We start from the raw sequence: 72,089 nt of genomic DNA on the forward strand, positions 1-72,089 counted from the left end.
TTCCTTATTAATGGGACTATTTTCATTTTTTTTTAAATTCCATTCCACACAAGCTGGAATTTTATGGTTTCCCCTGCGTGTCATATGATTTTTCAATGACAGTTAAATTTTATCCTTGCCTTTCATTTTACATTTTAAGAAAAAGATTGATTGTCAATTTTTTTAGTTTTAAGATAATTTAAAAGATCATTTTAAATTTAAATATTTTATAAATGAGAATAATAAATATTAATTAATGTGTGCAAAATTTTTAATGAATAACTTAAAATTAGTAATTAGTAATATATACAAAAATCTCAAATAAAAGAAGAAATTTATAAATTAGTAATATAAAAATAAGTTTTAAAAATTTATTATATTCTTATTTCAACAAAGATTCTGAAATTAATATAAATATACAATCACCAAAATAGAAACATATCTAAATATAAACAAACAACAACAGAAACATATATAAAATAAAAACATACATATTTATCATGCATATATATTATACATATTATAAAATCAAATTTTTGTATATTATTAAATAAAATACTAAGTTTCCTATAACAAGTATTGATAGTTTACTAATAAATTCATTTGTCCTATTGACTGTTGTCTAAAATTTTAGCCTATCAATTCATATGGTCATACAATTATTCAACCTATCATATACGGTTAAAAAGTGCAAAAATGACCAATACGATCATCAAATTTGAGGTCTAATTCCATATATCCAAAATGAGAAATGTGCTTTCATTCCTTCTTTTTAAAAAAATACTCCAATGGTAAACTAATAATAATTTGGTATTTTCCAATGCTATTCGATGCACTATACCACATAATGAATGCATGTTTATCCTTTTTCAAGATTAATTTTTTGAGATATTTTTCCCTATCTTGTAACTTCAGCCCAACCCACTTAAATAGGGTGGACTTTCCATGTTAGAAGGTTGCATCTAGTTGCCACTCCTTTAATTATTTATTTTCACTAAGGGTGTTGATAATCAATAACATTATTATATTTGTATATTTTGATTATATATATCAACTCTTTTATTTACATTTATTATGCTAGTTATTTTGAAGACTATATATTTATTTAGTCTACCCTCATGAGATTGATTTTAATATTTAACAATTTGTAATGGTCATAGTATTTATGCTTAGTAGTATTAATTGTGTTTTCCATTTATACAAGAAACAATATCATTTGTTAGGTATATTAACTTCTTAGTATAACTTATCATTCCATTACCTTGATATGTTTAATATTTATTCATCTAGTAATCAATATACATCTTCTTTTAGTTAATTATGAATATCAATATCACTATTAGATTATATATTTAGAGGGATATTATAGTCCTACCCTCTTGAAATTGTTGTCCTCAAGTAATTCTAATTTTAATTTGATTTTCAAGATCACAATAAATTCACTACTCTTGTTCAAAATTGAAGTTTGAATTAATGATATAATTGAGGGTTTGAAGGATGAAATTAAGTGCACTCCTATTGGATGATTTCAAATTTAATTTGATTGGTGAATGTATGATTGTTTTTTAAAGATTCCAATATCATTTTGTTGCAATTGATTTATTTAGTGATCTCTTTTGAGTACAATTTTTATTATTATCACATGGTGTTAGATACATATCTATGAGTAGGCTCCTACAACGTATTTGGATTGCATGTTCATACCTTTCTTGGACTTTTTTTCCTTAAGGATTTTTCCATTATGTTCTTACCCATCTTGGACTCTTTCCTCAAGGCATTCGAAACCATGTCCTCACCTATCTTGGAATCTTTCCTCAAGGCATTGGAACCCATGTCTTTACCTATCTTGGAATCTACCTAACTCATGTGGATTTACTCTACCTCTCCCTTCTTGACAATAAAACAATTTAATGATGAATTCATATTCCCTATGCTAAATTATCACCTATATTCAATGCTTATGATCATGTTTACCCAACAAGATGGCAAGATCATGCTCTGATACCACTATAATGTTCCCACTTGGGATATGTTTTTATTAAATTCTTATTTTTATATTAGTATAGATAATTCAAGTAAATATTCTGATATTTCCTTTAGTGGAAATATAATAAAACTATTTCTCAAATACATCAATTCTTTCCTTCTATTCTTTCACTTCATCTTGTCTTATATTTAAACTTCTCTTGCCCAATATGTCTAAAATCACTTTATTTCGTACACTTCTCACTATTATTTTCTTTATTGAAATTAGATTAATTATTAATTCAAAATCTCATCAAAATCTCTTTATATAGTAATAATAATCTCACCCAAATCACCTTATATAATAATTTTGTGTCTTTAGTCCCTCTATTTGGTTCCCCCTTTATTCTCCTAAAATCTAGACATATCCCTATTAATTAGGCTACTTTTTAGTTGTCCTCTTCTTACTTTATTATTCAAATATAAAAATGACTTTTTGTATAGTTCAAAATTAAATTTTTTTGTTGCTTTTTAATCCTCCACTCCTATATCCTTCCTTATTAATAGGACTATTTTCCTTAGTTTTTTATTCCATTCCATGTATCCAAAAAAAGAAATGTGCTTTTGTTCCTTCTTTAAAAAAAAATACTCCAGTGGTAAACTAATAATAATTTGGTATTTTCCAATGCTATTCGATGCACTATACCACATAATGAATGCATGTTTATCCTTTTCAAGATTGATTTTTTGAGATATTTTTCCTTGTCCCAGTAACTCTGTCCAATCCACTTAAATAGGGCGGGCTTTCCATGTTAGAAGGTTGCATCTAGTTGCGACTCCTTTAATTATTTATTTTCACTAAGGATGTTGATAATCAATAACATTATTATATTTATATGTTTTGATTATATATATTAACTCTTTTATTAACATTTATTATGCTAGTTATTTAATAGATTATATATTTATTTAGTCTACCCTCATGAGATTAATTTTTAATATTTAACAATTTGTAATGGTAATATTATTTATGCTTAGTAGCACTAATTGTGTTTTCCATTTATACAAGAAATGATATCATTTGTTAGGTATATTAACTTCTTATTATAACTCATCATTCTATTACCCTGATATCTTTAATGTTTGTTTATCTAGTTATCAATATACATCTTCTTTTAGTTAATTATGAATATCAATATCAATATTAGATTATATATTTAGAGGAGATATTACACTCTACTAAAGATATTTCTTATGAATGTTTTGAACATCAATATTTGACATCAAACTTTCAACATTGAAACTATTTGAGCTATGATGAGCTTTTTTTATGTGTTTTTCTTTTGCTTTTTTATTCCCCTTTGAGAAACTCAAGGATGTCTAATTTGACTAGAGATGCAAAGACTAGGGGCATGGTATTTTTTTTTATTTTTTTATTGATGGTTTGGTTCCAATGATTTGAAGAATCTATATAAAAGGGGTGTCCATTATAAGAGCCTCTATCTTGTGTTGGATGACCATGTGTACCTTGACTCAATTTATATGGGTACTTCAGTGAGGTTGATTCTTTTCCTTGTCCATTTGAGTGAATTCTCTATGTTATAGTAAAATACTTATACTGATCCTATGAAGTGAACATATGGTTCACTGCAAGTATGCTTAGTAAACTTTTCTCTTAGGTTTTGAACACAAGGGTTAGTATAGGCATTATACTTACTGATTACTTAGCATAAGTAGAATCTCTCACATGTCTAGTGTGATTGTATGAAAGAAACATTCTAGTCATCCTAGTATTTATGCTTTGATGCTTAGGTTTACTTTCTAAATTAATAAGAAAAGATGTTTTGGTCATTCTGATTTCTTGTGCCTTAATGCTTACATCTAATTCTAACAAAACTATGACTCATTTTATATTCATATTCTCATGATTGCAATGTTGTTGATGATTGTATGACATATGGTGGCCTTAATACAATGCTCTATGGTGGAAGCTATATCTTATAGATTCAATAACCAGTCCTAGGGATTGCATTTCATACTAAAATTGCATTAGGACATGATCTTGGTTACTTATTTGATTGCATTCCTCGACTTGAGAGGTCAACAATTTCTTACATGTATCACATTTAATCTTGACAACACAAGTGTTTGATATCTTGGTCAATCTTTACAAATTTTTGGACCATTTTTCATGAGAAAAATAATTAAAATTACATGGGATGTTAATACATATTCATATTGCACTATCATACCATTTATTTACATTTCCATATAATCACATCATGTCATACATATACATTACATATCTATCTCTCATTCATCACATTTACATTGTAAATCACATATCATCTGTGTTGTGGATTCATAAATCATCACCACCTGCAAGAATCAAAATCATCTAGGAAAACATCTCATGTATAAACATCTTAAGAGAAACAAAATGTGTCACATGTAACGATATCAAAAGAACACTCGTGTGTGTGTGTGTGTGTGTGTGTGTGTGTGTGTGTGTGTGTGTGTGTGTGTGTGTGTGTGTGTGTGTGTGTGTGTGTGTGTGTGTGTGTGTGTGTCTTGAATGAGTCCAAATGTACATTGATACAAAAAAGTGTGCTACTCAAGAACTATCAATCTCAAAATGATAAAAAATGGTATTGATACATCTCATATACATGATCTAAAATAAAAAATAGATAGAAGAGAGTAAGCTAAAAAAAATGTTTCCCTCATCCTCTAGTGGAGGAGGAGGAGGAGGAGCATCTGCTCTACCATGGGGATGAGCACTCTCTAAAAAATTGGGGCACCTACTCCACCACCTTTGGTACCACTCCAATATATGTCACATAATAGTAAGTTGCTCACATTGTCTATGTCTTGGCTTCATCACATTATCTCTTCAACTAATATTGGAGCTCCCAAATCTCTTGATCACGCTTTTCAAATTGTAAATCTTACATTGTGACCTAAATTTGCAACTCCCCAAGCTACCACTATGATGTCTTGACTCTATCTTCTGACCATTATAGAGCATCTTGAGTTTTTGCTAGTAGGTCTCTACCCTATGGCCTAGGAATAGGTTGATCCTACATCTCCTCATTACCTCCTCTCTTCTTGCCCTACTCTTCCTACTAAGGAGATTTGTCCTCCATCCTCTGTCTATGTACATCATGTTTGATGGAACCCAAGGTTCCCATCTCTCCCTGTAGTCTTCTTTGACCAGATCCACTCCCATGAGCACCCAAATCTACCCTCACATGGTGAGGTAGAACCAAAATATGTGTAGTAATCTATTAGGGTCCCTACTACTGTGGTGCCTATTGTGGAGCTTGCACTAGCTACATCGGTATCTCCATACCCACTAGGTTTGTAAACCAAGGAAAAGGATGACGCACAAAATGCTCCCTAAGCTCAAGAGTTATCCCTACATTGACTACTATCAGTATGTAATCTGAGTGGGTAAGAATGATTTCGTACACATATATCATCGATCGACCAGGATCTAATCTTAGTGACCACTCCTTCTTCACCTCCTCAATAAAGTGGGTGTATGCACGGTACTCTTGTGAAATATCCTATGAACGACCATACTAGCTCCATACTCATGTTAATGGGAATCACTCAATAACTTGAATATATTGGCCAATCAGTGGTTGTGAGTTGAACATGTAACCCAACTATACTTAGGCATCATCCCAAGCATCTATCTCTCTCCAAGGATGCCACACAACTAATACTAGGTCATCAAGTTGAGCCCTCCACAACTCATTCTTCCTAGTATGGGTTGGGTCATCTGTTCCCTCTATTTGCATATGTATGGCTCATGAGGTTGTCTCATGTCCTAAAAAATTGGCCTCATCATGAGCAAGTGCTCCCATGCCCACAACTATCAAACATATACTCCAGTTGCCATGCTCTTTGCCTCTCTTTAGGTGATCTCATGCATCTCATGGAATATATGAGCTAGCATGCATCATCCCTAACTAAAATATGCAAGCTTCTCTAACATCTACTATAACACATGGCCCCATCCACACCCTAACTCTTGTCAACCTTTTTCGAGCATCTAGATAACAACCAAGGAATGCATCTAGTACTACTGCCAATCTATGTATCAACTTATACTACTAAACTAGTTTCTCCCATGAGATGGCCTTATCCATGATGATATCATCCTAAAATATGGCCCTCTATATCAACATAATAGCCCTCGAATGTGTACATACTCAATCTGTGCACCATGAAATGGCATCTACAAAATCCTATAAATATCCTTTAGAAACACTTTACAAATGCAGTTAATAAACTATGATTCACCTAAATGTCAGAGATATCACATAAATGTGTAAGACCCAAAGAATCAATATGCATCAAATTGGATGCATCTAACAATCTTACCAAAGCCCTAATGGATGGAAAATGGATTAGAAACCAACATCTAAAAATTAAACCTACAACCACACAAACCACATGACCATATCAGTACTCCATACTATCCAAATCTATGCCAAATAACATAGAACTTCCTATAAACATGATAGATTAACTCATAATAGCAATCAAATAGCAAAAACATGCAACTGTAGTTACAAATTGACTCAAAACTACCCAAAATATCATGTGATATTTCATAATCTCACACCAAGTAGGCATTTTATCATGTAAGGAAACATTTGGGGTCGTGTGAGAAACTTTCATCGCGTGATTTTTCCCCAATTATATGCAAATTTAGACCCTTTTAGGGGGTTTCCAATGTAAGACATGGGTATGTCTCATGTGCAAGTTCTCCAATGATGGCACTAGTTTGTGCTACTAGAGCAATTCTTCATGCAAGTACTTTGGTAGGCTTGCATGAGGAAACAAGTCCTTACATGAGGACCTAACAAAGTTCTATCTAAAATGACCTAAAATAAAGAAAAAATCAACCAAAATGCATCAAATTTGAAATCATAACAAGGTTTTTCAATCACTTATAGGTGGTCTATAGTCTGTCAATCAACTGTGATGCCTCGATTGCTCAAATTTGTGAGTATACATGGGGACCACTATTTTTTCCTTAGAGCTCCTTCTCTAATAAAGAAAAATGTTCAAATAATTTGAAAATGACCATGTGGGCCCTTATATAGGTTTTGACCTAATTTTTTGAAGTGATTCAATGGATGTGAAAATCACCCCTTGGCTAAATGGACCACTTTGAGCTCATTTTCATAATTGAAATCAAAATATGGCACACTTGAATAGTTCAAAATTATATTTGAAAATTTTAGGACTGACGTGATCAAATGCTTATGTTGTTTGTCTTTATGATACAATACGAATCTTAGAGCAACATTAACTCAACATATTCTCAAAAGTTTCCAAATTTTCATAAGAAGTCAACTCTAGTCAACTATGGTCAAACATGGACAACTGGATCTCTGAATTATCTCAAAATTTCCAACCTCTTCTACTACATTCTACATTCTTTTGAATATCTTATCAACCTACTATGTTTAGATATATTAATTTACATCAGTATTCTCACATGTCAACTTTCATTTCTCTCCTAAGGGGGCAAGATGATTACATCATTGAATCAATCAACTATGACTTCAACCTAATCTAAATATAATGTCCTCTTTGTTAGGGGCATCTCATCACTAAGATCTTCATTCCCTCTATCTAGCATCATATACTATCTAGCTTATTTTTTGATTGGCTAATCAAACTCATAAAATTCCTTGTTGTATCTTGATGGATAGGTATCTAGGCATTCTGTCTAGACTCCTGAGGGTTAATATCATTCTGGGGATAATCCTATTGCTCATGATAGGTCTTATTATCTCTTTTATGGACTATTATTTTGGTTTTCTATCTAGACTCTAAAGGATTAAACTTCATTCTTGAGATAATCCTAAGCTTTCTTTTAGTCACTATTTAATGGACATGTATCAAGACATTCTAACCTTGACTACTAAGGATTAAGCCTTGTTATAGCAATAATCCTATGAATTATGATTAATATTGTCATCTTTTAATGAAGAGGTATCAGGGAATTTTAACCCTGACTCCTAAGGATTAAGTCTCATTCTAGGAATTATCCTATGAATCATAACAAAAATTATTCTCTTGGACCAATATCTAGGTTTTTTGTCTACACTCCTAAGGGTTAAGCTTTGTTTTGGAGATAACCCTAAAAATACCTTCAATTCATTTTTGTATCACCAATCTCAGTTCTTGTTCTATGCTTCAGACTTTCAATTTCTTTGAATCAATGTGATGCTCATACATTTTTTAAAGATGGACAAATGCAATACCCCTAAATTGGCACATTGGCATTTTGAACCAATTTCAGTGCATCAATCTTACAACATCAATTTCTTGATCAATTAAGTCCTATTATATTATGCATTTCTAATATTGATTGTCTTACTTGAGCTAAGTACCAAATACAAAAAATCCCTAATCTGTATTAATCACATACTTTATTTCATTCTTAAATATCAATCTAAATTGGCTAAATTAATCTTCTAATCGAATTAAATTTAATTACAAGTCCTAATATTTTAATTTAATTAAAATCAACCCCTTTTAGCTAATACACATGAAAATGGAGTTAAATATATTGATTTAATCAAATATCCTAATCATAATTGTTGAATATAATTATTTAATTGATTAGAATATTAGACTATGAGGTCATATTTGAATGGATCAATATTCCTCCCTAATTCATCTCATTCAACCCCATAAAAAATGGAAGACTCAATCTCTCCTCCAATCTAAATCATAAATCTAGTTTAATCTTAACTATTGATTGGGTCCAAGACTATAAAATAGATTTTTGACCTCTCATTTGAAGAGGATGCAAATGAATAGTATCAAATCACTATTGGATTGAGCACTAAAGCATTTTGTATTCACAACTTCATTGCTTTCACATGCTTTATCATATAGATTACAATGCATTCATTTAGAATAATTTTATTATCTCGTTCTTAGATTAATTTAAATATCATCTAGATTAATTCATATCTTTTCATACAAAATCTCAAAAACATAGATTAATCTTGCATTTTTATTCATTTAAATCCTTCATACTAGTTTGATCTAGTTATTGAACTCTCAATTCTGAGAGCACATAGTAAAACCTTGTCTAGTTAGAAGGAAACAAATCACCTTGCATAGATATACTAGATGAATAATCAAATGTTCATTCCAGGGTGTACTTAACAAACAATGATTATGTTGAAGTGTGGTTGAGCTAGAGGCTCATATTTAACACACTGGCTCATCTTGCATACATTCTCTAATTGTAATAAAAAATCCTAATTGAGTTGAGGCTTCTAACAAGGCCTAGTCCTTCAACAAGGACCAAGACATTATAAGGATGTAATAGACTCCTAACAAGGTCAATATCTTTTACAAGATACTTTTGAATAGTGGATATTTTGTGGGTACCATCCCCACCAAGGTTTTCCCTTGGCCATGTTTTGCTTAGTTAATAAAATATGGTGTGATGTGTTACATTTCTTTATGGTTGTGTTTACTATTCAAATTAATTATTTTATTTGTTTATGCAAGTTATAAGATTGTGAATGATATCCATAGTTGGGAAAACATTTTTGGAATACTAATTCACCCCCTACCCCCCCACCTACCCCATTCAGTATTTCTTATTTCTAGCAAATTGATCACAAGTTATCTAACCAAGATGAGACACCTATTGTTTAAAAGAAGAAGTAAAGATCTATGATTGGTGGTTTGCATTATTGAATATACACAAGACCTAATATAGATAATGCAGTTTGTATTGTGGAAAGATTTCAAACTGATCCTAAAGAAACTCATTATGTGGAAGTGATAATAATTTTTAGATATTTGAAGGGTACATCTAATTTTGGTTAATGGTATAATGAATTGAATCACTTTACCTTATGTACATACATTGATGTAGATTGGGCAGGAAGTGTGGATGACAGAAGAGTACAAATCATGGAGCATTCTTCTTAGGAGGAAGATTAGTTTCTTGGCTAAGAAAGAAAGAGGATTGTATTTCACAGAGCACAACAAAAGTAGAGTGTATAGCAAGAAAAAAAATAGTTGCAATCAGATCAAATGGATGAAGAAAATGTTGAAGGACATTGGAATAGAGTTTATTGGAGCTTGGTATAATATATTGCGATAACATAAGTACAATTATCATGTCAAATAATCTAGTTAAACATTCAGAGACAAAGCATATATCTATTAAGTATGACTTTATGAGAGAGAGAGTTATAGAAAAGGAAATTAGACTGGAATGTGTGAGTAAAAAAAAGAAGACAAAAGACATATTTACAAATCCTTTACCAAAGGATACATTTGTGTACTTTAAAGGCATGTTAAGGGTTATACCCCAACCTACTTCTAAGTAGATGACATCTGTCTAGTAGTAATAGAGCACTATTTTATTAGCTAAACTAGATGCTTAATGCTTCCTCTATGCAGGAGTATCTATGTATTTGAAATGAGTCACAAAGGACTCTTGAAATTTGGTATTTAATAGTATCTATGAACACTTGAGATTATTGTATATCTTATGTAGAGTACTGGCATAATGATACATTTGTCAATTATGTCAATGGGGGAGAGTAGAACATGAAAAACATCTTATGGCACATTAAGGAAGAGATTGGTAAATTAAAAAAAATGAAAGAAAATTAATGTCAATGGGGGAGTAGCACATTGATTAATATCAATGGGGGATAAGTCTTATGAGATTCAAATTTAAAAAGAATATGATTATAGTGTAGTTGCAACAATTGCAGCAGAGATGTATTTGGTATTCATGGAACTTAGATTTTTTCATCTATGTTGTCATCAATGCCAAAAAGGAAGATCTTTAACATGAATGTTGATGGTATTCCTATGGGAAATTATCCTAATATTTATGGAGAGATGATACAATGATCATATATAGCATTCATGGAAGTTTTTGTCATTAATGTCAACATACATATTATTCTATAAACATTGATAGAGAAACATATAGAGATTGAGGTTGTGTGGTTGAAGAATCGAAGATGAGCCTATGTGCAATTGAGGACATTTTTGACAGAGTGTTCTAATCATGTGGATAAGTATGCATGCAAAAATATGAGGACATTTGATATTTATTGAAGATAATGTTCAGATATAGTTCCTAAGAAGCAGTTGATGATATTTTGATTATATCTCCTAACAGAGATAGAAACCAATTAAGTGTGGTTCTATAGAGGTAGAAGACATGATATAGATAAAGTGGTCAAACACGCACATCTCGATGAGAATCAATTAAAGAGTTATGTAGTCTGAGAGCCAATAATTTGGTTATAATTATGAAAAGTTGCAACAATGTAATGTATTCTCTTAATGTGGTCCTATATTATTATTGTAAATTATGAAAGCTCCAAGGTCAACTTAATAATATGTTCTAGAACTTGGTATAAAGGAAAGATAATTTAATTGGTTGTAATCAACTAGTGTGGATATTTTCCTAATGTGAGTACAAAAACTTATATGTGAGATTCAGTAAACTTAATATTGAATATCTTTTGATCCTAGAAGTGTTTGGTGTGGTTGAGTTGTGGTGATTTGATAGAGGTTGGAAAATAAGTTGTTGTGCATAGTTGTTTATTAGTATTATTTAGAGAAGGATTGTACTAAGGCTATTTGGGCAATGATTTTAGTGGTCTTTCTCCTAAAGTTGTTTAGATAGTGGGTCCTTATGCCTTCCACAACACCTAACAAGGTTGACACAACTTTAAATAGGGTTGGAATATCCTAATAGGGATTCAAAGTCTCCTAACATGGATTGATATGTATTGAGTGTAATTCATTGACTCCTAACAGGGGCCATCCTCTTACAAGGAACTTATATATGAGTACATTATTTTGTGGATACCATCCCCACTTTAGTTTTCTCTCTGATCAAGGGTTTCACTTATGGTTGTTTTTAATGTCCCCACTAATAGTGTTAGTTAGGGACAAGTAATACCTGCAAAATAAATGTTAGAAATACAATAATAATAAAACTAACTATATTATTCTAACCTCTAAGTTAACCCCAATCTTAAGGATATCTCTTGATTGGGCTTCTTAGCTCATAGCTTCTTCGTCGTCATCTCAGGAGTACACCCCTTAATATTCTTCTTGGATGGGCATCCTCTATCCAAGGCCAATGACTTATGCATATGTTTAACAACATGAGAATATTCTGGCACATTGATTATTAGCCATGGTGGGCAATGGAGATCTTAATATCTCCATGCTCCATGCTTTGATATTGATTCTCAGCCATGTCAGACAATGTCAATATTAATATCTCACATGCTTCATGCTTCAAGTCTCATTAATATCCATGGTATTAACCTCATGAGCTAACACAATATTATCCAAAAGTATGATTCATTAATATAAATAAAATCGTAAACATAATTAAACAAATATAATTCACAAACATGCCTTTCTTACCTTCTTTTCGAAGAGTCACACCCTTTCATAATACAAATCTTTTGAAAAGTCACAACACTTCATAGTTATAATACTTTCAAAAAGTCACAACACTTCATAACTAGAATTCTTTAGAAAAGTCTCACTACTTTATAATCACAATATTTTTGAAGAGTCACAACTATTCATAATTATGACACTTTTTGAAGGTTCACATCCTTTCAATATCATTGACACCTTTTCAAAAATCCACTTCCTTTTTTTCTTCATATTACTTTCCTCTTACATTTTTCTTTTTTGAACTCCTCTCTTCTCCTCCTTTTCTGTCCTTTCAAAAATAAACTCTCCTCCCTTTAATATCTTAATTTTAAGGATTCATGTCTATTTGTTAAACATCTCTTGACTTTTCATTAGATTTAGTTAATTTATATTATTCTATGTTATATTATTTATTTACTTACTCAATTGTGTTTATTATTATTTATTATTTAATTCTATTTAGAAAATTAACATACTTTCTATAATATTGTCTCTTGTATCTAGTTTTATTTCTTTATTTACTTGTTGAAATTTTACTATTTTTAATTATTTAAAATATCATACTAAATATTATTTCATTAATAATATACATTAAATAATAATTATTTCCTTGTTTTATATTTTAATATTAGCTTTAATATAACTTTATTATCATTATTTATTTAATAGTACTTTATTATCTAATTATTATTAAAATTCTATGTTAAAATGGGGATATGACATTGTTGCACTTATTGATTACACATTTTTAGATTTAATAAGGTTGATTTTTTATTAAAAAAATCTGATAACTAATTCAACCCCCTCCTCACGCACCCCCCCCCCCCCCCCCCCCAGTTATCTTGGTGGACTTGACTTTCTAACAATGTCTATCAATGCTCGATTCAACCAATTAACTAATAGTACACAAGAGGTGGTTAAGCCTTTCTCAAAAATCTTGAGGGGATCATTGAAAAAATTTCCAAAAATCGCCCCCTTAGCATTCACCAAGAGTTTGAGGATTTGAACATGTGACCAAGTTTTGATAACACTTGTTAGAGTGGGGTTGTTGTTGCACCAAAAGACTAAATGCCTAATACAACCACTCAAATTATATTCCACATGAGATTCTTAATCCATTTTCACAAATCCCAAGGGAAGCACATTTGTCTAATCCATACAATGCATTCTTCAACTTAGGAACCATATCCCTTCTTTTGTCAAAGGAAAACCTTTAGGCTACTCAATGCAAACTTCTTCTTCAAGTTCTTCTTTCAGAAATGTTAATTTTACATCCATCTAATACACTTTGAATTTCTTGTTAGTTGCATATGTAAAAACTATCCTAATTACTTCTATTCTAGCAACATGTGAAAAATGTTCCTCATAATCATTACCTTCTTCAACTTCATAATGTTCCTCATGTGAAAAATGTTCCTAATTACTTCTATTCTTCAACATTTGAAAAATTTTCCTCATAATCATTACCATTCATTCTTCAACTTACAAAACATATCCCTTCTTTTTCAAAAGAAAACCTTTAGGTTGCTCAATGTAAACTTATTTTTCAAGTTCTTCATTCAAAAATGCTGATTTTACATCCATCTAATACACTTTGAATTTCTTGTTAGTTGCATATGTAAAAACTATTCTAATTACTTCTATTCTAGCAACATATTAGTCTTTCTTTGTTTCTCACAACCTCACCCTATTCATTCATCTTATTTCTAAAAACCCACTTAGTTCCTATAACATTCTTCTCCTTAGTCATAGGAATAAATTCCCATGTATCATTCTTTTCTATTTGATCTAATTCTTCTCTCATATCTTTATTCCAAAAATCATCTTTACTAGCTTCATTAGAACTTTTAGGTTTTGCTTGTGAAATCAAACATAGTTCTTCTCTTTGTACCTTATTCCTTGTCATCACTCTTTTTTCCTTCCTTCCAATAATCTAATCAACAAGGTGATTCTTTATCAGATCTTATTAGGTGTCATTATCTCAATTCTTGCTTCAACTCTAAGTTTACTTCTTGGCAATTCTCTCTATTCCATAATTTGTATGTTATTCTATAAATCAGTGTTAGGCTCATAAAACAACTCAACTTTCTTTTGATTAGTTTTAGCTTTAGTCTCTTCATCATAATTATAATCAAGCATTCTCTTTTGAATTGTAAAATTCTCTTCCACTCTAACATTTGTGCTCTCAATAAAATTCCCAGTTCTCTAATTAAAACATATGTATGCTTTTCTTTTCAATGAATAACCAAGAAACATAACTTCATTGCTCCTTAAATCAAACCTATCAATGTCATCTTCTCTCTTAATGTAACACTTTCTTCCAAAAATTCTGAAATACTTAATTGAGGGTGCATGTCCAAACCAAAGCTCATAGGGGGTCTTATTAGTACCTTGTCTTATCTGTACTCTAATAATGGTGTAGACTACTTTATTTACTACTCTCTAGAATATCTTTGCCACATTATTCTTAAACATCATAGCTCTTTCTTCCTCTATTATAGATCTATTTCTCTTGTTTGCTATACCATTTTTTTTATGTGTCTTAGGGGTTCAAATCTATTTTTTAATGTCATTCACTTTACAAAATCTATCAAACTCATTCAAAGTAAAATTTCCACCTCAATCAGATCTCAAACATTTAATTTCAAACTAGATTCTTTTTTAACTCTAATCCTAAATATAATAAAATTTTCAAATGCTTCATATTTATCTCTAAGAATTTCTACCCACATCATCCTAGTAAAATCATAAACAAGAATCATGGAATACCTTTCACCTTAGAAAGATCTTGTCTTTGTAGGATGACTTTAAAATGTATGTAAAATCTCCAACTTCACTGATCTAGTAAACTTCTTGCTTGGAAAATAACCTTTTTTCTACTTTTCGATAACATATTCTTTGCATACCACATTAGTAGGGTTCATAAATTTAGGCAAATATCTAACAAGTGTAGTACTGATCACATGTTGCATTCATGGTAGTATTTGTTATTGATGTCAACATACATGTTATTCTATAGAGATTGATATAGAAATATATTCAGATTGAGATTGTATGATTAGATGATTGTAGATGAGGCTATGTGTAGTTGAGAACATTTTGTATAGAGTGTCCTAATAATGTGGCTAAGTGTGCATGTAGAAATATGAAGACAAATGATGATTATTCAAGATTTATTGAAGACAACATTCAGACAGAGTTCCTAAGAAGTAGTTGATGATATTCTAATTAGATCTCCTAACAAATATAGAATCTAGTTATGAATGATTTTTAAAAAGTAGAAGACATGATGAAGATGCATTAGTCAAATGCACACATCTTGATAAGAATTGAGCAAAGAGTTATGTAGACTGTGAGCCAATAGTTTGATTGTAATTGTGAAAAGTTGTAACAATGTAATTTAATGTGTAATCTATTATCTTAATATGATCCTATATTATAATTTTTAATTGATAAATTCCCAAGGCCAACTCAATAATATGTTCTAGGACATGGTATAAAGGAAGGATAATTTTCTATTATAACTAAGGAAATCATACTTCCTTTATACCAAGTCCTAGAATATATTATTGAATCAGCCTTTGGGATTTTTCAATTAATAATTATAATATAGGAACACATTAAGATAATATATTACACATTACAAAACATTTTTACAACTTTCCACAATTGTAACTAATCTATTAGCTCATAGTCTACATAACTCTTCACTCGATGCTCATTAAGATGTGCACATTTGACTACTACATCTTCATCATGTCTTCTACCTCTATAATATTATGCTTAAATAGAATATTTTTTAGGAGATATAATAAAAATATCATCAAATGCTTCTAAGGAACTCTTTCTAAACACTATCTTCAATAAATCTCAAATAACTATCAATTGTCTTCATATTTCTGCATGCACACCTAGCCACATCATGAGGACACTTTGTAAAACATGTCCTCAACTTACATAGCCTCATTTGCAGTCCTCTAACTATGAAACCTCAACCTTTGTGTTTTTCTACATCATATTACTAGAGATATAAAGATTTTTATTGAATTCAAGAGTTGTGATGGAGGAATTGTTAGAATTGGAAACAATGCAACCTATCACATAAAAGGAATAAAGTCTATTACTCTTGATGGAAAGACTAAACTAATGATGTTTATTTTGCACATGGTTTGAAACATAATAATTTTAGTGTTGGATAACTAGTTGAAAAGGGATATCAATTGCAATTTATAGAGAAGAAATGCATTATCAAGGAAAAAGATGGTAAGATGATTGACACTGGTACAAGGACAAGAGTTAATCTGTTTTAGTTGAATCCTACTAAGATGAAATGTTTAGTTGCTAAGATTGATGAAAATTGGTTATGGAATAAGAGTTTCTATCACATAAACTTTGATAATATTGTAAAGATCAATACTACTCTTTCTATTAGAGATATTCCTAAAATGATGAAGCTTACTGACATGGAATGCAAAGAATGTGTCACGGAAAAGAAAAAGATTTTTTTTTTCTAAGCAAGAAGTTTACTACATCAAAGAAGTTAGAGATTGCACATATAGATTTGAGTGATTCTACAAAGACAATATATTTCTATGGTGAAATTTATTTTATTATTCTTGTTGATGATTTCACTAGGATGATGTGGGTAGCATTTGTTAGAGATAAATATGAAGCATTTGAAAAGTTTAATGTGTTTGAGAAAATAGTTGAAAATGAATCTAGCTTAAAAATTAAATGTTTGAGATTTGATAGAGGTGGATGTTGACATTATAGTGAAGTTTTTTTATTAGTGACACTCACTTAATCAAATGGGTAGCAGATATCAAGCTTATCTTGCAATTTATAGTGTTAACCAAGTTCTACAATTGCTATCGAGTTCTAGAAATAGTATTCAGTTCGCACCAAGTAGTATCTACCAAGTTGATGATTATTAGTGTAAACTGAGCTTCATAGTGTTTACTGAGTTTTTTAGTGCAAATTGAGTTCTCTAGTGTTTACCAAGTTCAAAACTTTAGTGATGTGAATCTAGTGTTGACCAAGCTAGGATGTATCAACCAAGTGATTCAGTTTGTACTGAGCTCATAGTGATAGTGTTGATCAAGCTATGTAGTGTCAACCAAGTGATTCAGTTTATATGCTAAATTTCATAGTGTTCACTAAGTCACTAGAGTTGACTTAGTTTAGACTACTTGGAAGTGATTAATATGAACTGAGCTTCTACATATACTGAGAGCATGATGATGTCAAGTGTTGAGAATGGTTTTTGAGTATCAGAATCTCACCAAGTTTGTCTTAAAAACCTGAGTACTAGTAGTTGGGTTGAGTTTGTGTATTTTGGTGAAACTTGTATTATATTTGACTTTGATGATTTATGATTTGGATTGGTATATATGTAATGTATTGTATCACATCCAAAGTAGTATGATATGAATATAAAAAGATATGTATAAGAGTAGAAACACAGAGTAAGAAGGTTGCAAGTAGTATAAGGAGCAACAAAGATTTATCTATCACAACAAGGTGATCATTACACTCCAAAGATATCTCAACCAAAAGATCAAAGATCAGCCATTGGTTCATCCTAATAGGTGGAACAGTTAAATCCTTTCATAAGGTAGACTTAATAGTCTTTTGTAAATCTCTTTACTGAGTGAATACTTCATTATATGGTTTGTAAATTCTTTTACAAGGTGGATCTAGCAGTCCTTATTGCTCCTAATAGGGTAGATCATCAAAAATGATTATTGTAAGCCTTAATTGGCCAACTTTATTCTACAATACTAATGTTTGTGGGTATCATCCCCACCCCAATTTTATTTCTATTTGGAAGGTTTCTAGGTCACCATATCTTGTGCCAAAGTGTTATGAATGTTTTAATGCTCTCATTTTTTCATGCATGAAATTAGATTAGAATACATATGAAGGATTAATTGGTGAATTAAGAATAAGTTTTATTGGTTCCTAATTCACCCCTCCCCTCTCAGTAACCTAGCCTATCTTATATTTCCAACAATTGGTATTAGAGAATTGTGGTTCTCAAAAAATAAGTTTAAACAACTTGAGTAAAGATCAAATGCAATAGAGGTATTCAAACTTGATAAGGCTATTGAAAATGAAAAGCTAGATTTGGAATTGGCTATTGGGAAACTTAAGAAAGAAAAGGAGAAACTCTCCTAATCCTTGAAAAGAAGAAAAGATCTTGTAGTACAGATGAATGAAAAACTCTACATTGAAGAAAGAATTGAAGATATCTATTCAAAAAGTAATTCAGATGAAGCTAATGAGGCAATCAAAGAACTATTAGAAAAGAATGGTAACCTTCAAGAAGAAGTTAGAAAGCTGAAAAGAGAACAAGAAGTTCAATCAATAAGATTGTGTGAAGTCATGGAAGAAAAAGACAAGAACAAAGAAGAGATAGAAGAAAAGAATAATGAAATTCAAATTCTATCCCTTGAACAAGAAGACTTCATTGATTAGCTTACTAATGAAAATGAAAAAATCATGAATCTAAGATTAGAGAATGAAAGATTGCAAAATGATCTAAACACTGAAAAACAAACCGATGAAAGGATGATGAAATTTCAAGTAGACATGAATCAGTTAAATGAGCAAAGTCAATTTAGATAGAAAGGCAAAGCAGGGATAGGATACGTAGAAGAAGGTGAATCATCCAAGCAAGGAGCTCAAGAAAATAAAAGGCCTAGTTGTAATCAATGTGGTAAGTTAGGTCATACATCAAAAAAATGTTAGAGTAATGGTAAAGCTAAATTTAATAGAAAATTTTACAATTGCAATAAGCATAGTCATAGAGCTAATGAATACAAGGAGAAACCAAAATTTGAAGGAAAATGTCACAAATGCAAGAATCATGGGCACAACTCTTTTGAATGCAAAACCAAGATATTGAACCCAACAGTACAAATTGTGAAAGATATATTTGGTTGGGACTACAACATATGGTGTAGATGCGAATACTGTGGAGAATTTGGACACATTGGAGAAAATTGTGTGAAACATCACATGAGAACAAGAGACACCACTAGAAGATGTTTTATTTGTATAGAACTTGGAAACCTTACCAAGAACTATATGAAGACTAGAAGAATTGAAGATGAAAAGAAAGTCAAGGCTAACAACATCAAAAATTAGATGAGACAAAAATGGATTCTAAAATCTTTTGAGAATTCAAGTCTGAGCCATGAAGCACATGTCACTCAAGAATTTCTACTTGATCTCCCATAGGGACAAATGGAACTAAGAATCTAAAGTAGATATCTTACATCAATTCTAGTCAACTAGAAGGAAATATCCATACTAGCATTCAAGATGCAAAGGGATCACCAAGTGTCTAAGGAAAATCTAGACCTTACCAAGCTAGGTCAGGTTGCAAGACCCTACCAAGCAAGATCAAGATTAAATAAACATTGCATGTCGTTGACTCTATCAAGAACTAAGATTGAATCAAGTGGAAGATAGTCTATCATTGAGAAAGTGATCATACCAATCATTTATGGTGATTGGAAAGTGAAATTTTTTAAAAGGAAAGGAATCAAAATCATTTATCACCGTGAATTTTTCAAGAGCTATTTGTTGAGAATGATTTATGTGCTTCCAAGCAATCTATTTGATTTATTGCTGAAGATCTTTGTGTTTTCATAAACCTACCAAGCATGGAATCCTCCAGTAGAAAAAATAAGAAAGGATCTGAGATGTTGGTTTGAGTCGATTGGAAGGCACCAGACTTCAAGCTAAGTCTAACAATTGTGGAAACACTTGATCCAACCGGAGCTCAGTCACAGATTCCACCAAAGGTACTATTGATTAATGATGTTTTCTTGTATTTCCATTGTTCAATTCAAGACATTGGAACCCTAGAGATGGATGAGGCTCTGGAAAGGTTATGTGTGAATGGTGCATTGAAACTCAAGCATCAACACTTGGAGACCAAGGGTTTAACCCACATTCCACATATGCCTCGAGAATTCTAGATAAAATAGGTAAGGTTTGTCTTTAGCTATGTACACAATGGGCATCTATGGTTGGAGCAGCCTATTCCAATAATGAAGAAAATGATTCATCAAATCATAGGGCTTGCAATGTTGAATAAGGAAAAGACTACCAAAACCCTAAGTCGGGTAGAATTGGAAAGCAAAAATCTTATTGAATGGAATGGAAGAGGTATGAAGATCAGTAGTGTGATTGACATGGAGCTAAAATTTGGAGTCCATGTGATATACCATAAGATCTATAGCTCTAGTGGTATCAACAGTGTGTCATGTGAGGTAGTTGATCTAGCTCTCAAGGTGGTAAAGAACAATATGTCCTTTGACCTTGCCAAGCTAATGCTAAATCAATTCAACACGAACATGGAGAGCATTAGAACTTCAAAAAACAACCCATGTAAGTTTGGTTCACTTTTAACTTGTTTATTCTTCTTTGTGCAAAATTTTTTCCCTTTAAAAGGCTCAGTCATATGGAGAAAATATGTACCAATATCATATCAAATTAATGAGTATATAGCAGAGATGGGTGAGAATTTTGTTAGTATCATGAATAATTATTTTGATTCATTCAAGGAAAAGATGAATAACAAATTAAAAATTCCTAAGAAACTTGTAGAAGATTAAAAGGATGATGTATGTTTCATGGTAGACTATTATAAGGTATACATTCAAGTAATCAAACCTAGAGTGGTGTGGGTTAAGTCTCTAAGCTATGGGGTTATTATTGATGACACCAAAGACATCATTGAGGCACTATTGAATGAACTTGTGGATCCCAAGGCTACATATTTTTGTACTTATGATGAAGTTAAAGCCATAATAGAACTTGAAATAAAGCTTCCTCAAGCAGTCAACAAAGAAAAGAAGAGGATAGCAAAACTAAGGCAAGTAAGTTCTACTCTCCTATTGATGGAAGGAAAAGGAAATGATGTGGAAGAAGATGAGGTAGAAGATGGGGCAAAAGAAACTAAATTAGAAGAATAAGAGCCATCAAGAAGAAAGGTAAGGTTATCATAACTAGACCTACCAAGTCATCTACTATAGTATTCACTAGAAGAACATCCAAATAAAGAAGGAAGTTGAAATTAGGTGAAGAAGTAGAGGATGTTATTTTCAAAAGGCCTCCACTTAAATTTTAGGAGAAACTAAATAGCTTGATGTAGGAGCTAGCATGGCAAACTTTAAATCTCTCAAATACAAGACTAGCATTGCAGATGAAAAGAAGCAAGTTGAAGACATGATTATGTCCAAGTTAGGTAAATGGAAATATTCACCTGATCAACTTGTGTAGAAAATTCCCAATGAACTGATGGAAAGAATCAAGCCAAGATGAGAACATTCTAAGAAGACTGCAAAGGATATATTTGAATAGAATTTGAGGCAGCTCATGCTAAGTCTTAATGATAAAGAAGTAAAGAGTCCATGAAGAAAAATGAAGAAAAAATTACTTTGAAATTCCACACTTGCATGATATTGGTGAATGACATTGAACATGTGGTGAAGTTAGCTACTACTACATGGAAGAATATCAACAATATTCATCAAAAGAGTGATTTTGTTGTTCATGGCATTGATAAAAATGATGATGAAGATGACAAGGAAGAAAAGGACAATATTGATGAGGAAGAAATAGATGATGTTAATCTAGATGATGAGGAGCAAGAACAGGAAGCTACTGAGGAGAATCTCGCTGAGATTCAAAGTATTGGGGAAACTAACCCAGAGAAGATTGCAATAGTGGTTATGGCTTCATTTCCTCACTCTTTGAGTAAATATTTAAAGCCATCAAGCTCAAATAAATCCTCTACCAAGTTGGTTGTGGCAACCACTGTAATTACAAGCACCCAACCAATCTTTGCACATATTCAGCTAAGTACTATATTCACTGAAGTGATCAACACTTCATCTACTGAGTAGTTTGTGCTTCCTCCTTCATCAAATTTAACTTCACAAAAACTAGGTATTTATGTTGTCAGTACAATATCTAATTTTGTTGCTAGTCCTTCTATTTCTACTATTGTTACAATCCCAAGTGTACAAATAGTTAGTACAAGGACAATTGAGAGTAAGCCTCAACCAAGTACCAATGTTTCAAGCAAGGACAAAGATAAAGAAGAAGACATTGATTTTGATGAGGATATAGTTATCCCAAATTGGGATATCTCTACTCTATATCCTAATAAAATACACATAGTAGTTGAACTATTTCAGAAGAAAGCTAAGCAACAGAGGCTTAGAGAGGATACAAATAGAGAAAACCAAGTTCTAAAAAATGCAAAGAACATACTTGCAGACACACTATGTACCGAGGTTGATAGTACTCAACCTATTTTAGTTTAGTCAGAAAAAATTGCTCAAAAATTCAATGAAGATTTGAATGGGCAAGAAAATTTGTTGCAAAGAGTAGAGAAGAAATTTGAAAATAAAGTATTGGAGCTAGTTGCACAGAAAATTTCTATATATCAAGTAGACTTATCTACTATGCTCAACTCATTGGAAACCTCTACCAATAATGTTACTTCATTATTTAGAAAATTATGTGATACATCTATCTTCACTCAAGAAATCAAAGATAAACTCTCTATGATAGATGAAGACTTGAAGGCAAGTGCACACTAGTTGTCACTTGACCTGAGCTACAGTTTTTCTCATTACTCAAAGATCAAATTTCTAACTAATATATTGTAGGTAGAATTATTAAGGGAAGAAGCCAAGATTAGGGCCATAATTGTAGACATTCAAGGCATGATTCTTTTGAACATGGATGCATTGCAAAAACACATTGCACATGTCAAAACTCTCATCCATGACAATAACTTCTCCATTGCTGATCACATGATGGAGTTATCAATAGAAGTATAGATTGCATTACATGCAAGCAAGGTGTTACAAGAAAATTGGGACAAGACAATGTCATTGATTTTAAAGGTACATTCTAACTTCTTGTCACATTTTTGTATTACCATGTAGCATACACCTTTGGCATTAACATCAAAAGGGGGTAGAAAATGAGAAGATGCAATAAAGGGGTAGAAGATGAAAAGAGAAGATGTAATATAAAGACATGGGATATATAGTAAATAAAATGTATATATGTATGGGGAGAATCATAATATTATACATGTACATGTACAGATAATCAGAAAACATCTCTTACAAAAGTAATTTTGAAAAATCTGAAAAATAGAGTATATTACCGAGTTGAACATACAAGATGGAGACTAAAAAATTTGTTGAACTTAAAATTTTGAGAATTCAGTTTTTGATTGATAAGTGTTTTTGTAACTAATGTCAAAGAGGGATATTTTTGACATTATAGTCAAGCTTTTTTATTAGTGACACACACTTAATCAAATGGTTATTAGTTATTGAGCATATCTTGTAGCTTACAGTGTTAACTAAGTTCTATAGTTGCTACTGAGTTCTAGAAATAGTATTTATTTTGCACCAAGTAGTATCTACCAAGTTGATGATTATCAATTTAAATCTAGCTTTATAGTGTTTACCAAGTTGCTCAGTGAAAACTGAGTTCTCCAATGTTTACCAAGTTTGCAACTTTAGTGATGTGAATCTAGTGTTGATCAAGCTAGGATGTGTCAACCAATTGGTTCAATTTATACTAAGCTCATAGTGATAGTGCTGACCAAGCTATTTAGTGTCAACCAAGTGATTCAATTTATATATCGAGTTTCATAGTGTTCACTGAGTCACTAGTGCTGATCGAGTTCATACTACTTGGAAGTGATTAGTATGAACCAAGCTTCTACATCTACCAAGAGCATGATGATGTCAAGTGTTGACAATGGTTATTGAGTATCAGAACCTCACTGAGTTTGTCTTCAAAACTTTAGTAGTAGCAGTTGGGCTGACTTTGTGTATTTTGGTGAAACTTGTATTGTAGCTAACTTTTATGGTCTATGATTTGGATTGGTATATATATAATGTATTGTATCACATCCAAAGTAGTATGATATGAAAATGAAAAGATATTTATAAGAGTAGAAGTCTAAAGTAAGAAGACTACAAGCAGTATAAGGAGCATCAAAGATTTATCTATCATAGCAAGGTTATCATTACACTCCAAAGGAATCTCAACTAGAAAATTAGAGTTGTACATTAGAGATCAGCCACTAGTTCATCTGAATAGGTGGAATAGTTAAATCCTTTCACAAGGTAGACTTATCAATCTTTTATAAATCTCTTTACCATGTGCATACTTCATTGTATATTTTGTAAATATTTTTAATTTTATAACGTGGACTTAGTAGTCCTCATTGCTCCTCACATGGTAGATCATCAGAAGTTAAGCCATAACCAACAAACTTTATACTTTAGTACTAAAGCTTGTGGGTATCATTCCCACCCTAGTTTCACTTTCTATTTGGAATGTTTCTAGGTCACCATATCTTGTTTCAAAGTATTATGAATGTTTTAATGCTTTCAATTTTTCATGCGTGAAATTAGATCAAAATACATATGAAGGATTAATTGATGAATTAGGAATAAGTTTTATTAGTTCCTAATTCACCTCTCCCCTCTCAATAACCTAGCCTATCTTATATTTCCAATAGTGGGTAGTTTATTTTGAATGAGTTTAAATTTTTTTTTTAAGTGAATACCATTAAAAGATAACTTTTAGCCTCTAAGACACCTGAATAGAATGGTATAGCAGAAAGGAGAAACAGATCTGTAACAGAGGTGACAAGAGTTATGATGTTTGAGAATAATGTGGAGAAGATGTTCTAGAGAAAATCAATAAATACAACAACCATGAATAGAGTTAAGATAAGACAAGGTAATAATAGGACCCCCTATGAGCTTTGGTTTGGACATGCACCCTCAAATAAGTATTTCATAAGTTTTGGAAGAAAGTGCTACATTAAGAGAGAATATGACATTAGTACATCTAAACCTAAAGATAACTGATTCACCCCCTCACCCTCAATTATTCTAAATATTATAATGATTGGTATCAAATCATTGGTGTTTGAAAGGAAAGTTTGAAGGACTTAAGCTAAATATCAGGATGTACAAGAGAGAGGTACCTAAGTTGAACAAGGAGAACTTTCCAACATCAAAATAACTAATGAAACTACATCTATCTAGAGTTGAAGATTCTACATTGTACTTGTAAACACTTAAAATCATCCCTAAACACTATATTAATTAATTTTAATATTTTTTGTGAAATTGTAATTAATTATTAATTAATTAATTATATTGCTCACATTCCTCTACTTATTTAATTAAACTAATTAATTAAATGAGTTCATTCTCCTAGGTATTTATATTTAATTTAAATACTCCTAGCCTTAATGTGTTAAATTAATTTAACACATGATCCTCCATATTCCTCTTTTAAAATAAATTTTATTTATTTAAATTCCCCACATCCTATTAATTTCTCTAAACCCATGATTAAATTAAATTTCATTTAATTTAATCTTAAGCCTAACCTAGAGCCTAGCCTATAACCATCATTTTCATCCTCTTAAGCCTACTTCTTCTCTAATCCCACTTAATCATTCCTAATCATCTCCCTAATCCCCCTCATTAGCCTAAGAGTGTGCTCACACATGTGTGAGATGACATGCCTACACACTCCCCTTTGCACTCTTGTCTCCCACTCTTCTTCTCAAGTTTGCTCACACATGTGTGAGCCAACTTTGAATTCTTGACCATTTGCATGGCTTTCATGTCACCTTATGTGGCATCTACATGGATGCCACCTCACCAAGCCCTCTCTTGAGCCTATAAATAGAGGGCTTGTCTCAAGCATTTGGTATCTCCCATTATTGCATTGTTACCATGCCATTTTGAGTTTTGAGTTCTCATGCTAAGAGTTTGCATTGTAGTTTGATTTTCATAGAGATTTATAGGATCATACTAACAATTTGGTAGCTGATTTAGTTTGCTTCATGCATTTTTAGTCTAGTTCTTCATATAGCATCTCCATTTCATTTACATCTTAGTTTAGCTTGCACATCTCATTAGTTTCTTAGTTGCATTCCATAGTTTCATCCTTGAATGCCTTCAAGTATGGCTTTCTCCATAGCCATTTCTTGAGGTGTTCTTCATTTCATCTAGCCTAGGTTCATATTTCATTTTCATTCACACTTGCACATCCACTCAAGAGATTCACTCCATTGTTGTGTTTGGGAGAGCACACCAAACATACCCCTCCATCTTAACACACCAACAAGGCCTCTTATGGGTGCCTTTGTTGAGCTATAGATGTGGCTGAAAGATTGAGTTTGTTAGTTGCTTAGGGTTGCAAAACCCAAGAAAACATTAATTAGTGTTTGTTCCTTTCATTTTGATGAATCTTTGATATACTTTCAAGGTTTTTAACTAATGTTTGCTTATTAACTCATGCTACTAACAGGTCACATTTTCTAGCACACAGTACAACCTTGAAAATGAATACATTGAAGTTCTTAGACCCATGACTATTGAAAAAATGAAGAAGAAGAAGGAGCATAATAAAATCATGATAGATCTGGCATCTTCCTTGAGTTGCACTAAATTTAATGATGTGAAGAAATGTACTACTACAAAGAAAATGTGGGACAAGTTGGCACGAATCCATGGAGGAGACAAAAATGTGTTGAGAGTTAAAATCAAAAGTTTGAAAGACAAATTTGATGACGTGAAAATGAAAGAAGGAAAAATTGTTGCAAAATATTGTGGTTGAATCAAGGAGGTTCTAAATACTATTAGAGGAGTTGAGGCATCATATCTGATGAGACTATGATAAGTAAGGTATTAAGGACTTTAGTTCCTACTTAAGCAATTATAGTTTCTTTAATTTAAGAACTAAGATGTACACCTGGTAATGATTTGACCTTGGAAAATCTAATTACTAGACTCACTGAATTTGAGTTTTCAAATTTTGATAATTATTCATGTACTAGTGTTGAATTTTCTTTCAAGTCTCAACTAACCCTTGATGGATCTAAGATAAAGAAGAAGAGAAAACATGTGGACAATGATAGTAAATTAGATGATGATCTTGAAGCATTACTGGCAAGAAGGAGACCAAAAGGTAAAAGAAAATGAAAAGGTAAACTCCATATTATCTATTTTACATGTAATAAAGTTGGTCATATTGCTACTAGATGTCCCAACAAAGATGAAAAGAAAGAAAGGAAGGACAAAAAATATAGAGGTAATAGAGACAATAGAGACATCTTAGGTAACAAAGAATACAAAAGGAAAGGTAAGAAATCTTGTCACATTGCTGAAAAAGATGGTTTTGATAGTGATACTAATGAAAATAATGAAGAAGTTGTTTATGTTGCAATGAAAGATGAATTAGATAAAGATGAGAAAATTGCATTGATTTCACATGTGAATAAGAATGATAAATGGGTAATTGATAGTGGTTGTTCACATTATATGATTGGTGATACAAGTAAGTTTGAAAAGATAGAATATTAAAAAAGAAGTACTGTAAAGTTTGGAAATGATGCACAATGTTATGTGAAAGGTAAAGGATCAATTATATTGAATGATAAGACCATATGTGACAATGCATATTGGGTTGATGGTTTATAATATAACATCTTGAGTGTGATAAATTTGAACAATTTAGGCTACTGAGTTGAATTCCAAAATAGAAAGGAAAATATTTATGATGCTACTTGTGAACTAATTGGAAGTGGTGATCAAACAAGAGGTAATTGTTCTATCTAGACCTATCTGATGATACTTTTCAATTTGCACAATTTGAAGATATTTGATTATGGAATAAGAGGCTATGTCATGTGAATTTTGATAATTTGGTAAGAATTAGTAAGATGAAAAGAGTAAGAGGATTACCAAGATTGAGAAAACTTGATAAAGTGATGTTCAAACAATGTTAAATGGGAAAAATGACAAAGTCTGGTTTTAAGAGAAAGACTTATTGTCTTGATGATATTTTGGAGTTAGTTCATACTAATTTATGTGGTCCTATTGGAGTGCAAATCTATTATGGTGATAAATATTTTATTCTATTTGTTGATGATTTCTCTAGAATGATGACTATGATGTTTCTTAAGAAAAAATATGATGCATGTTTCAAATGTTTAAGTGGTATTTAGCTAGAGTTGAAAAAGAAATAGGAAAGAGTCAAGTTCTTGAGATTAGATAGAGGAGGTGAATTTATAGTAGATGAATTCAACATATTCTTCAATGACAAAGGAATCAAGAGACAAATGAATCCACCAAGGACTACACCACAAAATGGGATAGCTGAAAGAAGGAATAGATCAATCATGGACTATGTAAGGACACTAATGATGAAGAAGAATGTTTCACAAAATTATTGGAGAGAAGATATATGTACTACATTCTAAATCAAGTTCAAGTGAAGAAAGGTACAAATAAAACACCTTTTAAACTTTGGTATGGCTATGCACCTAATGTAAATTATTTAAAATTGTTTGGAAGAAAATTTTACATATTAATAGATACAAGGAATGGAAAACTTGAAGCAAAAAGTGATGAAGGTATATTCCAAGGATATTCCACTAAAAACAAGGCATATAAGTGTTTGAATTATAACACTAATAAAATTGTGGAAAGTGTAAATATTAGATTTGATGAATTTACAAAAAATAATGAAGAGGAATGCAAGAAAGATCTTGAAGAATATAGATATTTTTTCTACATCTATGAAGGAGAGCCTAATACTTTACCTAAACCATAAAAAGAGGATGTCAAGCATCAGCACCCCAGAACTGCCAGGTATATGCAAGATCATGGTGTGCTAAAAAGTTGGGATATGGAAAAGGTGGAGTTTTAAAATGTCTAAAAACATTTCAATAGTTGCTTTGACATTTTTGCACCCATCCTAATACCAAAGAAAAAAAGGTGAGACAAACCCTTTTCGGGTACCCAATCTAATATTGGGTACCTGAAACCTCATATTATATTTTTTTTAAACAAACTTGAGAACAATCATTTTCAATTATTTTTTATTACTTTTTAGCCCTCATTTTGGGTATCTGATAGAAAAATGGGTATGTAATATTGGCAATTTTAAGTAAGTAATTTTTTTGTTTATTTGATTATTTTCAATTAATTATATTTAAAATTAGGGTTTTTTAATAAAAATCATTGATTCTATTTATTTTAATTAAATACTATTGATATAATAGTAATTTTTGGATTATTTGCAATTCAATAGGCATGGCTAACCTGATTGATATTGATAACACTGAGCCACAAAACAATGTTCTTCAAAACCCTCCCCTAAATGATCTAGTACCCTCTCAAAATTGTCCACCAAACAATCCACTACCCCCTCAAAAACCTCCTCAAATTGAACATTTGATACAAGAGAATATTACCAAACTAAGGGGTTTGCAAACCATGTATAACACTATACCTACATTGGCTCCCATGTTATCCACATTAAACAACAATGGATAATATTTAGATACTTACTGATGAACAAAATGTTTCTCTTCAATGGCATAAGAAAATGCATGCCATGTTTGATGATGGGTTGGACTATGATGAGGTTGCATCCCTAAACATAAGTAAAGATGATATAGTTAACCTTTTTGTGAACTCAAAAACTAGTAAAAAAGTAGAACGCAAAAAGCCCAAATTATCAATTAAATGGTGCATAAATGAGGCTATGTATGTGAACTTTTGGGATCATTAGTGTATGGTTTTTGACAATTCTCCACACAAAAATTTAGAGGTCCCATTCTATTTCATTAGAAAACTGTATGTTGAATTTTTGTTGGGCCTCAAGGTGAACTACTAGAGCATGAGGCCTAACATGGGTGTAGGAGGAGGAGCTCCTCAGGATAGACCCTTTTCCTAGCAGAAGAAAGATGGCACTTTGGCCCCCCTACTAATTTTTCCCCCCCTCCTCTAGTGTAACATCCTAATATCATTATAGAGGCCAACTCTCAGAGTATTAGATCCATCCAAAGACTAAGTATCCTATTGATATCCCAGACTAGGTATGTGTTGCCTCCTTGTGTTTATGATACTAGCATGAGTTCATCATTGACAAGCTCATCACATGTTTGTGTGTCCCATACTTGCATAACATGCAATAATATTTGTTTGGGTTACATTGGTGATCTTTTGAGTATTATTTTCTATTTAATGAGGATGATATAATAGACACACCTACAAATACTACATACCCTGATGTGAGAGAGGAGGGTCATGCAGAGCCATGGGATCCTTCTATGTTAGTATGAATATACTTTTTTTTTTTAATGAAATAGTTGATTTAAAGTTAATCTTTATAATAGAATAATTTTAACCCATACTGACTTATACATGTATGTGATCTTCATTCAAGTTTAATTGATGACTGAGGAGGAGCTCAGATAGGTTGATGATGTCACACTCTCAGCTATTTCATTTGGCCTTGAGACATCTATGGTACATTATTTTATGTTCCCTTTTTTTTTCTATTTGATATTGGAACATGTATGGTTTCTAATCTTTCTTTTCTCTTGTAGATATCACCTGTCAATGGGGGGGGGAAATGTGGAGGGTGAGGCACAACCCATTGACAAGGGAAAGGTAATTAGATGCTTTTAAAGTGATCAAATATCAATGAATTATTATAAAATATTTTTTATAATGAAATTTAATTAAATTCTTATTGTATAGGTTGTGGCTACTGGTGATGAGTCTAGGAAGATTCAACATTGAGAAACCTCTAGCATTTCCATTCACAAAAAGAGCCCCGTTGTATGTATAAGTATTATTTTTTCTCCTTATTTTCATAAACAAATTCAAAACTGATTTCCATGATATTAACAACTAGGGTTTGTATATCATAGGAAATACCTAGTGCACAAGAGGCTAGAAGTCAAAGTTGTGTATCTTTTCTCACACAACCTTTATATCTAGAGGAGGAGTCGATAGAGGTAAGTTTTAGTTCAAATTCTTGATTATATGTCATAAATTTAGTATGAAATGAATCATAATGTTATATTTTAATTTATAGATCCATATGAAAACCATACTTGAACATATACATCACATAATCAATGAGGTTTAAGAACAGTTGAGGAAATATGAGAGGACTCTTGACCACTATAGGAGGTTGACAAGAGAGCTATTTATGATGAAAGTTTAAAACTATAAATCTTCATTAGAAAAGGATCATTATGCATTTGAGAAATTTATTTTTAGATACATAGAATCATATAAATTTAGTAGTCTAACTTTGTGTCTTCCTTGTATTCTTATGTAGGAGGCATCTGATCCACCTAGTTCAACGAAGAGGCTACATTTTGATGATCCACTAGTAGCCTAGGATAGTATAGTTGTCATAGGATGTAGCATGAGACATTTTGATATGGTATATGTCATATTGTATATATAAATATTGATATTATATATATTTCAATGACATGATCAGCCACATTTTGTATATGGATCTATGTATTTTGATATATATTTGTGTAATTTGTCTATGGATAAATGAACTTTGATATATATATTTGCATAATTTGTCTATGGATACATGTGTTTTGATATATTTTTTTTTTTATTTATGTGCACAAGGATATACATATTAATTTAGTATAGTATTGTTCAATTTATCATGAATCATGTGTATTATTCATGTTTATGGAATATCATTCATTTTAATCATGTTTGTTATATTTGATTCAAATGCATTGATTTGTGAAGAACATTTTATAAACCTTTATTATCAAATTTTGATGCAATATTTAATTTGAAAGTATATCATATATGTTTAATTTGAAATGATGTTTCTATTCCCTTAAGATGTCTACAATTAGCCAAATCCATGGTCGATTTGGTCTTAGAAACCCACCTTTAGTCTTACAAGATGCTTCAGCATGTAGTGGTCACAAATGTTATAGAGGCTTTGTGGTCAAAATAGACATGTCTATAGGGTTAAACTACTCATCTAAAGCTAATTTCATTGATGATTTGGTGTCAAGATCAGTGGTTTCAAAGTTACGTAGTGATGCACCAATGAACTGTGGCACACTAAAAGTTTTGGCATCATGTGAGATCATTGTGCCAAATCAAAACTAAATGTGATCTCTCCAAACTAAGAGAGATTATTTTATACCTCACCATCACCATTATGAATAATTTAGTGTTTCACTAATATCCCCCACAAGCTCTGAGTTACGACCCTCAAAATATTGATCTCCAAATGCACTTAGAGTATCATAGAGAGACTTTGCTACGAGGTGGCCATGAATGTTGTAGGCTATCCATGGTCAAAAGAAGGGTGTCACTAGCATTCACCTATTCATTTGGAGTTATCAAAGCTGATGGTTTAGTGCCATGATCAACATTTTCAAAGTTACATAGTCATGCACCAATGAACTAAGGTAAACTACAAGTTTTGGCATTGGGCAAGATCATTGGCTGGTCAACTATATACCTTAGTAATAAAGGATTGGAAATCCTTATACATTGACTCCATGACTAGAAAGAATCATGTATTTTCATAAGAATAACATACTAACTTCATTTATTTATCAACTTGAGAGCATAAGCTTGAGAGAGTGGCTACAAAGTATATGCTCCAATTCCTCTTTAAGTCATTACAACTACAATAGGAAAAAAATGTTGAAGGAAACTAAGTTAGGAATTGAAATGACATTTACCTTAAAGCTTAGAGTAATGTTGCAAATAGTGAATCTATTTAAACACCTATGCTACAAGAGAAATTCAATGATTCTATTATCAATGGTTGCATGCACAACAAAAGTCTACTTTGCAAAGAAACAAACTAAGAAAGGAAATCTATTCTAACAAAATAGTTCACTCACCAAGTGGGCCCCCTTGGATGACTGAATAGAAAACAATCAAGTTTGAAGGTGGAAACTTGAACTCTGTATTCTATTCATTCATAATAAGAGATTACATTTGAAAACAAGATTGTACTCTACTAAATAGAACAATCTATTATATTTTCCTTCCGGTCAAAACTAGGAAAAGATAAAAATCCCCTTTTCAAGGTTATAGTGGAAATTATTTAAATGAAAGCTTCAACAACTTCCTACTCCTATGATCACTCCATCAACAAGGATCAATTAAAGATTATAAAGTATACAATAGAAACACTATTAACTGTGTGTTAACTCCTCCAAGAATATATCATGTTGAGGAAGCTATCTTCATGCGCTACTATAATAGAATTCACACCATGATCTACTTTTATGGTCATTCATTAATAATCTGGTTGACATTGACTCAATTCTAAAATATTGTCTTCAATATACACAACAAACACTTGCAAAGAATTAAATGAAACAATTTCTACATACATGCATTCATTTCATCATCAATGTTAGAAGAGGTATAATGTTCAAACTATCACTCCTGCAAATCCTTTGACTATAGGAAGGAACCTACCCAAACATAGCATGGATGAGGAAATATTTATGAGCATGTAATATTCCTTCATTAAACCATAAAAGCCATAGATTCAAGCAAACACAACATAACTAAACAATCTATACTTCAATCTTCATGTCTTAACATATAGATAGCATATTCATAAAACATAAGTTTTTTTGCTTAAACCATAGATTCATAAAAATTTTCTTGAAAGATAATTATTTAAAAACAAGACAAAAGTTTATAAAAATAATGACCTTTTAGAGGCTCGTCATTCCCCCCAACTGAACTATTGTTGGTCTCCAGCAATCATAAAGTTCTTGATCTGAACCCACACTCTCCACTCACTAGGTGTCCTTTCACCTAGCTTATTCCTCATGTAATCAAAGTAACCATAATTTGACTTGAGCCTCTTCTAGTGTCAAACTTCAGTGATCATGTCATGGTCCTCTACATTTTTATTTACAATAAAACATATGTCCCTAGGATTCTTAGGACTCAGTGACATATGTTGTCATTGAATAAGTCAAAAGGGGTCATAGGTGAACCTATGACTATTTTTGACACATTTGTTGACAACATATGTCCCTAGGGTCCTAGGACACTAGGGACATATGTTGTTAGTGAATGCATCAAAAGGGGTCATAGGTGAACCTATGGCCACTTTTGACCCATACATTCAATACAACATATGTCCCTAGGCATCCCAAGACCCCAAGAACATATGTTGTTAGCGAATGCACTAAAAGGGGTCATAGATGAACCTATGACTTGTTTTGACCCATATGTGAATATGGGATCAATACAACATATACCCCTATGGATCCTAGGAACCCAAGGACATATGTTGTCATTAAATGTGTCAAAAGGGATCATAGGTTGACCTATGAACCCTTTTGACCCATATGTGAACATATGATCAGTACAACATATATCCTTAGGGATCCTAGGACCCCAAGGACATATGTTATTAGTGAATGTGTCAAAAGGGGTCATAGGTGAACCTATGGTCCCTTTCAACCCATTCAATTACAACATATGTCCATAGGGGTCCTAGGACCCCTAAGGACATATTTTGTATTGGTTGTGTGTCTCAAAAAAGTCCATGTAATCAATACAACACTATCATTGAATGGGTCAAAAGGGGCCATAGTTTCACCTATGATCCCTTTCGACCCATACAATCAATACAACATATGTCCCTAGGGGTCACAAGACTCTAGGGACATATATATGTTGTCAACGAATGCATTGAAAGGAGTCATAGGTGAACCTATGACCCATTTCGACCCATAGGTGAACATACAATCAATACAACATATTTCCTTAGGGATTTCGCAAAGGATCATATGTGAACTTATGACCCCTTTTGACCCATATGTGAACATACAATCAATACAACATATGTCCCTAGGGGTCTTAAGACCCCAAAGACATATGTTGTCAATGAATGCATCAAAAGGGGTCATCAATGAACCTATGGCCCCTTTTGACCCATACAATCAATAAAAAGCTTGTCCCTAGGGGTCCTAGGACCCCAAGAAAATATGTTGTCAATGAATGTGTCAAAAGGGGTCATATTTGAACCCATGACCCCTTTTGACCCATACATGAATGTATGATCAATACAACATATGTCCCTAGAGGTCTTAGGACCTTAGGGACATATGTTATCATCAAATGTGTTGAAAGTCAAACCAAATGTGAACATACAATCAATACAACATAGGTCCTTAGGGGTCATCGAACCCTAGGGACATATGTTGTCAATGAATGTGTGACCCCTTTCAACCCATTTAATGACAACATATGTCCATAGGGGTCCTGGGACCCCTAGGGATATATATGTTGTATTGATTATATGGGTTGAAAGGGGCCATAGGACATATATGTTGTATTGATTGTATGGGTTGAAAGGGGCCATAGGTTCACCTATGGCCCCTTTCAACCCATACAATCAATACAACATATATGTCCCTAGGGGTCCCAGGACCTTGGGGATATATGTTGTCAATGAATGTGTCAAAAGAGGTAATAAGTGAGCCTATGACTCCCTTCAACCCATACATGAACATACAATCAATGGGGTCTTAGGACCCTGGGGATGTATGTTATCATCAAATGTGTTGAAAAGGGCCATAGCTGAACCTATGACCCCTTTCAACCCATATGTGAACATATGATCAATACAACATATGTCCCTAGGGGTCCTAGGACCCTAGGGACATATGTTGTAATCAAATGCATTGAAAGGGGTCATAGGTGAACGTATGGCCTCTTTCAACCCATACAATTAATACTACTTTTGTAATTAGGATTCCTAGGACCTTAGGGACATATGTTGTCATTGAATGCATTGAAAGGGGTCATAGTTTAACCTATGACTCCTTTCAATGCATTCACTAACAAGGCCCCTAGGGACATATGTTGTAATAAAATGCATTGAAAGGGGTCATAGGTGAATGTATGGCCTCTTTCGACCCATACAATTAATACTTCTTTTGTAATTAGGATTCCTAGGACCCCAAGGACATATGTTGTCATTGAATGCATTGAAAGGGGTCATAGTTTAACCTATGACTCCTTTCAATTCATTCACTAACAACATATATCCTTAGGGTTTTGAGACCCCTAGGGACATATGTGTTATAATTAACCTCAAATAGAAATAATAGTTACATACAAATATAACCAATATCAAAAATTAATAGATTGTATATAAGAGAACACTAGAAACTAGGATTTAACATGGTTCACCCAATCTTTGAGCTGTGTCCACCAATAGCAAGTCCAATATTATTATTATGTAGTGATTACAATATGCAATCCCTTATAGCTTAATACTACCACAAGAAGATATGATATCACCATTACATTATGAAATCTCTAACCCTAAGCCTTTTTATACAAGCTTTTTCTGCTTACAAAATTAGGGCTAGAATAATTCATCCAATAAGAAAATAAAAACTAACACCTTTTACAATATAAGGGCATTTTTGGCTTTGGGGTCGCTACCCCTGAAAACTCCTATGGGGGCATTGCCCCTCAACCCCATCCTGTGCTGCTATAAGGAGAGCACCTAGGGCATTGCCTAGGACCTCATAGGGGTGCTACCCCTTGATCCCGTCTTGGGTTCATTGCCTCCAAACCCCTATAGAAATAATATGGGGAGAAAACCATGCCAAATAAACCTCCAAGTTTGATTAGGCTCCACATCACAACAATCTCCCACTTAGAGACTAATCAGATTCCATAACAATAACCTCCTACTTGGAGACTGATCATAGCACTGCTAAACCTATAGCTCACACTAGAATATATCAAACCACCCTCGACTCTGCTATTTTTTTTTTTTTTAGACAAGAAGACCAGTCGAAGTTGAAGAAGAGTTCAACTTCTCCCTTGTCACTACCTTTGTAAACATATCCACCAGATTTTCATTTGTATGTATCTTCTCCAACTTTAACTATCCACCATCCAAAACTGACCAAATAAAATTGTACAGCAAGTGTATATGTTTTGTTTTTGAGTATAGAGCTAAATTCTTTGCAAGATGAATGAAACTTTGGCTTTTAGTAAACAAATAATTATCCCTCTAAGGGTGGTGCCCTAATTATTCCAAGGAGAATTGAAGTCATATTGTCTCCTTGGTTTCCTCTGTAGTAGCAACATAAGCTACCTCTATAGTGGATAAAGAATTAACCTTTTACAATTGAGAAACCTAGCTCACTGCTGCCCCACCAATAGTAAATACATAACTTGTAGTACTCCACCTAGTATCAATTACCTCTGCCAAATCTGAGTCAACATAGCCTTATAAATCAGTAGTAGAGCACCCAAAATGTAAACATTTACTAGATGTTCCTCTCAAATATCTGAGAATCCATTTAACTTCATTCCAATGCTCAATTCTTGGATGACTCATGTACCTACTAACAACTCCCATTGCATGTGCAATATCTAGCCTAGTACATACCATACAATACATCAAGCTTCCTATAGTTGAAGCATAAGGCACCTTAGACATCTTATCCTCCTCTTCTTGTGTATTGGGATACATCTCCTTAGTCAACTTCAAATGACCAAGTAAAGGTATGCTAACAACTTTAGCATTCTCCATAGAGAAATGTTGCAACACCTTTGCAATATAATTAGCCTGAGATAATGTCAATTTTCTTTTCTTCCTATCTCTACAAATATTCATACCAAGGATTTTTTTTACTACCCCAAAATCCTTTATAGAAAATGCATGTGCTAACTGGAATTTCAGCCCCTTAATATGATCCGTGTTAGACCTAGCTTCAAGCATATCATCAACATATAAACATAAAATAACATAGTTGTCATCATCAAACCTCTTAAAGTAAACACAATTATCTAAATGACAACTAATATATCCATGCTTATGCATCAAACTGTCAAATTTTAGATGCCATTGCCGATGCGCTTGCTTCAAGCCATATAAACTTTTCTTCAATCTGCACACTAAGTTCTCCTAACCTTTGACCTCAAATCCCTTTGGTTGTGCCATATATATCTTTTCATCCAAATCTCCATGAAGGAAGGTTCTTTTAACATCAAGCTATTCCAAATAAAAATTGTTAGTAGCCACAATACTTAAAATAGTACAAATAGAAGTCATTTTAACAATAAGAGAAAATATCTCATCAAAATCAATGCCTATTTTCTATGCAAATCCTTTTACAACTAACCTAGCTTTAAATCATTTCTTGTCTCAATCCTCTTATTTTAACCTATAAAACCATTTATTCTATAAAGCCTTTTTATCTACAGGAAACTTTCATAAATTCCACATCTTATTTTTCAGCAAAGAGTCGATTTCTTCTATCATTGCAAACTCCCACTGAATCTTAGTATCCACATGCACAACTTCATCATAACATTCAGGTTCACCAACATCAATAAGTAAAATAGAATACAAAGAGGGAGAAAATATTTTAGGTCTACTTAGCCTTGTGGACCATCTAACAGTTATTGGTGTGTGCGGTATTAGTTGTTATGGTTGTTGCAGATCATGAAGAATTTTTGAAACATCAACTTTTGGAGTATCATCCAACACTACATAATCATCTTCTTTCTTCTCATGTTGATGCAACAGATCTTTGTACAACACTTTCTCATTGAATATGACATCCCTACTTCTTACAATTTTATGATTTTCAAAATCCAAAAGCCTATAACCAAATTCATCAATGCCATACCCAAAAAATACACATTTCTTTGACTTAGCTTCTAGCTTGGTTCTATTTTTATAATCTATATGAGCAAATTCTTCACAACTAAAGGTCTTGAGAAAATAATAACTCACCTTCTTACCAGTCCATGCTTCATCTAGAATACCATAGCCCAAAGGAGTAGATGGACCTCTATTAATCAAATATATAGTAGTATTGATAGCCTTCACCTACATGTTTAAGAGCAACCTAGCATGTAACCTCATGCTCCTTGCACACTTCATTATAGTCCTATTCATGCATTTAGCCACTCCATTTTCCTGTGGAGTCCTTGGAACAATTTCCATTCTATGAATACCATTAGTGGATTAATAATCTTCAAATTCATGAGTACAATACTCACCACCATTATCAAACTTGAGATATTTTAATTTCTTACCAGTTTCATTTTCAACTGAGCATTTCTATTTATTAAAAGTTTGAAATACATTATATTTCTATCTAAGAAAATAAACCTAGACTTTTCTAGTTGCATCATCAATAAATGTAAAATAATTATTAGAGCTACCAAGGGAAGATATCTGAGTTGGTTCCCATACATCTGTATGCACAAGCTCTAATCTCTCACTTTTCTTTTCCTTCCCAGTCTTCACAAAATTCACTCTCTTTTATTTTCCATACACACAACTTTCACAGAAGTCAATATTAACACATTTCAGACCTAGTAAAAATTTCTTTGAATGAAGTAATTTCATACCTTTCTCACTCATGTATCCAACTTTGTGGTACCATAGCATTGTATCAAAATCTACATTAGCTATTTGTTCTCCTTGCTTAACTATAGCAACTATTCCTAAACATTTGTTTTTCTCTAAAATAATTAAAGTACAAGGAATAGTATGACTTGTACAAAGATATAAGGTGCCTACTTTCACACCTTTTGCTACAAGGGAACCTTTTGAAACCTTCCAATTTTTATCATTAAAAGTAACTACACAACCCTCATCAGTGAGTTATCCTACTGAATTTAAATTCCTACTTGGCCTTGGAACATGTCTTACCTCATGTAGCAGCCAATGATTCCCATTCTGCAACTTAATCTTAACTTTTCTTTTTCCAACAATCTAATAGGGTTCATTATCCCCCAAATAAACAAGCTCAAAATGCCCTTAGAAATAATCAATAAAATAACCTCTATGAGGTGTAGTAAGAAATGAAGCACCAGAATCTAAAACCCATGAATCATCAATACTTTTTAAAGATAGAAGCAAAGCACCCTCTTCAGATTTGTTACTTACCACATTTTCCTCCTTACTCCCTTCTAGTTTATCTCCTTCATTTTTCTTTCTAGTCCAACAATCTTTCTTCTTATGCCCTGGTTTACCATAGTACCAGCAATCTCTTAGTCCTCTGGATTGAGACCTCTTCCCCTTTGACTTTCCTCTTGATTTCCCATGATTTCTAGAATTATTTCCTCTCTTAGTCATTCTAACTCTACTTTGTTTGTTCAAAGCACTTCTTGATGTAGATCCACCTGAGGTTTTCCTACAATTTTCCTCACTCAGAATAACATTGATCACATCATCATATTTTGGGTATTATATCTAGAAATAGAATTACTCACAACCATTACCAAGCCATTCTAGCTTTTAGGCAATGAACACTAAATCAAGAGAGCCCTAATTTCTTCATCAAAATTAATACCCATAGAAGATAACTAACTAGTAATAATATTAAACTTATTTAGATGATCTACAAAAAATCCACCTTCTGCCATTTTCATATTAAATAAATGCTTCATGAGAAAAACCTTATTTGAAGCGGAGGGCTTTTCATACAATTTCACTAGGGTTTCCATCACTTTTTCATCATCTTCACTTTTGTAATGTTAAATGTCACCGACGGTCCCAAGCATAATTGAATGCTTCCAAGTTCCTTTCTATCTAAAATCTTTCATTCCTCATTTGTCATAGTTCCCTAGCTTTTAGTTATTCCTTCTAGTTTTTCCTTCCAATGACTTCCATAAATCCTTTTGATAGAGATAGTCTTCCATTTTCATCTTACATAACTAAAAGTTCTACCCATTAAACTTGTTAACCCTTCACTTACCCTCATCTACCATCGCTCCCACCCAATTGTGAGACTCTCACTCAATCGTGAGACCATCCTACAAAGGATCACTAAAAAAAATGATGGTTTTCTGGCTATAAAAAATGATGATCATCTAGCTATAATACCACTTGTTAAGATTAACCTCAAACAAAAATAACAGTTAAATGCAAATATAACCAATATTAGAAAATAATAGATTCCACATAAGAGAACACTAGACACCAAGAATTAATGTGGTTCACCCAAAGCTTGGGCTACATCCACCAACAACAAGTCCAATATTATTATTATCTAGTAATTACAATCTGTAGTCCCTTACATCTCAATACCACTGCAAGAAGATACAATATCACCATTACATTATGAAATCCCTAACCCTAAGCCTTTTTATACAAGCCTTTACTACTTATAAAATTAGGGCTAGAATAATTTGTCCAATAAGAAAAATAGTAGTTGATGCCTTTTACAATATAAGGACATTTTTGGGTTCAAGGGAACTTACCCCCAAAACCCTTGTAGGGGCGTTTCCCCTCAACCCCACCATGTGTTGTGATAGGGAGTGCACCTGGGGTACTACCCAAGACCCCGCAAGGGTGTTTCCCCTTGACCCCTTCTGGGGGGTGTTGCCCCCAAACCCCCTTAGAAATAATATGGAGAGAAAATCATGCTAAATAAACCTCTAAGTCTAATTAGGATCTACATCACAAAAATATATTGTATTGATTGTATGGGGTCAAAAGGGGCCATAGGTTCACCTATGACCCCTTTTGACCCATACAATCAATACAAGATATGTCCCCAAGGGTCCTAGGACCTCAAGGACATTTGTTGTCAACAAATGTGTTGAAAGGGATCATAGGTGAACCTATGGCCCCTTTCCATCCATTCAATGAAAATATATGTCCATAGGGGTCCTGGGACCCCTAGGGACATATCTTGTATTGATTGTATGGATCGAAAGGGGCCATAGGCTCACCTATGGCCCCTTTCGATCCATACAATCAATACAACATATGTCCCTAGGGGTCTTATGACCCTGAAAAAATATGTTATCAATGAATGTGTTGAAAATGGTCATAGGTGAACCTATGACCCCTTTCGACCTATACGTGAACATACGATCAATACAACATATGTCCCTAGGGGTCCTAGGACCCCAAGGGAATATGTTGTCATCAAATACATCAAAAGGGGTCATAGGTGAACCTATAACCCCTTTCAACCCATATGTAAACATGTGATCACCACAACATATGGCCGTAGGGGTCCTAGGACCCCAAGAACATATGTTGTCAAAAAATGTGTCAAAAGGGGTCATAGGTGAACCTATGGCCCCTTTAGACCCATACAATCAATACAACATATGTCCATATGGATCATAAAACCTCAAGGACATATGTTGTTAGAAAATGCATTGAAATGGGTCGTAGGTAAACCTATGGCCCTTTTCTACCAATACAATCAATACAACATATGTCACTAGGGGTCCTACGACCCTGGGAACCTATGTTGTCATTATATGTGTTGAAAGGGGTCATAAGTGCACCTATGATCCCTTTTGACCAATACTATCAATATAACATATGTCCTAAACCGATACAATCAATTGCAATATGTCCCTAAGGGTCCTAGGACCCCTAGGGATGTATGTTGTATCATATAATGTATTTTATATTAGAATATTATATTATATTAAATTATATAATTTATATTATATTATAAGATAATATAATTTAATCAAATATGTTATAATAAATATAATATATAATAGTATAATGTAATATACTATAATTTAATATAATATAATAAAGTATAATATGATTATATTATAACACACAAACAAAAATATCATAATTTGTAATTTAGTTAAAACACCTCACATGGATCGTGGAAGGGATAATGAGGACCCTTCCTCAACTTTTAATCGTTACCCTCCATTTTCAATTTGATTGTTTTGCATATTTAGATGGGAAATATTGGGTATCGAATCCCATATCGAGTGCCCAATTTTATATTGGGTATCCGATTTAATATCAAGTACCTAATTATGCTTGGTAATAAGAAAGCCTCCTTGGTCAACCCTCAAAATGTGATTTCTCCCCATTAAGGTGGCTTCCAAACTTAGAGGAGGTACATGACAACTTTTAATATGACCAAATTTGTTAAAACAAAAAGGGTTTCTTGAAAATATTCTCACCTTTCGATTGATATAACATCTATCAAATTACAAGTTTGATAAGTAATTATTACTTATTTTTAAATGAATATATTTGCAAAGTGTTGATTTGCATACTGATTGAAAAATGACTTTAACTTTCAAACTATCAAACATTTTTTAAATCCAAAATATGTGTCACATTATATGCTTCGCCTACTACAATAAATAAAAATAAAAATTTGGTAATGTTTTGAATTAGTTAAGATGGTCAAATATGATCTTTTTTTTAGAAAACATTGTAGCAAAAAATTCATAATAAATTTTTTTTTGGAATAAAAATACCCAAAAATATGTGTCACATCTAGGCATGAGACGACTTCTTATATCTAGAATCTTATTAAAAAATATTATTATATGATTGTAATTAAGGTAGTCAGACATACACCTACTTCTTTTTGTCCTAAAATTTTTGTGCTACTCTATTAAAATATAAAATTTAAACCAATCAAATTAAATTATTTCAAATAAGACCCAGTAGTTTAGAAACTACATTCAATTACCTGCATATTCTATTCTTTCAATTTTTTAATATAATTTTCATAACTAGCTCAAAATTACATGTCAAGTTGATATAAACTTGATTTTTTTATTTTAGAGTACCACTCCAGGGTATGGTTTTTCCCACCATGATCCTGCACATACCCTACCGAGGTTTAGCAGAAGAGCTATATTGAGTATCAATAGGTTACCGAGCATTAGGTTGTAGGAGTTGAGTCATAGACAGAAGAAGTTGAACATTAGAGAGAGGAATTTGAACACTAGATAGATAATGCTTAGTTATGGCCAGAGACACTTGAAGGAGAAGAACGTTCAAAACCAAGTGATGTACATGAATAAGAAAGAAGACTTGTCTTAGTAAATTTTGTAAGAAGAAACCATACACTAGACCAAATCATTGGAAATAAAGACGCATGAGTCATGACAAGAAGTAAGTTGAAGATTGATACATGTTTTCTATGTGAGGTTGAACCTAAATCAGTTAAAGATGATTTGGAGAATGAAGATTGGATTAAGGAAATGAATGATGAAATTGATCAAATAGAGAATGAGACATGGACATTGGTACCAAGACCAAAGGATAAGAATGTGATTGGAACTAAGTGGGTATTTAGAAACAAGTTAAATGAGAAAGGTGAAGTCACAAGGAACAAAGTAAGACTAGTTTGTAAGAGATATGCACAAGAGGAAGGAGTTGACTATGGTGAGACATTTCCCCAGTTGTAAGGTTAGAAGGAGTCTCACTTTTCTTGCATATGATGCTTACAAAGCTTTCAAGGTATGTCAAATGGATGTGAAATCTATATTTCTGAATGGAATCTAAGAGGAAGAAATCCATATTGATCAACCTAAAGGATTTTTTGATCCCAACAAGAGGAATATTGTATGAAATCTACACAAAGCATTATATGGTTTGATGCAAGCCCCTAGAGCTTGGCATGAGAGGTTACACAATTATTTAGGTGAAAATTGGTTTTGCAAGAACTAATGAAAACATAAATCTATACTTGAAAAGTGAATGAGAGTAAGATATTTTTAGCTGAAATTTTTTTTGATTATATCATATTTGGAGGACCTGATGCGTTGTGAAATCATTTGCAAATTAGATGAAAAATAATTTTAGATGTCAATGTTTTTTTTTTTCTCATTTACACATTTATCAAATGAAGAAGGGTATTTACATTACTCAATAAAAGTATATCAAGGAGATATTGAAGACTTTTGGAATGCACAACTCAAAACCTATTGGAACACCTCTGGTTACTAGTCATAAAATTTCAAAAAATGATGATTATGTTGAGGTGAATCAGACATTATACAAGTCAATGATTGGAGAATTGCAATATGTTGTACATAAGAAACCTGGTATTGCTTTAGTAGTTGGTATTATTGCTAGATAATTTACTAATCCTAGAGAAAATCACATGATGGTTGTGAAAAGGATACTAAGATATCTAAAAGGAATAGAAGACTATGGATTATGGTACATAAAGAGAAACAAGTTTGAGCTAAAAGTTTACACAAATATTGATTGGGATGGAAACATTGATAATAGAAAGAGTACAAGAGGAGGCACTTTCTTTCTAGGGAGGAGATTAATTTCATGGACAAGAAAGAAGAAAAACTATATTTCTCAATCCATGATAGAGGTTGGGTATGTTGTTGTAATAGTCAATTGTTCAAATATTGTGTGGATCGAGCAGTTATTGAAAGGTGTGAAGGAAGAGATTACTAAACATGTTGTGATATAACACAAGTGCAATTAATATATCAAAGAATCATGTGATGTACACAAAGACTAAACACATTTTTATCAAGTATCATTACTTAAGATAATTGGTACAAGACAAAGAAGTGAGACTAGAGTATGTAAACACAAAGGATTGATGAGTTGGCCTATTAAATGCATGAATTGAATTATTATGTGATTAAAGAAAAGGATTTAAAGAAAATTTTCTGGAATTATTAAGAAAGAAGTAGAAGGACAAAATGGTGGATAGATTTGTTGAATCTAATTTAACCCTAAGATCTACGGTGATGTTTAAGTGGCAAAAGATCAAAACTACCTATTTAAGGAGGAACAAGAGATTTTTTCTAAGGTTGGTTCATTGTTGATTGGAAATCTTGAGAACTTGTGAATAATAGAGTAGAAGAGGAAAAGTGAGAAGATTGGTGAAGTGTGATTTCTTCAAGGATTTCCAAGAAGATCAATGATGGAGATGATAATGAAGTCAAGTCAATGAACCGAAAAATGAGCCAAATGGAGATCTAAAATTACAAAGTGAGTTGTATTTGAATAGATAAAATGTATTGTTACTTTTTAACCATTATGGCAGTAAAAATCCTATAGTCAAGGTTGAGCTAATAGTCATTTTGTAAATCCTTTAATCAACTTGACATTCTAATATAATGATCCAAAGTCCTCTAACCAGACCACTCCTAATAGGGTGATTAAATCCTTTGATAGTTTCACACCTAATAGTGTGTTTTGTAACCTTTATCAAGGTTGGCCCTTAACCAAGCTCACTTCAGAAGAGTAAAATGTGGTAGCATGTTACTTGGTTTTTCCCAAATTGGGTCCCACATTAAATCTTGATGTCATATATGTGTGAGTGTTATATTTTTTATGCATGTTATTTTACTGTTGTTTATTTACTATTGGTTGACATATACTGAACATAGAATTAAGTAATGAACAAAATATTAAGTTTTTTTATGGACCAAGTGATTTTTTTGAGATTGTTTAAGTTGTTTGAAGTTAGTAAAAGTTGAATTGGTACATCTAGACCTAAGGATAAGTAATTCACCCCCACCCCCCAGTTATTATGAATATTCTAACATCTGCAACCTATCTTTACTTGATCATTGGTTTCTATAGCCATAAAAGATACTAGAGACAAATCCTTTTTTCAATAGTTTATGTCATAGATCTTAGCTTTGTATGTAGAGTTCATAGCTCTGTATGTAGAGTTCATAGCTCTGATACCATGTTAAATTCTCATAACCTAGCTATAGATTAATTGCATAATAAATTCACATAAAGAAACCCTATTTGATTTATAAAAATTAATACTCTTAGTTGATTAATTGAAACTAAATAGGAGAAGAAAAATAACAAAAGCCAATCATAGATAAACAATAACACGAGTATACTCGGGAAACCCCTATTTGGGGAAAAACCTACAACTATTGGATCCTCTATTTAGCCTAATATCAGACTTCCTCTCAAAGTCTAATAGAACCCAATTACAAGTTTATTTTCTACTACAATCTTACTTATATAGAGGCCAAGTTCTTTTCTTATCTTCTTTAGGTTTAAATCATATATAAAATTACTTCTTATTTTTCTCAAACTCACAAACTTAGAAATATTCGTTTAAAGAATAAAAACAAAGTTATTGCTAAATATCTGACTCAAGTTGCTTTAAAGCAACTCAACTCCACCTTCTGAGCTAAACAACAACAAAATTGGAGTTTCCTATCAATTCTATAATAATAGTTATCCATCACAAGCCATTTCAAAGCTGGGTGAACTTGAAGAAACAAACTTCCTTGTCCTTGATTTCTTTGCAGCCTTCTCTCATATTATCTTGAACCAATTTTTATATGGTAAAGACATTGATTATAATGTAGTTAAGAATTTTAAGATTATCTTTTCAGATTTTCCTTCTAAATAGTGTATCTATATATCAAAGTGTTTTAAGTCCTCTTTATTTGTAAATATTTTCAATCAACCTTGTAGACCTCTTATTAATGATGTTTAAGAGCCAAACTTCTAGGATTAAACATAAAATGATTGACATATTTATGTGTTGTGTCTTGAGTAGGAATCCATGAGATGAGTATATCTTGTTGTTATAGATATGGAAACATTACTAGCTCCATTATTGGGTGTGCTAATTGTGATGAACAATGAAGAGCTCTTTTTCATCACTACAAGTCTCAAGATGAGGTTTTCTTTTTTGATTGATACCATCCTACTCAGAAGGGATGGAAAGTGATGATAAATCTTCACTACTCTATGGGTTTGTTCAAGATGGTTCTTCTTCTCCTCTCCAATCACTTGATGTCACAACCTACAAAACAAGTGCCACATCAACATTTCCTATAGAAAGCAAAATAGTCTACCAAAGTCAAGGTCATTATATTTTGACTAGAGTTATCATTATACTCCAAAGTATTTCTTATCCTCATAATAAAATATAATATTTAGTCTATCCATAGGAAAATAGTTCACTTAAATTATTCTATAAAACTAAGGGTATCGATCATGAATAAAAGAATAAGGCCAAGTCTCACATATTACAATCCATAGTCAAACAAGTCCTATATTAGCATTATGTTTCTCAATACAACAAAATAAATAAAAAACTTTATAAAAAAGAAAAAATCTAGTATCAATTGAGAGCATGTCCCAAAGTACAAGCTAAGAAATGGTTGGTTAAAGAGTAATGGGACAAGTGTTAATAACCATTAAAAGAAAAAAATTTAAAATAATAATTACTACCCAGAATTGTTATGTTGGTTCATGTTGATACGAAGAGTGGAAATTGGAAAAAGAAAATAATCAAATTCAAAAAGGTTAGCATCCAAAAGCATAAAAGACAACACAACCAATCTATCAAGGAGACTTGGTGAAAGAACACCCAACAAGCACAAAGAGGGTGAGTCAAAAATATCATTTTCATAAATAAATACTAAAAAGGATATGACAAGCTAGGTGATGCCTATGACCAACAAGAAGACTAGAATATATGGTCAATTAAGAGGGAGTCCAAATAAATTGAGAAATTCTTAAAGACACTATCTCCACATTACCAATATAGGACTATTCCTTAAGGGCCCATTTTGTTGCTGGCATAGGAATTGAAAATTAGAATAGATAAATGAAATGGGAATGGGAATGGGGAATGGGAATAGAAAAGGGCAATTGAAATCCTATTTGGTTCACTTGGAATTCAATTGGGAATGTGTTAATCCATTGTTTGGTTGTACAAAAATGGAAAAGGAATAAGGTTAAGTTTGTATTTTAAAAAATATTTTCCTTAAATTTTTGGTTTTAATTTATTATTTTTTGGTTAATTTTTTCAATAATGGTAAGAAGGTTAATTTATTTCATTCATTGAAGTCAATGAGAAATATAATTTATTTCATTTTTTAAACAAATAAATATAATAATAAAATGTTATAAAAAATGGTTTTAAAAATATGTTTTTTTTTTTTTTTTAATTTAAAATTTTTAAAAATCAAATTGGGAATAGGATGGCCTATTCCAATAATAGATATTTTTTGGCATAAACATATGCTCATTTTAGGGGTAAAATTGAAATATATCTTCCTATTCCCAATTCTAATTGAGTGTGCCAAACAATGAATATAAAACATATTCTAATTTTCTCTTCCTATTCCAATCATATTCTAAGGGCCCATTTGTTTGTTGGAATGGGAATAGGAAAATTGGAATAGGAAATGTATTATGTGTTTGGTACCCCAATTTTGCCCCTAAAATGAGCATATGTCCATTCCAAAAAATAGTTGTTATTGGAATAGGCCATTCCTATTCCCAATCTAATTTTTTTAATAAAAAAAATTAAACATTTTTTTATAATATTTTTTTATTATATTTATTTGTTTAAAAAATAAAATAAATTATATTTCTCATTAAATTCAATGAATACAATTAAAATTAAAATAAATTAACCAAAAAAATTAATTTAAACAAAAAAATTTAAAGGAAATATTTTTTAAAATACAAAACTTAACCTTATTCCTATTCCATTTTTGTACAACCAAACAATGGATTAACATATTCCCAATCAAATTCCAAGTGAACCAAATAGGATTGGAATTGCCCTTTTCTATTCTCATTCCCCATTTCCATTCTCATTCCATTTTCTATTCTAATTTTCAATTCCTATGCCAGCAACCAAATGACCCTTGCGAAGGTAAAGACTCTGTTAGGAATAAGGTGTCTCAACCTTGTATAATTCTTATTCTTATTATTTGTTTTGTAAAATGTATTTCTTGCAAATAATGTTGATGTGTCGACATCTTGAATTGTGTGTAAGGAGATCATGACTAAAATGGTTATGAAGGATTCTTATGACACGTAAGAGCTATATTAGGAAGATTCAATGACAGGTGAAGACATGTGGCAACTAAGATATTTGAGTACTGTACAAAATTTTTTTGGGGTTCCTATTTTCTTGGAGAATGGTAAAACTCTAATACGGTTTACCTTTAGAAGTAGCCCTAAAGTGAAGCGAATGTTATAAGCATTTTTAGGGTTGCGAAGAGATGTGATGCGAAAAAGGTGTATTGTTGGTACTGCTAGTAGCTACTGGAGTCTTCTGTTGTTGATGTTGAACTTGCATTGCAAGTGTATTGTAACCTTGTGTTGAAGATAATACATTGTGCAGGTTCTGAAGGGGTGGGGTTGTTTTATCGAAAGGTTTTTCCCCACCGGCAAATCCTTGTGTTATGTGTTCCTTTCTCTGTCTATTTTCTGTATGCATGGTTGGCTGCAATATTGTTGTTTACATGATATTGAATCTGTAAGTGAAGAAGATTTTAATAGGATTTGCATAATACTTTCCTTATGAGATTAGTGTAGGAAGTTGTTTCTGCACCTGAGTTTCCTTACAGACTCAACATGGTACTGTTCGGAAACATTGCATAGAATCTTAGGTTTCCCATTTTTGCCCTTTTTTGGGGGATGGCTTGACTATGAAATTAATTTAATTTAATTTGAATAAAGTCTAGGTGGCATAAAAGCGACCAATAAATTTGGGTTGTGAGAGTAGGTTGTGACACTTGCACAATGGCTTTGAATGAGGTTGGGCAATTATGAATGGTCCCTTATTCTCAATTCTTTTTTGCTAAGACTAGCATTGGATTGACGAGATTTGACTTTTCGTTGATTTTGTATCTACCCATTTTTCCAAATGTGTATCTTTGTTTTTAATTATTTTTACTAATAAAATATTCATTTTGATTGTCAATTAAAAAGATTAAAAATGTTTTAAACATAATAATATCATATACATGAAATATTATTATATAAAGCATAAAGAATTGTATTGTCATTTTAAACAAATTTATTATTAAGTTGTGATAAAAATATTGGAGTGTTCATAGTGTTACTCTAGGTTTAAAAATATATTCAATTAGATCTTGTGTATTATTGTTTCCATTTGGTTTTGTTTTTTTAGGTGCGGGGAGTTGGTCATTCTATAACTAAATAACATGTTGCATGTATATCATTATTTATTTTTGGAAAATTGAAGTTACTTTTTTATTGGAGATTGTTTAGTTGTCAGTGAGACATATTCAATGAGTGGATATCATCTTCCACAGGTGTACCACTATTTATATTAAAATGTAGACATTGGACAAATAAAGTGGTATCCTTAAGAAAAATGTCACCTACTAATAGAAGGTTACATTCTCTACAACTAAATAAGTCTCAAAAAAAGGGTAAGTCAACTTATCCAAACAACATAAATATTGGTATAGTCATGGAGGACACTATTTGTTTAAGTTTTATCCCTTTATTTTTAACTTCTCACTTTAGAATGACTTTATGTAATGCAATGGCCCTCTTCATATTTTTTCAAGATTTTAATTTTAAAAATAATTTTAGGAAACAAAAAATGGAAAATGAACTACTCTAAAGGCCAATCTAGAGTTAGTGGTGACCTTTACATATTTCATACTAAGGTCAAATGGTTTCAAAAAATCATCATTGAAGGGGAATTCTAAAATGTAAGTACATGCATTGTATATGGTAAAATCACATGACAAGGAAATGAATGTGGCAATGTTTCAGTTTAACCAAACAAGCCTGTGAACATAATAGAGCTCATAAAATGTATCTATCATTGCCTCAAGTAGAATCTTGTCAACATATCATAGACATACAATTATATTCTCCTCACACTATGTAAAGGACATATAAGTGGTATCTAAAACTATTAATAATTGATTCTCACATCTTACCAAATATGTATTAGCCTCGACTTTGACTCTCCAATTGTATCTTTTTTTAGCCTACACCTTATGAGGTAACTCCTTGTGTATGTGTTCATAAACTTTAATTTATCTAATTTATATTATGTAGGGTTGTATTTTAATGAATTCTACAACTAATCATCTTCATATTTTCTATGATTACACATGAATGAATTCAATAATTTATGCCAAGGTTGAGACCATTACAAAATATGTAACCTTATTCTCTTTTGAAATTAAATACTTATGGTTTATGTGTAAGTTTGACTTATACATCTCATTATCGGTCTAAATTATATGTTAAATGACTCTTTTACTAGAACCATCTCTTCCTCAATCAAAAATACCTATCAAAGAAGAAGACAAGCAATCTCAACTAAGAATTCTATTAGATGAAGCAAAAAATGAGGAGAGACAAGAATAAATTAAAGCTCAACAAAATTGATTGTGGATGAGAATGGTGCAAATGCTACCAAATGGAAATTGTTTCAAGATCCCTAGCAGATCAACTTGAAGGTGACCAAGAGAAACACTCAAAGTATCATAGTATGGTAGTGGAGCATTATGAAGAATCGTTCAAACAATGAGCCTTTATTTTCTCAAAAAGATGACATGAATTTTGAAGAATACTATGAAAAAATGGTAGAGCATGGAACTTGGGAAGACCACTATGAGATTTATGCAGTCTCCATGGTGACTCGAACAGGCATTCATCTGCACCATTTGAAGGGCCAATTATCCCAGATCTTCAATTTTGATAGCTCATATACTCCCATACTCCATGTGTCATATCTTGATGGAAACCAATATAATAATTTGTACTTCATTAATAAGAATTGCAATGCTCTTGTAGCACCCATGCTTTTGGAGGAGGATAATCAAAATACAAGCCATAATGACCAATAGCCTATAAAGTTCATTATAGATGAAAAAGGGTGCAAAGATACTGGAAAAACTCATGAAGAAGATAAATTATTAATAAGGAAAGATAAACCTCAATGAAGGAAAAGTCTAACACTAGGTCAGGCTTAACTAGTACACATGAACCATTGACTAATAGTGGCTAAGAGTATCCCAGCCACTCTTAGCCAATAGCCTAGGGCCACTGTTATGCATTGTGCTTGGGCTATTAGCTAAGAGTGCCCACTCTTAACCAATATTAGTCAATGGTTCGAGTGTGCTCATTAAGCTGCTTGCTAATAGAGTGTATTACATGGGTACCAAGGAAGATAAAATAATAAAGATAAAAATTATCTTACCAATGTCTTACTATGTACACAAAATTTTATGACCAAATTTACCTTGTTAAAACTACAATGATGACATTTACATATCAACCTATTGGTGTAACCCTTGCACTCTTCAAATATGCAAGTGTTAGTTAGAATATTTAAGTGGATAGGCTTCTTCTTGAGGAACTTGGACTAAAATGGTCGAATTTCCCAGCAATCTTACATCGTTGAAACAAAAAATGGTGTCAGGAAAAATGGAAATCATACTAGAAAATACTAGAAACTAAATCCTACATTATTGACTATGGTGAACATGTGGCAATGAAGTGAATGACTGATCATGCCATGATGGATAGAAAGAAAACTCGAATGTCAAGATTGATACCCTCCTTTTGTTCAACTACTCCTGAATCCTTGTCATTTCCTCTTCACTAATAATATTATTGGCCTGAATTACTGGGACATTTTAGTTTCCTACACATTTACTTTTTCCCTTTTTTTTCTCTACCAGTTGAAGCAATCATAAGCGTACATCAGATGATCTAATTATTGAAGTTATAAGGTGAGAAGATGGTTTGATCATTGATCCACAAGGTATTAGGATAGATGGTTTGGATTGTAATATCTATGAGAAAAACACATTTTCCTTGACTTATTGCTCAGCAAGCCTCTGTGAGTCTGAAACATTGACTGTGAGTGATCCATTCACCAAATGGGCAATGCATAGTAATTGATCTTTAGAGTTATTGAAACATAATCTTCATAGGTTTAGATATTTTTTTTTTATACTTAGGGCATCAATGAATCAACATGAAAATAATGTTAAATAGATGGCCCTCGATAATACCATAAGAGGAGTTGGGATTTAGGAGATACTTGTGATACCATAATACTTTTGTCTAGACCAAATATTGCTCTAGGGGATCATGCACATGATTCAATCTTTTAGACTGCGATGAAGGGTATAGGTGTTGAACTTTTGGTTCTCTATGGATTTTCATTTAGCCAAATGTATCAATATTTAGCCACACACCAAAACATTGCATGTTAAAATAAATTATCCTTTAATTATGATTTATGTAACTATCTTTAAAAGAATTTAACACAGTGAATAAAAAATATAATTAAACATTTTGGGTCATGACGTCGATTTAGCAAATTACAATGAGGGCTTGTCAAGTGATTGGTATGTGGGATGATAACCTCCATTGCTTATTATTTCCTAAGATGAATCACAGTGATATAAATGGTTTTTTTTAATATTATAAAAACATCATATGCATCGATCTCTAGTCTCTTCTTATTCATGAGTGGGAATAACTTTAGTGGAAAATATTCGTCAAATGGAAAATTTCACTCATCGGCGACCTTGAATTTCACAAAAACAAATGCACTTTCAAGGTTTCCATGTCACCCTCACTTTATGAAAATTGGGTCTCATGCTTATACCAATCACCAATAATTATACATAATTATTTTATTTTGGTGATGACTTCGCATATAGAATCTAATCTTTCCATTTTGTAAATTAAATATTTTCACCTACAATTTTTTAGGCTTTTCTTATTCTGATGCAATGAGAATCAAAGGGTACCCCTACTAGAGGTAATCTAGATCCCTGCAAATAACCACACAGCAAAAACACAACACAAATGCAAGATCTGATACCAAATCACAATACTTGATTCATAAAATAACTATTTACATGCAATATGCACAGTTGTAAGGCATTCCAAATTAGGGCCAAATATAAAAAGAAATTAAAAAATATTTCTACAAGATCCCTCAAGATCCAACTCCACACTAATCCAAACTAGTCCAAATCCACACTCTGGCAGAAACTTCCAAGGAAATCTCAACTTGTGGTTGCATGCCCACCAAGAAATCTCTTGGTTTACTGAGCCTCATCTACTAGCCCTTCAAAGTTCACTCCTATACTCCATCCTCTTCTCCAAGCTAGATGATCTACCATCTCATTCCAAAATGAATGCCTAAAAGACTCCACAAGATCCCTTACTTATACCCAACTAATCCACAAGTCGTCTTAGCCCATTAAAAATTAAAATCAACCCTTACATTAAATGCGCATACAAGCCACAAGTCAACTACAACACAAATTAAATACCCATACACAAATTAAATGCCAAAATTTGGCTCACTAATAACTTGGTCACCACATGAACCAAGACCAAACTGAGTGTTAGAGAGAAAACCATGTCAAGTGTTAGCATTCCACTAGACATAATTGAGTTCCTTCACTAACTAAGCACAAGCATGTGTGGACTTCTTTAGAAGCAACTGTGCCCCATCATCAACCTAGATGACTCAGGAAACACTACTACCAAGCTTCTAGTGTAAACTAAGCTCCCAGTATCTATTGAGTACCCCAAGCATCATTGAACATCTTCATTAACTGAGTCACTCGGTTAACATAGCAACCAAACCAACTTAGTATTGGCCAATATATCCTTAATTCTTTGACCGAATCCCCCAACTCCAAGGTCAAAGCACACCATCATGCAAGATTGCTAGCCAACCTAGGAGGCTCCTATATCAGACACCTTAGGTTCAAAAAGATGTTCTTAATAGCTAGAAGAATATCTTTTGGGATTCAACACATAGATCCCAAATTGGTTCTTCACATACATATCTTTCAAGTCCTCAACTTGTAGACTCTTTCCCTTAATCTTCTTATGCTTCTTCACATCCATCGTTAGTGTGCTACATGTATTCTTTCCATGTTGATCTATAACCCTCTCATAAACCTTAAACTCAACTCAGTTGCCAATACTCAGGTTCCTCCTAATGAGCTCTTCATTCTGCAAAGGAACCAGAGAATTCTTCTTGCCACCTTTCACAATTGAAAACACATTTTTGACACAATCATTCACAACCCTACAATCATACTGCCAAGGCCTATCAAGAAACACATGACAACTATTCATGTCCACAATATCATACAACACTTGATCCTTATACTACCTAATCTAGAAATCAACAAGGCATTGCTCCCTTACTTCCAAAGCATGTTCACCTTGCAACTAGCCAATCCTATAAGGATACAGATGTCTTACTCTTCTCAAACCAATTTTTTGAACCATATCCTCAATAACAAGGTCGTCAATACTACGACCATCCACAATCACATTTCTAACTTTACCACTAGACTTACAACAAGTCTTGAACAAATTAATCCTCTGACAAGATCCCATTATCCTCTGACCAATCAGCACTCACCGAGCTAGTAAACTCTATCCTTGCTCAAGTTGACTATCTTGGACTTCAACCTCATTCACAACAACAACTCTCCTACCACTTGATGCAACAAGAATCCAAGGGTACCCCTATTGGAGATAATCTGGATCCTTGCAAATAATAACACAATGGAAATACAATAGAAATACAAGATCTAGTACCAAATCACAACTTTATTCATAAAACAACTATTTACATGCAATAAGCCCAGTTGTAAGGCCTTTCAGGTTAGGGTCAAATACAAAAAAAAATTACAAAACACTTCTAAAAGATCCCTCAAGATTTAACTCCACAAAAATCCTAGCTAGTCCAGATCCACACTCTGGTAGAAAACCTCCAAGGAAATCTCAACTTGTGCTTGCAAGCCCGCTGATAAATCTCCTGGTTTACCAAGCCTTAGCTACTAGCCCTCCAAAGTTAGCTCCTATATGTCAATATCTTCTCCAAGTTGGATGATCAACCATCTCATTCCAAAATGAATGCCTAAATGACTCCATAAGACCCCTTACTTATACTCAACTAAGCCACAAGTTATCCTAGCCCATTTCAAATTAAAATAAACCCTTACATTAAATGCCCATGTAAGCCACAAGTTGGTTGCAACACAAATTAAATACCCATACATAAATTAAATGCAAGAATTTGGCTCACTAACAACCTAGTCACCATAGGAACCAAGACCAAACCTAGTGTTAGAGAGAAAAACATGTTAAGTGCCAACATTCCACCAGACATAATTGATTTCCTTCACTAACTAAGCACAAGCTTGTGTCGAGTCCTTCAGATGCAATTGAGCCCCGTCATCGATCAAGCTTACTCAAGCAACATTACTGTCAAGCTCCCAATGCAAACTGAGCTCCCAGTATCTGTCGAGTGCCTCAAGCATCATTGAACATTTTCATTAACTGATTCACTCAGTTAACACAACAACCAAACCATCTCACTATCAAATGAGTCACCCTTTATTCTTTGACTGAGTCCTCCAACTCCAAGGTCAAACCACACCATCATGCAGGATTGCTAGCCAATCTAGGATGCTCCTACATTATATTTGCTAATATGTGGTAAAAAAATTAGTTAGGTTATATGTTAAGTACATATACTTGATACTTGTCTCTATTCTAAAGACTTTCCAAGTATTTTTTTATCCTTTTAATCTTTGGCCTGAAATAGTTTTGATTGTGGACAAGTGTTAGTATTTTGGAGACTTTCTCTAAAACTTATTCCTTTAACATTTTGGCTCAAAAAAATTTTATAGCATTGATTTAGGATCATCTAATGGTTATTTAAATAGGTTACTTTGTTTTAGATAATACAAAAATATGGTTTCTTGGTATTTGTACTTTTAGTCATGGGTTTCTTCAATAATTAAAGATTCCCCAGGTTTTACTAAATTTTCATATGACAAAAGAAAATTGCCGATGAAATTAATTTTTTCCCCTAAAATAATGTTGGATTCGCCAAGATTTTATAATTCTTTTCCAATAGGGGGTTTCTTAAAGTTATCCATGTTCATGAGTATGCATCATCCAATTAAAAAATGTAGATAATTTTTTTTTAATTCTGTTGACATCTTGTATTGTCAGGAACAAAAGGTTTCAAAAAGTGGGACATTTTTGGTTTGGTAACTGTAATATAATTGAAATTAATTTTTTTATGGGGAAAAAAAGTAATGTTCCTAGGTTCTCTTTACCACCTTCCTCTTCTATCTTGTCTCCCATTTTTCTCTTCCCTTGTTCACATATTGCTATTTTATGTCATTTAGTATTACACAAACTTCCCAAATCATAAAGTGATTTTAAATTTAAAGGAGTTGATAGAAGTAATGATTTCCAACATTGTATTTTAAGTATCAATATTCTTTTCATAAAAAGATCTATGATATGTTTTTTAATATTAATATTTAAATTTGGATTTAGATTTTAGATATTACAAAAAAATATTAAATTTAAAAGAAGAATATATATTTATGGAATTGATTATATAATTAACATTTTTTTAAAGTGTAAATAATATTTTTACACAAGTTCTAAATTTTTTTTTTTTATAAACTTAATTAAGATTATTGATGAATTAGAATGAGATTTCTTTAGTTAGTCAATTTTTTTGGTTATCAATGATTTGGCAAGCTATTAAAATACATCATTAGGTTAAAGATAGTGAGAAGTGGAGATAAAAAAAAAGAAATATTGATAGGAGGAGGTAGAGAGTTAAAATGATATAGTAAGATGAAAAGAAAGAGGTAGAGATGAAAATCCTAGAGTCAATTTTGAATTGCCAAATTTAAAAATGCTAGGTTGTTAGTTTCATAGAAGTAGGGAGAGGGGGGATAGCAAGTAAAATTAAGTAAGAATAAGATAGAAGGGAGATATAGATGTGAAAATATTGATAGAGATAAAAATAGGGAGGGGAAAAGAGAGAGTGTACATAAATGGATTAAGATCAAATATCAAAGTGGGGAAGATGAGAGAGGATGAGGAGATGAAGATATAGAATGATAAGGATTATGAGGAGATAGATAGATAAATAGATCAAAGATAATAGAGGAAACAAACTGGATATAAAGAGGATAAAGGTAAAGAGATAGGAAAGCTAGAAATGAGTTTCTACATGCATATGTAAGAAATATATAAATGTGGGCATTGTAACGCCCCGCCAAGGGATCCAAAAGAATTAACCTAAAGTTTCACTAAGTTAGCTAAACATTTTTTATTTTTTTTTAAAGTAAGAAAGTATAACATACACATAGTAGCAGAAGCAATAACATGTAATCATCGACAACATACATTGTAAGTTACATTTCTTAAAGATCCCAAGACGTTGAGTCACGTTTAAAATTTAATTAATTCTAAGTCTAACAACTATCACATACATATGAAAGAATAATTAGAAAGTTCCATGTCCATAATATACATTTGTTCCGAATGCCTCTCGGCAAATTAATTCGAAATGCTCAATCATCCACTGTACATGTCACAGGGTATGAAAGGCTTAAAAGAATATACATATGTAAAGATAAAGATACAACATCCTCAAATCCATGATACAAAGTACAGTAAAAATATATGAAACTATTCACCATACATGATACATCCATACATCCATAATGATAAAACATCTATCATAAAATCTAACCATACATCATAATAATCCAAGAACATAGTGAAGGTAAATGCCAATCATGAAAACTCCAGCCACGGTGACCACGGAACAGATCTCAATGGTAAGAGTAAAAGCACTACCACTCGACCGCGTGGAACCTAAATGGTCCACTCCCACCGCGCTGAGGAGATAGTCTCAAGTCCCAAATAGGATAAAAAAACCTAATATCATAAATACTCTCTAAGTCCAGGAAATCCTATAAGTATGCTAACTCAAGGGTTCCTAAAAAGATCAACATCTAAAACCCAGAGGTACCACAAGACACGTAGGAAACCTAATATGCAAGCGGGAAAGTGTCATCGCAAAAGTCACGTAGAAGTTACCCGAGCAATCCCTCAGGAATCCCGGGTCCCTACTGATCCTGCGGCCACTAGTATCCTCTCGTACTGACGAGGCATACTATGGAGTGCAAGGTCATAACCAAGCGTTCTCTCTACCCCATCCTAGTCTGTACTAGCACTCATGGCATGGGAGAGAACATACAATTATCTTGTTAGGTTCATTTTCTCTCATTTAGTGTAAATTTTTTCACTTATTAAACAACTTACAATGGGTTACTCTAGGCAGCCTCTTAGGGCCCCGATCCCTATTGCAAGCCACTTCCCGATACTACACATAGATAACCTACCCTAGGCTCATGAAATCACGAATCAAAGAATCATAATAAAATCACCTCAGTCCTATATAAGCAACTGAAAAATATCATAAAAAGATAAGCCACAAAATTACATCAGTTCTTCATGAGCAATAGATAATATCAAATAATAATCATATGATCACGACAGTTCTCTATCAACAACTGAAGGCATCAATGATAAATCACAAAATTCAATGGTTCTCCAATGAGCAATTAGAAAGTATCCCAATAGTAAATTACAACATTGATCGAAGACTCCAAAATGGTTATCAAATATAACTGATCGAGACTCAAAAATGGTTAAATCAGGTATCTCAAATACATACACTTTAGCTTCACACAAGGAAACTGGAAAGTAATAACAAACAGTAATCACAAACATGTCATAGAGCATATCAACACATCACCAGGGTTGGGTTTAAAAGATCAAGATCAAAACAACATAACATCACATTCACATAATCCCCGAGCCTCTGGTAACAACTTAGGACTGGTCAATGCTAGAACAAAACCCAAAACACTCCATAATACAGATAACACATAGAAATATAGAATAGTCTCACAATTTGATTTAATCTTAATTATATAATGTTAATTCAAATCTACAGGTTTCTATTCTCGTTTCCAATGTATAATTAGGTACTTATGATTTACAATATATCCCTTAACCTATTCTTATATTATCAACTCTAGAATTATCAATTATTAATAATTAATATAATTACTAATAATTTCATTAATTAAAATAAACTTATTTTAAATACATTATTATTTAAATAAACAATAATTAAAACTTTGTTAATACTTTCATTTAAATAATAATTAAGAATTATTAATAATCTTATTAATAATTTTATTTATTTAATAATAATTAATAATATCATTAAAACATTTTTTTATAAATATTATTAATTAAAATAATAACTAATAACAATTAATATTATTAAAAATAATTAAAAAAATAAAAAAAATAATAATAAAAACTTTATAACCTTATTATAGGCCATCGGCCTTTTAAAAAGCTGGTGCGGCAGGCCTGCTGACGCAGGGCCTGCGCCAGCAGACTGCCGGCGGTAGTCCTTTATAGAAGGTATGGGGGGGGGGGGTGTGGGTATTCCCACCCCCTCCCTATTTCATATTAACAATTTTTTTTTAATTGTTTAAAAAATTTAATTTAATTTTTTTTTTTTTAAACATTGTTTTAAACAATTTTTCTTTTCCAATATATAAGTATATATATATATATATATATATATATAAATAAATAAATGATTGAAAATTAAATTTGATAGAACTAACCATTCAGATTTCTAAATTAAAATATTCTTTAAAAGTATATCGTCTCTTCTCAGTATAAAATTTATATAGCAAATTTCTTCTCTTTTATTTTAATAAATTTTTCCAATCAAGATTTTCTTTTCTTACAAAAGCTCCCCCTAGTTTAATTTGTAAAAATCTATCATCTAGAACGAGGGTTTCAAATTGATTTATTCTTCCAATTCTATTATATAAATGAAATACAATATAGTATCATAAGGTTCATAAGAGAGCGAAAGAATTCAAACAATGAAATCCAGACAATTCGGATTGATAATCCACAAGCACGAAGAAGACAAGATTATTAAATTGCATAATTCAACCCATGATCGAACACAAGACCCTACCTCAATCTGATGCTATTATGCAATCTCCAAAAACTATAAGAGAATTCGCTCCTCTTCAATAACCTTCTTCTGAAAATCTTCTTTAGAATTCTCCTTCTGAAATTTTCTTCCAAAAGTTGTCTCCCAAAATCCTTGTCCAAATTCGTGTCCCAATTCGTGTCTCCAAGAATGAACCCCCAACGTTGTGATAAGAAAATTTCTCCTCAAACCCCGGCACTTAATTGTGCGTTCACCCGAGAAGACTCTTTGCACAACTGAGTTAACTCCAATTAACCTTTCTTATCTTTTCTTTTATTTTGCATTCATCTCTTATGCACATTAAGTTGATTTATTAAATAACTTTATTTAATATTCTACTTGACTTCTATTTTAAATTAATTTATTACTTTAATCTCAGGTGCACTTTATGAAATTAAAATAACATTATTAATTTTTATAATTTAATCTTTTACTCAAATTTAAACTCATGCTTAGATCATGCGATCTAAAATCTTTTAATAAATTTAATGTCTTTCAACTTTTTAAATTAATTCTAGAAACTTAATTGATAACATATTTAATTAATTTAACTAACAATAATATTTAGCATTTATTTAAAAATGAACTCCAATATATTATTATTAAATTAAATAAATATTATCCTGTTCTAAATTTATCTTTGAACTTTAATCTCCAAATTTAATTCTTTTATTTAATTAATTTCTCAATTAATTAAATATTAACGATATCATATTAATTCTCTATTTAATTAAATCATTAATTAATCTTTTTAAATTAGACTTAATTAATAGAAAACACATCAAGGACTCATATAACAACATACAAAAACCCTACATAGAAAAACACATACTAAATCAAAACAAAAAGGGTTATAATCCCAAAATTGCATCATTTGATGCATTCGGAGGGTACTTAACTCAGATACTTGTCCTAATTATTAATTAGGACAATTGGCTAAAGGGTTTAGGAATTGGACTTAAGAGTTTATCTCCCCTCTCTTACCATTGAGACAATGCGATAGGGTACACTCATCCTGGCAATTCAAGGAAGTCGATACCCGATACCTGCAACCTGCATAAAATCCACGCATGTACAAACACAATATTCTAAGCTAAACAAACAATGGCAGGAAGTGGTGCATCGTGTAGATCCCGACTAGCAGGTGACTACAACTCCCTTCCTTAACCACATCAGAAACACCATACATAAATAAAACAACACGCACACCATACACATGCAGTATGGGGTAAGTATCCATAAGAAGCACATGGAATAATAAACCATCTAACTAATCATCATCGATAACTGAAAACATTTGAATAATCATCATACATGCATGAAATATAGAGTACCAAGTAATCTCATCATATAATAAACTGAGTGTAAATCAACATCTAATAATCTCTAAAATAATAATACTAATCATCCAACATAAATTGGCCTAAAAGAGTTTGGCAAGAAAAACAAAAATGTGAACTAGGGGCAGGCACTACAGGCATAGGGATTTATATAGAGAAATTATGAGTCAAAGAGAGACAATGGATATAGAAATAGAGAGGGATGTGAATCCAAAATTAATTAATAGATGCAACTCTGTGGATGTCATATCTAATATTCTCACTTTTCCACTGAGAGACTCTGACATTCTTGTCGTTGACATAATCTTGAAAACTTTGGACATCCCTGCCTACCAAAGAGTAAGAGATCAATGTAGCATTTCATAGAGTAAAGATTTGGGGTTTGTAAATGACCAGTGTTTATAGCATACTAAAATGGCCTTAAGTGCCCTCAAAATTCTTCCATCACTTCCTTCCAACATAAAATCCATAAAAGGTTTAAAAAAAGCTTTTTCTAAGGCATTCCTAAGCTTTCGCTCATTCGTCGCAATAAATAAATTCTTTGATAATAGTAATATGCATAATAATATACCCTAAATCCATGTTGCATGAATTGCCTTTTAAATGGATTTGTTGAATTTGTAAGGGGTGTTTGGCACATGAAAAGAGAAAACAAAGGACATCTGATATTGATTTCTTTAATCGAGTAGGAGTTCTAGAAAATTAATAGGAGTATAAGTCAATATTTTTGTTTGGGAAATTAATCTAGCTTAAAATGGGTTTGCATTACAATGAAAAAAATCAACTTAGAAAATACTATGGGGTGCATAGTTTTTGGAAAATACAATGAGACAATTCTAAGTTATTGTACAAAATTAAGAGATAACTAAATTTTTTTAATAAGATCCAACATACGTGATGGGATGTTACTTAAAGAAATATGAAATTACAATCTTTTCCTTTTAAAAGTACAATTTTTCTTTCAAATGGGTATTCACCCACAAAGTTTTTATGGATAGAGATTATCTAAATACTTCATTGCAATGATATGTAGTGATATAGTAAATGATGGTATATAATGGGTGTATTGATTGACATATTATAAGATGTTTTGATATACCAAAAGTATTGGTCAATGTATTTGGAGAGTGATTTCGTTTCATATATAGAGAACAATTTATATTTGGACATGAATAGTGATCTAAATGACACTTGTTTCAACTTATAAATCAAGCACCAAGTTGTGAAAATATAATTCTTTTTATATTTATCTATCTTATATTTTTTATACTTTATTTACAAATAGATTTTTTCCTTCTATTTTACAGTTAATTATTTCAAATAATATGTTGGGTTACAAATGAAATTATATATGTGAAAATTATACTTTATATTTTAGAAATCATCAAAAAATTGCTCATCCTTAATTTTCAAGGAAATAAATTTGTATTCCCATAATCATAGATCAAAATAATATATAATATCTTAAAAAGTTAATATTTTATTATTATTTACACTACTCTAGGATTTATTAGGTAGATTGCTCTGCATTCCTATCATTTGTATTAACCTAACCTTTGCCTCCTAAAATTAGAATTTAAGATTTACCTTCTTAGTTCTATACATAATTTATTAAGAATTTTATATTTTTAAAGGTAGGAAATTGCATTTCACAAGTTGAAGAAGCATAATACCTTCTTGCCCACTTTTAAATAAGGGACAGTACATTAAAGTAATTTGTGATGATCAATATTTTTGACAATATTTTACTAATAGTCAAATCTTGCTATTGTTGATAATGATACCTATAATGGAATGGAATATATTGGTTAGATCTAAAGAGCAACAATGTGTACCAATGAAGAATGATTTAGTGTACAAGGAATATTTTTTGGACATCTTGGGAAAAACACACTGTGAGGTGGCATCATATTTGATGATATGACCCTAAATTTGGAATAGAGTGTACAACAAGCTAGATGACTTCTAACAACTTAAAATACCACTCGACAACCATAATATATAGAACCCGAAGAACAAAGTTGCCCACTATAATCAATATATATAAGTTAAAGACATTGCAAATGAAGATTCAATCATTTGAGTAGTCAGAGTATTTTGAGAGAATGACCACATTCATCTCTTTGTACATTTGGCACAAGAAGGTCCAAATCTAATCCACTCATTATAGGAGAATCTTGGAAGGTTCAAATCTAACCCACCCATTATAGGAGAATCCTTTAGGAAGGTTCAAATATAAACCGCCCACTATGGGAAAATTCTTGCATTTGGTGGCAACGGATGAATATTTTGTGTTTATATTTATGTTTCAAAATATTTTTATTTTTATTAATTTAAGATTTATAGTTTTATTAAATTTAGGTGATTTTATTTTTAAATTAATTAGGAATGTTAAGTAATTTCACTTCTACATATGAAATCTCACTTAATTGTTTATGTTCCTCAAGAAACCATAAATCCTAAGGTGTCATAACTTAAAATTTGGTGTATTCGTTGTTTGCTAACTCAAACATTGGTGCTAAAAGGGAGTGAGAAAAATAAATGGATATAATACATGTCAGAATCAAATCAAGTCTAGACATACATTATCAAAATTTTATTTGATAGCTCTGTGTATTGTAAAATCTCGTAGCATGGATATTGAATGTGAGAATGCCTCAGTTTAACTAGACATGCACGTGAATGTGATAGAGCTCAAAAAAATCAATTAATGTCTCAAGTAAAATCTTATTTGTATATCATAGTCATCTTATTACATGCTTTTCACACTATGCCAATGACATATAAGAGGTTTTTATATATAGCAAACATACTATTACTTTCTTCTCAAAATTTACCAAAGATGTATTAGCCTCAGCTTTTGTTCTCCCATCACTTCGTATGTAGCTATTTCTCTCCTACACCTTAAGAGGTAATTTAGTGTTTGCATGTTGATAAACTTTACTTAATCTGATATATATTATGTAGGGTTACATTTAAATGAATTCTACAATTGATCTTCTTTGTATTTTCTAGTATTACACATGAATGAATTTGACAATTTATGCAGAGGTTGAGGTCCTATTGTAGAATAGTTTAACATTCAACATTACTCTCTTTGGAAATAATTTTTTTATGGTTTATATCCAAGTTTTTTTTTTATGAATAGACCTTTTCCATTAATTAAAATTTAAAGATACATATCCAAGTTTAAATTATGCCTCTCATTATTTATTTAAATTATATGTTAAAGTTTTACCAAGACCATATCTTCCTTGGCCTAAAATTCCCACCAAATAAGCAGGCAAGCAATTTCAATTAAGCATCATGTTGGATGAAGCAAAAAATGAGGAGAGGCAAGAGGAAATTAAGGCTCAATGAAATGGCATAATATGGAACTTGGTTATACCATTGTGAGATTTATGAAGCCTCCACGGTGATTCAAACTAACATTCATGTGCATCAATTGAAGGGCTAAGTATATTAGATGTAACACCCCACTAGAGAACCCAAAAGAAATAAACCTAAAGTGTCACTTATAAGTCTTCCAAAAAATTTTTTTTGAAAGATTAAAGCAACAAGAGATAATATAGCAGAAGAAATAACTCACATACATACAAACAAATCAAAAATAGATTATATCTCTTAAGGGTTCCATAACATTGAATCACATACATGAGTTTTAATTAATACTAGATATGATACATAACCAAAATATACATCATAATATAATCATAAGTTGAAATCCAATTAAATAATATACAATTACATAAGATGTCACTTGGCATAACCAGAATGCATAATCATCTGATGTACAAGTCACAAGGTATGAAAAGCTCAAAGAAAATACATCATGAATAGAATACATCATCTCATAAGATCTTTGAGTACAACATAATATAACCATCCAAAAGAAACATAAGATCCTAATGGTAGGAAAAACTACACAAGTACATCCAACAATGACATCCAATTATAAGATCTCAATAGTATAAGAAAAACTACCACCCGACCTCATGGAACTTTAATGGCCCACTCCCACCATGTTGAGGAGATAATCTTATGTCCCATGTAGATATCAATTCACAAAAGTCATAACCAATATCTAGGTCAAGGAAAACCTAATAGAAAACTATGTCAAAGGGTACAAAGGCACAAGTATCATCTAATCCCAGAGGCAAGAAAGACACATAGGAAGTCTACTATGTAAGTGGGTAAGTGTCATTGCATGAGCAACCTCTAAGGTTACCCTGGCAACCTCTCTAGACTCTAGCCTCCTAGTATCTCTATGTGGCATCAGTATCCTTTCATACCAACAATGCATACTAACATGGCAAGGTTGCAACCAAGCATCCTCTCTACTCTCATCCTAGCCTATACTAGCACTTAAGGCATGGGTGAGAAAAACATTGACTCTTAGTAGTTCATTTTAAAAACATTTAATAAAATTTTATTACTTATTAAAAAAATTTACAATGGGTTACCCAAGAAACCTCTTTAAGGCTTCAGCTTCCATTGCAAGCCACTTCCCAACATATACATAGATAACCTACCCTAAGCTCATGCAAAGTACAACTCACAAAGTCAAAAAATCAAAGGTTATAACAAGAAAATCACAATAATCACCTCAGTCCTATACAAGAAACTGGAAAGCATCAAAGGATAACTAATCAAAACTCAAAGGTTACACCAGAAAAATCACATATTCACCTCAGTCCTTATACAAGCAACTAGAAAGCACCAAAAGATAACCGATCAAAAACTCAAAGGTTATAACAAGAAAATCACAATAATCACCTCAGTCCTATATGAGAAACTAGAAAGCACCAAAGGATAAATGATAAAACTCAAAGGTTACACCAAAAAAATTTCACCATTCACCTTAGTCCTAAACAAGCAACTAGAAAGCACTAACAAATAACTGATCAAAACTCATCATAGAAATACGTGAATACATCACAATGGTTAGAAACAAAAGATCGTGACCAAAAGATAAACACTGATCCATATCTTAAAGATCAAAACATAAACCACAACATCTCATATAACATCATAAAATAGTAACTCTCAAGCCTCTAGTAATATCCAAAACTAGTCAACATACTAAGTCAATCCCAAACCCAACACAAAGTAAAACATACATCACAACAAGTGTAGTTTCATAATTTGTTTGATTTTGAAAACATAAGATTTTGATTTATAAACAAGGTTCAATTTTTCATTTCATCGAGTATTATATTTACTACGGTTTTCAAATTTAGAATCATTTACATATTAACTAGACCCTTTCCAAAATAACATTCTCAATATTTTTAAATAACAATTTTAAAAGAAAATGTTTATTCAAATTTTAAAACCATATAATATTTAAGAACATTTGATAATTAAGTATTATTATTAAAATTTTAGTATTAGTTATTAAGTTATTAATAATAAAAAATATTAAATTATTAATAAAATAATATAATAAATATTATTATTATTATTATTCTAATAAAAAAACATCACAAAATTTTTTTTATGCGATTTCATATCGCAACCCCATGCAAGGAGGCCGCAAGTGACCTGGTTGCTATCATAGTCGAGGGGAGGGGAGGTCACATCCCCTCCTCTCTTTTTTTTAAATTTATTTTTTATTAATAAATATGCTTAAATAAAAGAAAACGTCCCCCTTCATTTAATAGTAGTATTTTTATAAAACTCAGCAAAGGCCTAGTATACAGATAATTTCCAGCAACCCCCTTTTTAATTAAAGATATCAATTTTAGATCTGATAGGGCAACAAAATAAAAACAATCAAATTTAATAATTAAATTTAGTTTTATTTTCTAAACCCATCCTGGTTCATAATTTCCAAAATCAATCCAATTACAAATAACAAGATTTCTCAATCAAGGATTTCCAATTTGATTTCATTCATAGATATTTTTAAATAATGAAGAATAGTAAATTTTAACAAGGACTTCAACCAAAATTATTTTTTAAAATAGATCCATAACAAACACAAAGAAGATAGAGAAATTTCAAACGGAAAATACTGTGCAAATGTCAACAAGATCCTACCTCAATTTGATGCTAACTAAATGAATGCTCAGAGCTCACAAGAATTCATTTCTTGAAAATCCTCTTTCTCGAAATTTGCTCCTCCAAACTTGTGTGTGGAGAAATGAGCTCTAATTTCTTAATGAGGAGTTTTATCCCTTTAGAGTTTCGCTTTTACAATCACACAAATCCTTTTCTTAATTATTTTGATTTATTTTAATTTCATATGCAAACTTTTCGATATTCTAATTAAAATAAATTTTATTAAATTTATTCTCTCTTTTATTAAATCACTAGACACCTTTAATAATATATTTATTAATTTAAATAATAATAATAATTAGAGTTTATTATTAAAATGAAACTCCTAAATAAATTATTATTAAATTAAATAAATATAATTATGCCAAAATTAGAACTTTAATTAAATCTTTTAAATTTAATTCTTCTATTTAATTAATTTTTCAATTAATTAGATATAGTTCAAAATTGATTTTTTTAATATAAAATTTTTGTTAAATTAAATCATTTAATAATCTTTTTAATTGATTTAATTATAACTGAAATCACAACATACCCACAAAACTAAATAAGGAAACTCATTTTAAAGACAAAAATCAAACTCAAAGGGTCAAAATCTCATATTCACATCACTTGACGAATTCGAAAGGGTAAATAACTTAGATACTTGTCCTACTTTATAGGACAGTTGGCTTAGGGTTAGAATTTTGACTCAAGAACTAGCTTCCATTTTTTACCATTGAGATACTGCGATAGCGCATGCTCATCCTAGCAATTCAAGGAAGTTGATGTTCAGTACCTGCAATCTGCATAAAAGTGAAGCATGTACATGTTGATCTTATATTAGTTTTGACAAGTGAGTGTCTATACACTTAAGTCATTTACTTAATTCATGTCGAATAAGTAGTATATGTCAAGCACAACATGTATAAGTTAGTGCATACCGAGTCAATAATGAGTGTCGAGCTGACAGTATATGCCAAGTGATTCAGGAGCCGAGTCAACAATACATGCCAACTCATTCAAATGTTGAGTCACAGTATTAAAGTTAGTATATGTCAAGCATCAAAGATTTCAGATGTCGATAGCATAGTTTTTTCACAGTTGTTTGTATTGGTACAAACTACTATGTAAACTATTTTTTAGCTAACTTATAGATTGAATTATGATATTTTGGTGATAAGGATGAATCTTAAGTTGCAATCCCTATGAATTGCATGCATCCAATCAGGTAAAGGGAAGGTTTAAGCAACAAAATGGATGAATCACAATCATTGATTCATACCTAACCCTAAGTCACCTAGGTCTTCTTAAGGAGGACAAACCCTAAACTTTGAAAGAGCATGAAAGGGAATGAATGAATGATTAAGGAGAGTTTTGAATGCACAAACCAGGACATTCATGGTGACCAAGATATTAAGATCTAAAATTGCATTGTAGAGTCAGTTAAAGGAGAGTAGAAGAAGGAGATAGCAAAAAATAGAGAGACATCTGATCAAGAAGGATCAAGAATACATCAGTTTAGAGGTGATCTATCATCAAGCAACAAAGTGCTAACCACAGGATCAATGCTACGACATTCTAATAGGTGAATTAATTAAATCTCTTTATAGAGTAGTCCTAATAGGCTATATTGAAATCCTCTAACAAGGTGCTTACTTTATTGTGAGTTAAAATCCTTTAACAAGGCACACTTGTAACAGGGTGTTGAAATATTTTAACAAGGTAAGACCTAATATTCTTTGTAAGCCTTTAATAGGGAAAACCTTTCATAGGGTAGAGCATGTCTCATGATCAAACATTGTAACATTCATTGGATACACTTTATTAGATTTGTGGGTGTCATCCCCACCCCATTTGTACCTTCTCATTGGAGGGTTTCTAGGTAATCATATCTGGTATCATATATGCGTGAATGCTTACTTGTTTACATATTTTTTTTAGTTTACATATTGAATGTATGAGATGGATGTGTGGTGAATGTTTTATGGGACAAAGTTTAAAGCACTAATTCACCCCCCTCCCCTCTCAAAATTTTACATTTCTTATTATAATTCCAAAAATTGGTATCAGAGCCTAGTTCTCTTAAAGTGAAGCTTTGTAGCTTTGAGGAAAGATCCTAGAAATGAAAGTCTATAAGTTGGAAAAGATTATTGAGAAATAGGGGATTGAAATATATCTCATTCTACATTAGTTGAATGAAGCAAGAGAAGATTTAAAGAAATCTTTAAAAAGAAGGAAGGAAATTGCTATTGAGGAGAATGAAACACAATAAAAAGAGATAGACACTAGTAAGGTATTTCAAAATGGAGACTCCAATGAATTTGATACAACAATTGTAGATCTAATGGAAAAGAACAGAGCCCAAGCTAAAGAAATTAGAAATCTCAAGTTAGACAAAGAATCACAAGCCATACTACTATGTGAGGTGACTAAATAGAGAAAGAAAGCTATGGAAGACAAAGCCATGATTGAAGATGACAAAAGAATTCTGACTAGCAGACTAGAAGAGAAATCATCAAAAGTATTCAGGATTGCTAACATGCATTTGGAAACATTGGGTCAACTAATGAATGCCAACCATAAATTGAATTCCAAAGACATTAAGATAACAACATTGAAGTTGCAAAATGAGAAATTGAACAATGACCTGAAAAGGGAGAAGGAATCTGCTGAAAGTTTTAATAAACCTAGTGAAGCCATCAAATATTTTGAGCAATTAATGAGATCCCCTAGATTCAACAATGATACATTTGGACAGGGATACACAAGTACTAAAGAAGGAGAGTCATCCAAAAGTGCTAATGAAAGGAGCAACAAAGGTAAGAATTCCAAACCTACTTGTCATAGTTGTGGTAAGAAAGCTCATATAAATCAGAATGTTAAGAAAAATAGGATGGGTCAATGTCATAAGTGAA

This window comes from Cupressus sempervirens, chromosome 6 (assembly GCF_028749045.1).
Source record: "Cupressus sempervirens isolate cs-2001-9-10 chromosome 6, ASM2874904v1, whole genome shotgun sequence".
Lineage (NCBI taxonomy): Eukaryota > Viridiplantae > Streptophyta > Pinopsida > Cupressales > Cupressaceae > Cupressus > Cupressus sempervirens.